General features: G+C 47.2%; 1 protein-coding gene across 7 annotated transcripts; it reads right to left on the minus strand.

Moving 5' to 3' along the window:
* Nucleotides 1-3752: 3752 nt before the first annotated feature.
* On the minus strand, nucleotides 3753-34481 carry LOC144675663 (hepatic and glial cell adhesion molecule-like). Of its 7 annotated transcripts, none has more exons than XM_078536311.1 (6): nucleotides 34344-34481; nucleotides 25621-25917; nucleotides 18064-18333; nucleotides 16874-16951; nucleotides 6954-7012; nucleotides 3753-5739 (listed from the first exon to the last, which is right to left on the minus strand). In XM_078536311.1, exons 1-5 carry the CDS (start codon nucleotides 34471-34473, stop codon nucleotides 6996-6998), a joined length of 792 nt encoding a protein of 263 aa, XP_078392437.1. In that variant the 5' UTR covers nucleotides 34474-34481; the 3' UTR covers nucleotides 3753-5739; nucleotides 6954-6995. The 7 variants fall into 7 exon arrangements, with proteins under 7 accessions (XP_078392437.1, XP_078392442.1, XP_078392441.1 ...); XM_078536316.1 differs by having other exon boundaries at nucleotides 6954-7009; nucleotides 34344-34447; XM_078536310.1 differs by lacking the exon at nucleotides 3753-5739 and adding an exon at nucleotides 6107-6146.
* Between the last annotated feature and the right edge of the window lie 25954 nt (nucleotides 34482-60435).

Raw genomic sequence — 60435 nt, forward strand, 5'->3', positions numbered from 1 at the left:
TCAGTGCCATGCACCGCCATATGAACACACTCGACCTCTCCCTCCAGCAGCACCGCCGCACCCTTTTTCAAAGCTGCGCGTGCCCCCAGTTTCATTTTATTCTTCGCCTCATCCGTCGCCTCAACAAGAAACTTTTTCTCTTTCTCTCAAGTGCTAAGGAACGCAAGCTCCAACAACTCATCGACACCAACACCCATCTGGGACCCTCCACCCCTGCTTGTCCCTCCGTCCCCACCCCATCTTCCAATCCCAGCCCCAGCCGCGTATTCACTATACCCCCTGACCTTCCCCTCTCCGATGCTGAACGTTCAGTGCTCAGCAAAGGACTTAGTTTCATACCCTTACGCCCTCACCTCAATGAATTTCGGGCTCGGCACGATGCTGAACTCTTCTTCTGCCGTCTTCGTCTCCGTGCTCACTTCTTTGGGCAGGAGTCCTCTCCCCGTTCAACGGATCCTTTTACCCACCTCCAATATTCTCCCTCCACCTGGACCCCTCCCTCTGGATTCTTACCTTCTCTTGATCTTTTCATTGAGAACTGTCGGCGTGACATTAGCCGTCTCAATTTCTCTGCTCCTCTCACCCATTCTAATCTGTCTCTCTCTGAACTTACTGCACTCCGTTCTCTCAGGTCCAACCCCAACATTGTCATCAAACCCGCTGAGTCTACTGTTGTCTGGCGCATTGACCTCTACCTCGCGGAGGCTGAGCATCAACTCGCAGACGTTTCCTCCTACCTCTCCCTGGACCATGACCCCACCACAGAACATCAAGCCATTGTTTCCAGGACTGTCACTGACCTCATCTCCTCTGGAGATCTTCCTCCCATAGCTTCCAACCTGATAGTCGCCCAACCTCGGATGGCCCGCTTCTACCTCCTACCCAAAATCCACAAACAGAACTGTCCTGGCACACCGATCGTGTCAGCCTGTTCCTGCCCCACGGAACTCATTTCTCGTTATCTTGACTCCCTTCTCTCTCCCCTTGTCCAGTACCTTCCCACCTACATCCGTGATTCCTCACACCTTACGTCACATCAACAATTTCCAGTTCCCTGGCCCCAACCGCTTCCTCTTCACCATGGATGTCCAATCCCTCTACACCTCCATCCCCCACCAGGATGGTCTGAGGGCCCTTAGATTCTTCCTTGAACAGAGGCCCGAACAATTCCTATCCACCACTACTCTCCTCCGTCTGGCTGAACTTGTTCTCACACTGAAAAATTTCTCCTTTAACTCCTCTCACTTCCTCCAAATAAAAGGTGTGGCTATGGGTACCCGCATGGGCCCCAGCTATGCCTGTCTCTTTATGGGGTATGTGGAACATTCCTTGTTCCAGTCCTACTCTGGCCCCCTCTCACAACTCTTTCTCCGGTACATCGATGATTACTTCGGTGCTGCTTCATGCTCTCGTCGGGACCTGGAAAAATTTATTAATTTTGCTTCCAATCTCCACCCCTCCATCATTTTCACATGGTCCATCTCTGACACTTCTCTTCCCTTCCTTGACCTCTCTGTCTCAATTTCTGATGATAGACTGTCCACCAATATCCATTACAAGCCTACCGACTCCCACAGCTACCTCGGCTACAGCTCATCACACCCCGCTTCCTGTAAGGACTCCATCCCATTCTCTCAGTTCCTTCGCCCCCGTCGCATCTGTTCTGATGACGCTACCTTCAAAAACAGCTCCTCTGACATGTCCTCCTTCTTCCTTAACCGAGGTTTTCCACCCACGGTCGTTGACAGGGCCCTCAACCGTGTCCGGCCCATATCCCGTGCATCCGCCCTCACGCCTTCTCCTCCTGCCCAGAAACATGATAGGGTCCCCCTTGACCTCACTTATCACCCCACCAGCCTCCGCATTCAAAGGATCCTCCTCCGCCATTTCCGCCAATTCCAGAATGATGCCATCACCAAACACATCTTCCCTTCACCCACCCTGGCGGCATTCCGTACGGATCGTTCCCTCCTGGACACCCTGGTCCACTCCTCCATCACCCCCTACTCCTCAACCCCCACCTATGGCACCTCCCCATGCCCACGCAGAAGATGCAACAGCTGCCCCTTCACTTCCTCTCTCCTCACCGTCCAAGGGCCTAAACACTCCTTTCAAGTGAAGCAGCATTTCACTTGCATTTCCCCTAACTTAGTCTACTGCATTCGTTGCTCCCAATGCGGTCTCCTCTACATTGGAGAGACCAAACGCAAACTGGGCGACCGTTTTGCAGAACACCTGCGGTCTGTCCGCAAGAAAGACCCAAACCTCCCTGTCGCTTGCCATTTTAACACTCCACCCTGTTCTCTTGCCCACATGTCTGTCCTTGGCTTGCTGCATTGTTCCAGTGAAGCCCAACGCAAACTGGAGGAACAGCACCTCATCTTCCGACTAGGCACTTTACAGCCTTCCGGGCTGAATATTGAATTCAACAACTTTAGATCTTAAACTCCCCCTGCCCCCCATCCCCACCCCGTTTCTTCCCCCTCCCTTTTTTTTTCAATAATTTATATAGATTCTTCTTTTCCCACCTATTTCCATTATTTTTAAATCTACAACTAATACTTTGTTAGTCTTTCCACCCCACCCCCACTAGAGCTGTACCTTGAGTATCCTGCCATCCATTCTTAATCAGCACTTTTCTTAGATAATATCACCACCTTCAACACCTCTTTGATCCTTTTGTCTGTGACATCTTTTGATTATCTGCTCCTATCACTGCTTGCTTGTCCCCACAACCACCCCACCCTCAACTTCTCTCTCCCCCCGCCCCCCACCTTAGACCAGCTTATATTTCACCTCTCTTCTAACTATACTTCAGTTCTGCCGAAGGGTCATGAGGACTCAAAACGTCAACTCTTTTCTTCTCCACCGATGCTGCTAGACCTGCTGAGTTTTTGCAGGTAATTCTGTTTTTGTTAATGATATTGAAAGCTAGTCTCAGTCATGGAGACCATGAAATGATTGTTGTAAAACTCATCTAATTTACTAATGCAAGGAAATCTGCAATCCTGGCCTTCATGTGATGCCAGACCCATAGCAGGTTGTGTCAGCTGGCAGTAATCTCACATCTAAACCACAAGGTCCCGGGTTCCAGTCCCACTCCAGGGCTCTAATGGGGCACTGAGTGAGCATTGCACTGTCAGAGGTGCAGTGTTTCAGATATGACATTAACCCAAGGCACCATCTGCCTGTTCAGGTGGATGTAAAAGATCCTGTGACACTATTTCGAAGAAGAGCAGAGGAGATATTGTGTCTCCTGGTCAATACCTGTCCTTCAATCAACATGATGCAATGTTTACATTATTTATTGGGTCATTAGTGCATCATTAATCACGTTCATAACAAACCTTTTGGTGAAATACAGATGTTAATATTTGATGCTGACACAACGACAGGGGCCGTGTGGTCAACTCTTAACTGCCCTCTGAAATGGCCAATTAGGGATGAGCAACTATTGCTGGCCTTGCAACACACACATTCCATGAAAGAAGGAAAAAAGGAGCAAGAGAATAAACAGGCAAAGAGATCTAGGCGGAGGGGATTTCAAAGTTTAGGATTTCGGCAGCTGAAGGCACAGCCATTACTTGGGTACATGCAAGAAACCAGATTTGGAGGGGCACAGAGACATCAACGGCAAAGCTGGAGGGGATAGGGAGAGGCAAGATGGAGGGATTTCAAAAGAAGGATGAAAATGTCAAACCTGGTGTCACTAGATGGGGAGCTAAAATAAGGGGTAAAATTAATAACAAACGCAGAATAAGTAGTTTAACTGACAATGCAGCTACAATAAAACAGAATAAATAAATACAAATATAATGCAAATATTAACAGATTATCTTAATCCTGAGCTGTACAAAATTGTTGCAAGGAGCTTTGGAAAACTGCATTCACTGCTAGGAAACACAGATTCACCAGAATGCTACTGGAGTTGAGAAGTGTTAGTGTTGTGTCTTGTCTGAACTCGGGAGTATTTGTCCTTCCTATTTTTGGTTTTTCCTATGTTACGTCGGGTTGTGCAATGCTGGTTGATCACCTTCGTGTCAGCCATCATTTCGGACAGGCTTAACAGCCAGTGGCACTTCCTGTCACTAACCATTCCCATTTAACTGGGGTGGGAACGGGCAGTGATACACACTGGCTTGTGTGCACCAGTGGCTGGATGCTTCTGTGGCCAGCAAGACCTGGAGTGGGGCTTGCAACGGGAAGGCCCCAAGTTCCGAGGCAGAAGAACTACCCACTGAGCCACCCCAGCTTCAATTTGTGAGTGTCAGTGCTGTACATCATCTCAACTGTGGAGTGTTATCCCTGAGTGGTATCTGAATGGAGTGGTACTCCTGAGTCAAATTACACATCTCCCACTGTATGAATGTCGTTGGTTGGAGACCTGACACTGCCAGGCTACAGCAGGAGAAGATCAAGTGACACATTCGGTAACTGATAGTGTCACTGAACTTTTCTCCATTAATTGTTAACGTTGATTGTGTTATGCTGGAGTTAAAAGGATTCCGCAGTATCTGTTAGGCAAATCATGAATGAGGGGATATAGCTTGACCTATGAGAAGGGAAATCAGGATATATATTTACATACAAAGGTTAGTAGAAATCTGGAACACCACCCACCCCCACCCATCCCATCACCCAGCCCCAACAGGGGGAAAGGATGTGGATGGTGGGGAACAATTAGAGTTTTCAACTGAGTTTAGAAGAATGGGAGAATTAAATATACAAGATACTGAAGGAGCTTGATACGGTAGACACTATCGTTTCTGCTGGTTGGGGAATCTAAAATACAGGGCACAGGGTAAAGGGTCAATTATTTAGGACTGAGATAAGGGGAAATTACTTCACTCGAAGGGTTGGAAATCTTTGGAATTCTCTACCTTAGAGGGTTGTGGATGCTTTGTCAGTGAACATATTTAAGGCTGGGATAGACAGGTCTTTGGTCTCTCAGGGAATCAAGGGATATGGGGAGTAGGTGGGAATGTGGATTTGAAGCCCAAGATCAGCAATGGTCGCACTGAATGAAGGATCAGGCTCGATGGAGTGTACAGTCTATTCCTGATTCTGTCCCTTAGGTGCTCTTGTGTTCAGATAAGGAGATTGATAAATTTTTGTTAGCTTACCAAAGGGAAACAGGCTTTAGACTCGATACAGTTAATATGCAAATCTAACTGAATGGAGTGTTTGAACAGCCTTCTCCTCCATGTGAAAGGCAAATACTGTGGATGCTGAAAATCCAGAAGTAAATTAAAAGGCAATGTCAGAAACGCTCAACAGGTCAGGCAGCGTTTACAAACAGAAAACGTGTTCAACCCCCAATAGCTGGCAGGGTTGATCCAATGAATTGCTAATGCAATTTATTTCTTCGCACAGATGCTGTTGGATCTGTTGAGTGCCTCTTTTTCAATTTGTTATAAAGGTATGACTGACTCCGCGGTGCTAATTTGTGAATAAATTGACATAAACTGTGAGCTGTTCTGAGCTATGAAATAGGGTAGCAGGTTTTTGTGGTCAATTCGTTATAAAGGTATGACTCCACGGTGCTGATTTGATAATAAATTTACATATTATTTTGAGCCACTCATTAAGCGTAACAGTTCTAAGCTATGAAATACTTTAACAGGGTTCTGTGGTTTCTGGAAAGCTGCAGATTCTTTCGGTCCCATCATGTTGAAGAGAGTTTAGTGTTCCCAAAACAGCCAAAACATCACAGCCCACTACTCCAGAATCTTTGGCAATCTGTTGGTAAATAAAACAGCATTCTGAGTTACTATTATTGCCCCAGTTTAACCTGCTTTATAAAATCGGGCCTAGTTCCCAAGGCTCTGCCACTAGGAAGTGGGTAGAGCATAACAATTATTTAGAGTTGGAATGAGGGCAAATTTGGTCCCCCGATGACACCTCCCTCTGAGGTAAGGGACTCCTCTTCCTTCTTGAGCCGGCGGCCCGGTATTCAGGGGGACGAGCCAAGCCCAGGTGGACTGTATCAGTGCCACACTGCCTCACAGCACAACTGCTCAATTGCAGCAACATCAAATCAAGATTTATTGAGATTAGCTCATTTTTTCAAACAGTTTATTTTAGTTCTACTTCCGTCAAATGTCAATGAAGTTCCCGCATCTGCTGCTCTCTGTTCTTGACAGTTCCTATAACAAACATGATAATTGCTACTGCAATGTCAAGCAAATGCACTGGCTCAGAAAAGGAATAATTTAAATTGTTCAGCCTCAGTCCTGCATTTAGTCAATTATTCTTAATAATATTCTTAAATTTAAAACTTAAGATTTTTTCTCTCTCTCTCCATTTCTTGATCCATTCTTTTCCTCTCTTCATTTTCTTTTCATTGTCTGGTTTGTGTCTAATTTATCCCCACTTTTCCAATGTTCCTCAATCCTTAAATCTCTTTGCCTGTACATCCCACCGTTCACTAATGCTTATGCTGTTCTTGCTGCACTGCTAACACCTTACACTTCCATCACTCTGCAAATTATCCTCAAGCTGAAAGGTGCAGCGGAAGAAAAATCTAACTAGAGTCTTAAGCTGCAAGATGCAGCCCACCAGCAAGATTCGGGTTGTTATATAATTGACTTGATTTTATTAACCAGATGTTTCATAATCGCCTCGTCCTCAAAATTAAGCGATGTAAAGGGTATACGATAATATCCTAAAATACCTCCACTTAAGGAAAAAAAGGCTTAATTCTACAACAGTACAAATTTAAAGACATCAGATATATAAAAATACCTTTTATAAAGCCTAACTTGTAGGCCTTGGCTCTTACCTTCACTGGGTAGATTCAAGACCGGCTCCCAAAAGGATGAATGGGCATTGTGTTAACTCATTACATCACCCATTTTCCAGGCTATTAGCAACATACTATTTCACCGGTCGAATCATGCTGAATGAGGCTGAGTTTGCTTGAGCCAGCATTGAAAGAGTTAAAAGTTACTTACCATCCTTCATGCGTCTCACTAACTTCACCATCTTTCAAAGCTTCAAGCTGGTCTTCCTGCTGAAATATAAGATTAATTATAGACTTCACCTCTGCTTCTGCTTTTCTTAAATGATCATTTGATAATTTCAATGTGATTTATCCATCGCTCTCCCCCATTTCCCACTGATTTACATCATGTCAAAGAAAGTTAGAAGGACTTGCATTTATATAGCACCTTTCGCCACCTCAAGCCATCCCAAAGCTCTTTACAGACAAAAAGAATCTTTGAAATGCAGTCATGCATTTGAAATGCAGGAGTTGCAGCAGCCAATTAAAATGCAGCAAAGTCCCTCCAATAGCAACAAAGTGATCACCGTTTACCTGGGCCAAGAATCTTTCTCAGCTCTTCTTTGAAATGATGCCACAAAATTTCATATGTTTATTGGCTGGGCAGGTGGAGATTCAGATGAACTTTTACGCAGGGGAGGATGGTCATATTCCTCGCCACTCACCCAACAGTTTAAAATTGGGTCAGCACCACACCAACCTGAAATCCAGCTGCTCTGTGGCGTTAATATGCTAGGGACGGCCTTAATACTTGAGAGGGGGATTTCCGCCCTTTGAGGGACAGTAAGTCACCACCTGAGGTCTGGAGAGCTGCTGGCTGATCTGATTGGCAGTCCCAGTAACGTAAGAACACAATAGTGGCCGCTGCTGGGACTGCCAGGAGTCCCATGTTTCCCAGACTTAAGGTCAGTCCAGGCATTTTGGATATGCAGGGATTGGAGACTCTAGCGAGGGAGAGGCGTTGTGTGAGGGAGAGGGGGGGTTTGCTGTTTAGCAGATAGGGGGTAAACATAAAAAAGGGAGGGAGTGCCCCGATGGGCACAGGGGACCACCCCCTGCCCGCCTTTGACCTGTGAAGCAAGACCTGCCGGGCTGGTCAACTTCATTCCACTTTCGCCAGCTTCATGTATTACACACTCATCGACGTTTACAGTACAGAAGGAGGCCATTCAGCCCATCGTAACCATGCCAGTCAACAAAGATCTGACTACACTAATCCCATTTTCCAGCACTTCACCCATAGCCCTGGAGGCTATGGCAATGCAAGTGAACATCTAAATACTTCTCAAATGTTACGAGAGTTTCTGACTCAACCACCCTTTCAGGCAGTGAGCTCCAGACTCCCAATACCGTCTGGGTGAAAAAGATTCTTCTCAACTCTCCTCTTAGCCTTCAATCTCTTACCTTAAATCTATGGCCCCTGGTTATTGACCCCTCTACTAATGGAAAAAGTGCCTTCCTTTCCACCCTATCTATGCCCCTTATAACCTTATACAGCTCTATGAGTTCCCCTCTCAGCCTTTACTGCTCCAAGGGAAACAACCCCAGCCTATCCAATCTTTCCTCATAGCTCAGAACCTCGAGCCCAGGCATCATCCTGGTGAATCTCCTCTGCACCCTCTCCAGTGCAATCACATCCTTCCTATAATGTGGTGACCAGAACTGCACACAGTATTCCAGTTGTGGCCTAACTAGAGTTTTATACAGCTCCAACATAACCTCCCTGCTCTTGTATTCTACACCTCAGCTAATAAAGGCAAGTATCCCATATGCCTTCTTAACCACCTTATCTACTTGCCCTGCTGCCTTCAGGTATCTGTGGATATGCACACCAAGGTCCCTCTGATCTTCAGTACTTTTCACGGTCCTACCCTTCATGGTGTAATCCCTTGCCTTGTTAGCCCTCCCCAGGTGCATTGCCTCACACTTTTCTGGGTTGAATTCCATTTGCCACTGCTCTGCCCACCTGACCAGTCCATTGATATCCTCCTGCAGTTTATGGCTATTCTCCTCACTATTTACCACCCTACCAGTTTTTGTGTCATCCATGAACTTCTTGATCATACCCCCTACATTTAAGTCTGAATCATTTATGTACACCACAAGCATTAAGGGCCCCAGCACCGAGCCCTGTGGAACCCCACTGGAAACAGACTTCCAGTCACAGAAACATCCCTCTACCATCACCCTCTGCTTCCTGTCTCTCAGCCATTATAGTGGCAGAGGCAGAATGAGGTCCTTAAATGGCCACTAAAGGGCCTCGACCTCCCTAAGGGCAGAAGTGCTGCCTGATGCCTTCCCTGTAATATGGGGAAGGGATTGGTGGGGGTGGGGGTGAGGCTGAGACACTGGGCTGGTCAGCTGCTTTATTTTATCTGCATTCCCCCCCACCCCCAACTCACATCAAATAAACCAGCAGAGGGCTGTAAAATTCACCCCCTCAGTTTATAGTCTCACCTCATAGCCCACAGCTGACAGTGCAGCCATCCTTCAGTACTGAACTGGGAGTGTCAGCCTAGGTTGTGCTCAGGACTTTCTATCTCTGAGGCCCCAGTGTTACCCATTGAGTCACAGCTAAGAGTGAGGTATGTGACTGAGCCACACAGGTCAAGGAAATCTCAGGTGGACTACCTGTTTGTTGAAAACAGCTGCCAACATTTGTGGCTGCAAAAGAATGAATGTGTGTATTTAATCGTTGACTATTCAACCAGGGTACGTGTACACTGATTGCAATCCAGTGACGACTGACAACACGGGGGATGCAGACTCAGGCCGAGGTGCGAGGCTCTCATGGTCAAACGCCATATCTGGACTGACCGCCTAATCTCACGTACGACTTGGACAAACTACTGTGGGCAGCTGCTCTGTATGTGACTGGACCTCAATGAGAATCAGTGATTACTGTAGAACAGGGAGAAAGATGAAGCAAATAATGATCAACTGGGGGATAGGGGGAGATTCTCCCCTAAAATTCTCCCAGTCAGTGGCCACCCACCACTGTCTCCTCCCTGTCGGAGTTCTGAGGAAACATCACAGGCCTGAAACACTAATTCTGTCTCTCTCTCTCTCTTCACAGGTGCTGCTAGAGCTGCTGTTTCCAGCATTTCTGTTTTTGCTCCTATTAAATCCTCCCAGCATTGGTTGAAAACAAGAGTAAAGATTGCTCCATGTTATCCCAAAAACGAGCACAACCTCCAAAGCCAAGGTTGTTGCATGCTTCTGTCGTTTCACAGGTAATCTGCACCAGGCCTGTAACAAATCCCAAGGAGACAACCCAACATCGACAGGCTATCAGATCCCAGAGGACAAAGACAAATGTTTGGAAGTGGAAGTTTTGAACAGCCTGGAAGAGAGAAATCGGAATCAGAGGGTGCGTGTAGGTGTGAGGTTCATATATTTATTCTTACATCACAGAAAGTTACTTCATGCAAGCAACAATAGTTATTTGTATTTATGGGGCATCTTTAACGTGGAAAAATATCCCAAGGCACTTCGCAGGATCATCTGTAAATAGAATTTAACACCAAGACATGAGGAAAGGGCAAACAGTAAAATGATTGTTTTCATTTGGTTCCATCTGTGAGAAATGATGGGAAAGCTGGACTTTGGTGGGGCCAGATGAGATCTTCTGCTGTTCTTCTTTTGATGTCTGAACAAGCCAAGGTAAAGTCTGCCTCAAGGGCCACTCATGAAGCTGCATCTTGTTGATGGTGCGGTGCGGGGTGGAGTCTGCTGTTGCTTTGTTTCAGGGCCGTCAGCTACAGTTTCCCACTTTGTCATTTGCACTGATAGTCAGCTACAGTGTCCCACTTACCATAAATGATGGATGTGGAGGGCTTTCCTGCCTCTTTTGACAGCATCCTTGAATGGGAGTTCTGGACACCTAGCTGGTCTGTTGGAATGGGTTACCGCCCTGTACAACATATCCTTGGTGATGTGGCCATCTTCTATCCTGTGCCCAAGCCAGCAAAGTCTTCTTTGCTTGAATAGCTCTATATATTTGAATGGACTTAGTGACTTTCCCTTTCCGTGTGATGGTGAGATTGCGTCGTAGACACTGGACATGTAAAAAAAAACTTTCATTCACAGGATGTGGGCATCGCTGGCAAAGCCAGCATTTGTTGCCCATCCCTAATTGCCCTTGAACTGAGTAGCTTGCTTGGCCATTTCAAAGGGCAGGTAAAAGTCAACTACATTGCAGTGGGACCACATTCAGGCCATAGTGAGCCAGATTTTAAGGGGTGGTGCTGTGAGAAGAGGAGCATGCTTTCAATGAACCCCATCCAGCAGTAAAAAGACAAATGGAAATCTCATTCTACACCAGCTCCTCAATGGAATCATCAATGCCATATAGTTTCACTGCGTCGGAGGATGACTGCTCAAGGGCGTGCTGACGTCACTACGTATGTGCATGGTGACATCATTGATGCACGCGCGGAAAGGTACTAGCAGGCTGGGTGTGGCAGGGCGACATCATTGGCCTTCTGTGCATGCACAGACCAGTGTGCATGTGGAGGAGGATATTGACAACCATCTTGCGCGGCCATCTTGCTTTGGCAGGAGATACAATGCTCGAACCCTTTGATAAATTAAAGTCTTGCTGTTTCCAGGCACTTCAGAACAAAGGAACATATGATAGAAGGAGGCCTTTCAAACCCACCCATCTTGCTCTGCCACCATTCACGTAGATCATGGCTAATTTGGATTTTAATTCTATTCACCAGACTTGGTTCCAGACACCTTTAATACTGTTGCCTAACAAAAGTCTATCAGTCTCAGTTCAGATCACTGAGATAAAGAGTTCCAGAATTTTACTAAAATTTGCAAGAAGAATTGTTTCCTGACAGTACCTTGGAGCAACCTAGCTCTAAAGTTATGCTCCCCTGCTTTGGACACACCCACATGACAAAATTGTTTCTCCATATCTATTCTGTTAAATCCTTTTAGTCAGCTTGAATACTTAATTTAGATCATCCATTAACATTCTGTACTTAAATGGAATATTAGCCTGGTCTTTATAACCTCCATTAACCTTTTAGCCCTGGTATTATTCTGGTGAATACGTGCCATACCCCTTACCAAGACCAGTGCCTCTTCCCGAGATGTGGTGCCTGGAACTGAATGCAGTTCTCCAGATGGGTTCTAACCAGACCTTCGCACAGCTGTAATGTAAATTCCACCTCTTTGTCCTTCATTTAAAGAGGGCAGGAATACAACGTTTGGGCAATAAATGCTGGTCTAACCAGCAAAGCCCATATACTGCGAATGAATAGATTTTTAAAAAAAATTATATTAGTCATTTAAATTCATTTTTCTGAACTGTCCACTAGCTTTTAGTTTGGCTGTACTTGGACCCCTAAACCTCTCTGCTCATCCACACAAACTAGAATCTTGACATTTAGAAACACATTAATCCATCTTTCTAAAGATCCAATACAGACAATCTCAAGCTCACACACGTTGGACCCCATCTGCCACAGATCTGTCCCCTCATTTAATGCATTAATGTCCCTTTGAAAGCCTTTGCTTGCATTTACGCCATTTCCTGTGCCATTTGACCCACTGCCATCAACAAACTTTAATCTAAAGCTAAAAGCAAAATACCACAACTGCTGGAAAGCAGAAATTAGAACAGAAAATGCTGGAAAAACTCAACATGTCTGGCAATGTCTGCTTAGAGAGAAACAGAGTTAACATTTGAGTCCATATGACTCTTCTTCAGAGCTAAAGAGAAGTAGAAATGTGAGGGAATTTCTACTGTTTAAGATGGGGTGGAGCAAGTGATGTTAGACGGAAGGTCAAGGATAGCTGGGACTAAGGAGAGATTGACAAAGATGTCGTGGACACAAGGCAAAGTTAATGGTAGTGGAAGACTAAAGATGGTGCTAATAGTGGCATAAAGGTATGATAGCAGAAGGTGCTCATAAAACATGAGTCACTCTGTGAAAGAACAACATAGAAACAAGTGACAGATGACCCTGTGGGGGGTCGGGTGGTGTTGAGGAAAAAAGATAAAATGAAATGAATAAAAAAAATTGATGAAAAATAAAAATAAATTTAAAAAAAGGGATTTAAAAGGAGTAAAGATAGAGGAGAAAGTTCATGGTCTGAAGTTGTTGAACTCAACGTTAAATCCAGAAGGCTGTGAAGTGCCTAATCGGAAGATGAGTTGCTGTTCCTCCAGTTTGCGTTGGGCTTCACTGCAACATTGCAGCAGGCCAAGGACGGACATGTGGGCATGAAATCTAAAGCCCCCATTGGACCTAAAGCTCTCAGTAGATGGCCTTACTGAATGAATGAAGGGAAAAGCCGAGGCCACAGTAGAGACCCCTGAATGGGAGGGGCAGGGCATGGCAACCAGTAACTACATCCTGCCAATTTGAGTACATATCCATTATTATTCTCCGTCTCCTAACTAATACCCTACCCAGGTCCGCAAGTAGCCTCTATTCTTGAAAACCATGTTTAATTCAAGTACAGGTAGCCTCCCTGATTTTCAGAAGCGTACTGGACTTAGTGCCTCTCTATAGCTACCAGAGTATTGAGATTGTTGTAATTAGAGGTAGGCTTACTGTCAGCTGCTTAGAGCAGGCAAATTGTGTTAACACCAGGATGCCTGCTACAAGTGCTGAAGATTGTAATATCTTTGCCAAAGCAGCTGTCTCCTTTGGCCAGTGGTAGAGAACACGCCAATACTGTTGAAGGCCCCAATTTACAGCCTGAGGAAATGTGAAAAGTGAAATCAAACCAATGACCCTGTACTGTTAAAACCCTACAATACAATGCCTCATAGTTGGCACTTACCAAAAAAAACAGCGACAGAAATAAAGAACTTACTTTTATACATGTAATTTCACATCCTCAAGCATGGCACAAGCCACTGAAGTACTTCTGAAGTGCAGTCACTGTCAGAGGGAACTGCATAGATCTGCACACAGCAGGATCCCACAAACAGGAAATGAGAAAATTGATGGTTCTCATGGCACTGATTGGCCAGGGTATGAGGAGAACCGCATGAGGAGAGCTTTCAATTTGATTAATCTCCACGGGATCTTTTATATCCACCTAAACAGGTACATGGAGCCTCAGTTTAACATTTTGTTCAAAGAGAAATCTTCTCACAATGCTGCACACTCTCAGTACTGAAATCAAGTTTCATCCTGGAATACATGCTAAAGCGCTGTAGTGGGGCTTGAACTGAGCACTATCTAGAAGGCACATTTTCCTCTTTGGTGTTCACTGCAAGAGCTGGGCTGCTGGGAAATGGGGTGCAGCTTGTGCTCGATTTTGTACCAGGGCCTCCATGTTTTCCAACATTAAGCCAAATCTGGCCCCTGAAGATTTTACATTCCTGTGAAAGTTATTCGAGTTTTGTTATACTGGAGCAGGCCCAATGACCATATGGTTTACTCCTACCCTTATTTCTTGTATTCTTTACATCAGCTGCACAGGCAGCTGTTTACTGTAAATGCATTGCTTTCAAAATATCTGTTTGCATACCAAATACGTATGACATTTGGAATGGGAAAAGTCTAAGGATAGATTTAAAGGGACCACCTAGTTTAGATCATTAGACATAGATGATAGTATTATTGTGATTAAACACACAATCCTCATTACGGTGAGCTCTGTGAAGAGATCTTCCTCTTTCACAAGGGAACCAGGAATGTAATAAATGTGACATAAATTAACGCTGCAACAATATTCAGTTGATTGAAGGCACTAAAAAAATTATATTGAGACAAACATGTTTTCCTTGAATGGAGTGTGATAGTGAAAATCAGACTGATAATAGTTACTCTTATCCAACTACTGGCTGTATGGGGAATTCAACACTGATAAAATTAATCAATGGACAATAAATTTAGATCAGAAGGGAAGCCATCAGAAACCTCCCCATCCGTGGAAAGGCTGCCTCTCTTCAGAATAGAATTATACATTTCATGAAAGTCCCTTTTTTCTGCTTTTTAAACTGGTTGACTAAGTATCTACAGAGTGCGCCAGCTCAACATCATCTGAAGGAGCATTCTAGACTTTTCAATTACTTCAGTTATATTAGTGTGGAATTGTCCTCTTGCCCAAGTTAAAAGGTTGTGGCTTCAATCCCATTCCAGAGATTTGAGCACATAATCCAGGCTGACATTCCCAGTGCAGTTCTGACACTCCCAGGGCAGTTCAGAGGGAGTGCTGCACTTTCAGACCTCACCCTCGAACTCCCAATGTCGCATCTAATGGCCAAAAATCTTTGATTAATCCCCGATAGAAGGAAACCTCTTTTATTATTTTAAATTTAAATGAATATTGCACATTATGTTGATGAACGTAGATGATCCCACACAGCAGTACTTTGAACAAAATTAAGGAAGTGCTCCTGTATCTGACACCAGGCCTCTATCTGCACTTAGGCGTTAGTTTTAGCTCTGCGCACAGCACTGAGGATGTGGGCAGTGAGAACAAGGCCAGCATTTATTACCCATCCAGAGATGCCCTTGACAAGGTGGGTGGCGGGTCTGCTTATTGAACTGCTGCAGTCCATAGGGTGAAGTGCTAGATAGAAGTAACTAATACTGTGCGGTTAGATAGTCAGTTCCAGGTTTTTGACTGCATGATGAAGGAATGGCAATACATTTCCAAGCCAGGACATTGTATGACTTGAAGGGGAATTAGGAGGTTTTGGTTTTCTGATGCACTTGCTGCTCTTGATGTTCCAGGTGGTGACGATCATGGGTTTGTCAAGAAGGCTTGGCAGATTTCAGCAGCGCACCCTGTAAATGTGGAAACACTCCCAGCTGTTAAGACAGGTAAAACATGGAATGAGCAGAGCTGGGGGAGGAGCAGTGCACTATGCACAGGTGCCCTCACACCTGTAGTTTAAACTTATAGATTGAGTCACAATGTGCCCAATACGTGAAGCATGTGGTCTGAAGCAGTGGAGATGAGCACACTGGGGTAGGGAGAAAGACAAAGGGCAAGTCAGATTGCTGATGTTGAATCTCTCTGACCTGCAGAATTTCTCTTACAGAAGAGGTGTTAAACCAAGGCCCTGGCTGTCCTATTAAGTGGATTAAGAGATGCAGCTTAATTTTTTCAAAGAAGAGCAGCGGCGTTCCTCTCTGGTGTCCTGGTCAATATTTATTCCTCAACCAACACACAAACCAGATCAATTCATCATCATCTCACTCAGGTTTGAGGGGTCTTGTGTGCAAATTGACCACTAACTCACCAAATATGATTCAAGAGCTTAACTGAATCGCCAAACATGAGGACAGAGCTTAACTACATAACCAAATACTCAGCACACACAAAGAGAGAGTTTAACCGGATCACCAATACCACACCAGAGGACAGCGTATAACGGGATCACCAAATACGAGAACAAGCTTTAATTACAGACATTGCGCGGAATTTTAGGGCCGTTTTGGTATGGACAGTGCTGTAAAACGCGGTGAGCTATTAAAAGTCCATTGACTTCGGCAGGGCTGTAAAATCCTGCTGGCTAAAATTCTGCCCATAGTAACCCTCACGAATATACATCAAAGGATCCAATTTCTAAATAAAATTAAGCCTCATGCACAGTCTCGCAAGAGGGCTCCAAAATATCGAGACTAATTAAAGCTATTCAGAATCATAGCATTTTGTAGATTGCTGGGCTCTGCTCCTCCCCAGATAGATCATGGTAAACAAAAAAAGGGGGAGCTGATGGTGTAGTGGTATTGTCACTGGCCTAGTAATCCAGAGACCCAGGTTCAAATCCCACCATAGCAGATGGTGGAATTTGAATTCAATGAAAATCTGGAATTATAAGTCTGATGATGACCATGAAACCATTGCTTTGTTGTAAAAGGCCATCTGGTTCACTAACGGAAGGAAATCTGCTGTCCTTACCTGGTCTGGCCTACATGAAACAGGAACAAAGAATCTGACATTTAAAGATGAAGTTGCTTGGATACACCACAAAAGCACTGATACATTGAACAGAAACTGAAACTGGGAGTCATTTATCCGAGATTCATTTAAAGGTTTGCCATTTATTATCTTTGCCGCTTGGTTTGAGATAGTGTAGTTGGCAAGTCGGTATCACGGAATACTCACCATACACGAGAACAAAGAGCATTGGCACATTCAGACCAACAGCCAGAATTAATCCATGTCGCCCTCTGGGTTCATGATCTAAAATAAAAAATGAAATGAATCGTCTTTGACTAACCCTCGTCAGTGACGGTTCAGCACCCAATCCGGAGTCAAACACAAAATCTAGGTCAACACATTAGCAGCTTGAAAATAGCATCTCCAATGATGTAGCCCTCCCTTACACTGCATGAGTGTGTTTAACACGCTGCCTCCACAAAGGCAATTATCTTACAATATCAATTTGATGGAGAGCAGGGGAGTTCTCTTGGTCAATATTTATGTCTCAGCCAACATCAATAAAGATTTTCTGGTCATTGCAGTTTGTGGGACCTTACAATTTGTAAATTTGCTGGGGGTGTTTCCTACATTACAACAGTGAATACACATCGAAGATTAATTTACTGGCTGTAAAGACTTTCGGGGCATCCTGACGTTATGAAAGGCATCACAGTTGTGGAGGTACCTGAGGGTTTGTGTTGTCTATGAAATGCTACAATGGTATCGATCAGTTAGGCAAGGGAGAAAATAGATAATCCCTCAAATCAAATGTCGACGAATGAAACTGTGAGGGAGAAACTGGGTTTCAAAACATATTAAAAAAGAACAGGCCACCAAGACAAGGTTAACATCTTGTTCCTGAATGTAAACCAAGGTACAGAACCTTGATTTGACGAGAGTTAGAAAACATGTTCTTCAGATTATATAAAAGATATTTATAGGGATGGAAGGCCATAATGTATCAGGAAAGATTATATATGTTGGGGCTCTTTTCTCTATAAAAATAGACTGAGAAGTGACCTGGAGGTCTTTTAAGAGTATGAAAAGGTTAAACAGGGTAGATTTGCAAGTGAGATCAGAACTAAAGGCCATAAATATAGTCATAAATTAAGTAGAAAATTCAGGAGAACGGTCTCCACCCAGAGAAAGGTTCGATTGTGAAATGTGCAACCCCTGGAATGGTTGAAGTGAATAGTATATTTATCCTCCCCTTAAATGCATCTAAACGCATGAGGGAGAATGGAATAGAATATACAGTGGTGAGGTTGGTGTGGAGTTAGTGTGGAACACAAATCCCAGCATGGACATACTGAGCCAAATAGCCTGTTTCTATGTAATTCTAGAGTATGAAATTAGATGCTACCCTGACTTACCCTTGATGGACAGCTGATAGCTGTTGCTCCTTTGACTGACTGGGTTTTCGATAGTGCAGTTATAATAGCCAGAGTCTGATTCCTCTACATTCTTAATGGTTAAAGTACTGTGGTCTGTGGACAGGAAATAACGCTCGTCATCTGGGAGTGCGAGCCCTCCTCTGGTCCACCAAATGGAACTGGCTGTCCCACTCTGCACCGTACAGATCAGAATAACCGTGTTCTTCACAAGGCTGTCATTTCTGATGATGTTGGGTGTGGAGAGGGGATCTGGAGAAAGACACAAACAGAGGGTATGTCACTTAATTAACAAATTCATCAATTTGCAGTTATACAGCATCTTTCATAAACTCAGGAAGTGCCAAAGTGTTTTAAACCCAATGAAATACACTCGAGTCGAGGGAACTGTGGCACAGGGATAACATTACTGCAGCAGTAAACCAAAGGCCCCGACTGATGAGCTCAAACCCCACCATGGCAGCACCTGTCTCAACAATGGTGACCATGAAACTAGCAGATTGTCATAAAAACCATTCTGATTCACCAATGTCCTTTGGGGGACTAAATCTGCCCCCTTACTTGCTCTGGCCGACATGTGACTCCAGGCCCACAGCATCACGGCTGACTCTTAAATGCCCCCTGAAATGGGCTAGCAAGCTAATTATACCAGCTGCTACAGAAAAGTCAAACAAGGATAAACCCAAACAGATCGCTTGACATACCTAGGCACCAGAAACAACAATGGCACACCTCACCTCATCAACCCTGCAAAACCCTTCTTACTAACAACTGAGGGCTGGTGTCAAATCGGGAGAGCAGACCACAGACTAAATCAAGCAATGGCCTGACACAGTCATACCATGTCCCAGACTCCTCCATCACTGTCCCTGGGTCTGTTCCATCCCAGCAGAAGAACAGAGAAGAGACGGGGCAAGACAATGGAATATAGTCGGGATAGAGCCCTCAATGTTGACCTGATGTTGTGAGACTCAGCAGAGTTAAATTAAGGGTGAGGATTACCAGCCATCACCCTCCCCTCAGCTAATGAATCAATGCTCTGCCATATTGACCACCACTTGGAAGAAGCATCAGGGGTAGAAAGGGCTCAGATCGTACTCCAGTGGAGAATGTCCACGCCCATAATCAAGAGTGGTTTGGTAGCACCACTACTGTCCAAGTCCTGAAGGGCATTTCTGCCAGACTGGGCCTATAACAGATGATGAGAGAACCAACAAGAGGGAAAAGCCTACTTGACTTGGCTTTCACTAATCTACCTGTCACCGATAGAGCTGTCCATTACAGGATTGGTAGACGTGACCACCACACAGTTCTTCTGGAGAAAAAGTCCCATCTTCACTGAGGACACACTCAATCATGCTGTATGGTCCTACCACCACGCTAAACAAGATCGCAGGACAGTGTGCCAGGGCAGTACCAGGAATACCAAAAAATGAGATGCCAACCTTAAAGTACAAGACAGGGCCTACATGCATGCTGAAAGAAATAGCAACATTTAATAATGATGTTTTTTAGATTTGTATGGAACCCTTATGGAACTAGCTGGCACAGCATTAATACTCTTTCTCCCTTTCTGAAAAAATAAAGGTGAACAATTCTAAGGGAGCCAGAGGCCAAGACAAGGTAAAGGCGTGGATCACAAAATTTACACCTCCCACATTGAGGTCGCTAGACTCTACAGGTATTTGTGAACCAATAGCAGAAATCCTTCTGGCACCCTGCATATCCCCAGCGCCTGCAAGACAGGGTGACAGACAGGAGGGTGGTACCGGTCAGGAGGGTAGTATTCACTCTGACATCTTGAGTACCTGTCCTCCATCCATTAGTCAGATTGACACTGGGTAGGCTATTGGCCCTTAGAAATAAAGGCCCATAACTTAATCTCCAGGGCGTCATACCAAGGGATTTTGGGAGGGGTGGTGTGGTCACAATGGGGAACTACTCTCTACAACCATTCCTCCCGGTTACAGAAAGTCCCTACATAAGGATTGTGGAGCAGTTGCCTAGGAAGTTCAAGCTTCCGTTATGCAATTACCCTGAACTAGGAAGCATCCCCCCCATAGGGTGATCTCATAGAAACCTATAAAATTCTAACAGGACTAGACAGGGTAGATGCAGGAAGGATGTTCCCAATGGTGGGGGAGTCCAGAACCAGAGTCACAGTCTGAGGACACGGGGTAGACCATTTAGAACTGAGATGAGGAGAAATTTCTTCACCCAGAGATTAGTGAGCCTGTGGAATTCACTACCACAGAAAGTAGTTGAGGCCAAAACCTTGTGTGTTTTCAAGAAGAAGTTGGATATAGCTCTTCAGGTGAAAGGAATCAAAGGATATAGGGAGAAAGCGGGAACAGGCTATTGAGTTGGATGATCAGCCATGATCATAATGAATGGAAGAGCAGGCTCTAAGGGCCGAATGGCCTACTCCTGCTCCTATTTTCTATGTATGTTTCTATATATCTGATACTCCGATTTAATCAAATCGGTCTTCGGGTGGTTCCGACTGTCTTATAGGAATAGGTACCCACTCAAGGCTAGAACTAAAACCACTTCTAACCCCGGGGTATCTATAGTATTGAACATCCACAACTACCCTCCTGACCCATCACCACAGGTCACTCCCGCTACTGCGCACTTCCACTCTCACCGATCACCCGGGCTCCATCCAATGAAACCTCATGGGACCCTCCTCCTCCCTCCCTCGCTTCTCCCTCTTCCCCACTCCAACTGATTGCCATTACACCTGGCTATTCAACCTACACCCAAACCCCACCCTCCCCTCCACCGGTCCTCTGACTACTGATCACCCGAGCACCTTGTCCTACTGACCATCCAAACCACCCCAGCCCCCTCACTGATCACCCAAAACCCACCCCCCCACTGGCTACCACCACCCCTTCCACCTGATCTCAGTGTGAAGACCCTCCCAACTGAACAGCCTCCAACCTGCCCACTTACTCAAAGTGTCTGGACCTTTAGCCTTACCTGCTTAGGGCAGCTAGTGCCATTAAAAAAAGAAGAGGCATGCTTTCTTTTCCCTCAGCTCCCCTGCACTCAATGGAAGGCCATAGGAACCTGCTGCACTGCAGCTTTCCCACTCAGCCCATGTCGGAATGGTTGGGTGGGAAAGGTGCGGCTTCACTTCAGTGTATACGGGGGTGGTGCGGCAATCTGACTGGGATTGCCACTCCACGGAATAGAGTCATAGAATTTTACAGCACGGAAAGAGGCCCTTCAGCCCATCGTGCCCGTGCTAGTCATCAAGCCCCTGCCTACTCAAATCACATTTTTCAGGCCCACAGCCTTGCAGGCGATGGAGCTTCAAGTGTTCATATAAATTCTTCTTAAATGGAATCTATGGCCCCCAAAGAATGTTAATGAGTCCTAGTCAGGAGGCCAGTCCCCATCTGGTGGCTGCCTTCTTCAGATGGAAGATGAACTAGGGAAGATGGAGGAAGACTGGGAGAAAGAGTTTCCTAACAGCTTGGCTTCAGAATGTTACTATCACAAGCTACTGAGATCAACACACTTTGTGCCAATCATCTGTTCATCCTCTGGGATCAATGAAACATTCTCCACTGGCAGGGTTTATGTATTTTTCTTGTCTATTAAGATATGATGCATTTACTGAACTGTTACTTCATAAAATACCTTAAAATTACTTACGGGTACTCGACTTATGTATCTGTGACTCCCGAACCAGAAACCTTACAATGTTAAGCAGTGGTAGCAACATGCAATAGGCAGAACTAAACAACGCCAAAACGAGTGAATCAAAACAAAGCCTGCAGTCCTGCCACATCCAGTTGTGAATGGTGAACAATGAAGGAGCTCTACATGCAACAGGACAGCATTCAAGCTTGGGCTGATATGCAGCAAGTAACACTTCCTCCACACAAGTGGCCGGTAATGACCAAGGGAATCAAACCTTCGTCCCTTGGCACTGAGCAGCATTTCCACCAGTGAATCCCCACCTGGGAAACCAACATCCTAGGGGTTACCATTGACCAGAAACTGAACTGGACTAGCCATAAAAATACTGTGGCTACAAAAGCAGGTTAGAGGATGGGAATTCTGTGGCGAGTAACTCACTTCCTGACTCCCCAAAGCCTGTCCACCATCTCCAAGACTCAAGTCAGGATACACACAAATGTACTGCAGCAACTGGCCAAGCCTCCTTCTACAGGGCCTTCTAAACCCAATACCTCTAGTGCCCTGTAGCAAAAGGGTAGCAAACGCATGGGAACACCACATGCAAGCAAACACCATCCTGATCTTAAAGGTTTCAATCAAGTTGCCTCTTGCTCTTCTACATCCCAGTGGATACAAGCTGAACTTGTCCAACCCTTTCCTCACAAGTCAACCTGCCCATTCCTGCTTTTAGTCTAGTGAACCTTCTCTGAACTGCCTCTAATGCATTTACATCCTGCCTTAAATAAGGAGACCAGTACTCGAAACAGTACTCCAGGTGTGTTCTCACCAGTGCCCTGCACAAGTGAAGCATAACCTCTCTACTTTTGTATTCAATTCCCCTGGCAATAAGCAATAACATTCTATTAGTTTTCCTAATTACTTGTTAATAGAATGTTATTGTTTATTGTCGCAACTGCACAAAGCTAACTGTTGTGTGTCACCTTTAAACGAACGTGAACTGGTTGCAATGAGGTTCCTGTGTGCTGCTGACTTCATCTTGAAGGCCGCGCTTAATTTGGTTTTAAGATAATAAGTATTCATGGTATGCAAATGTAGTACAAGTCGGAACCCATGCCAGGGCTGCATGAGGCTTGATCTGCCACTGCCTTGCCGACAACATTTTTTATTCCGAATCTGCTGTTGTGATTGACATTTTGCCCGCTGCCTGATTTACTCAGTGCACCCGCCATATTTCCCCTCCCAGAGTCTTCATTAAATTCTACCCAAAGATTTGCTCTGCTAAAGACCACCTACTCCAGGTATTGGGTGCACAATCTACAAGTTCAAGCTAGCAGCGTAAGGTTATCTGTGCAGAGCGGTTTGCCTCTCTTGAACCCCTGCTTGTTCTGCAATTTGCTTGCTCTGTTAAAAAAAAAAATAGCTGGAACTATTTCCATATTCACAGAATCACACAGTGCAGAAGAGGCCCTTCGGCCCATCGAGTCTGCATCGACACAATCTCATCACTATTTTTTTTTAAACCGCTCTACCACTTTAGAAGGTCATGCCCAGTCTAAATACTCACTAATGGATGTTAAGTTGTGTCACAATAACTCCAACCCCACCATGACATAAATAAAGAGACCAAACTCTTGAAAATCAAGATCTCTCATGCAAAAGGCACAAGTTGCTTTTCCCTCCCCCGTCCCCCACCAAACATAAATCAATACGGATTGACAGATGGTTTAAACATTATTCGTAGCCTATTTAATCTTTAGCAGGGTATGTTCATAGCCTATTTAATCTTTAGCAGGGTATATTCATAGCCTAGTTAATCTTTAGCAGGGTCTATTCATAGCCTAGTTAATCTTTAGCAGGGTATATGAAGCTCAAAACTTAGTCCCATAGTTTTCCCCCAAGAAGATAAAGGCAGAACCAGAGTGTGGTTTGAAACATTAACTGGGTCGCTCTCTCCACAGATGCTGCCAGGCATGCTGAGTATTTCCAGCATTTTGTTTTTAGGTTGACTTTTCAGCACCCGCAGTATTTTGTCTTTGTTTTAGTAGATAAATGGAAGTTCTTTCTTTGCTACTACACCACCCCCTCCACTCTAAAAAACCCCTCATCCCCCCTCACCCCCCACAAACCCCTCATCCCCCTCTCCTCTCCCCCTCAACCCCCCTCCCGCCCACAAACCCCTCATTCCCCCCTCCCCTCTCCCATTCCCCTCTCCCCCTCCCTTCTCCCCCCTCCCCCTCCCTTCTCCCTCCTCCACAGCCCCTCCTCCCTCCTCCCCCCCACCTTCCCCCTCACCACACCCCTCCCCCCACATCTCACCCCTCCCCTCCACACCTCCCCCCTCTCCCCTCTCTCTCCCAATTGATACCATGATAATTGCAGTAACTGATTAATCATTTCATTTTCTGTTTTTGGGATCTTGCTGTGTCTCATTTGGATGACACCTTTCCCTACAATGCAGTAGTGACTGCATTTCAAAAGTGCTTCACTAGTTTGTGGAGCAGTCGGTGATGTCCTGAGGACATCAATGGGGACGTCTTGGAAGGATTAGCAGGCTGATTATCAACCTGTCGAACCACATCATGAATGTTCCATCAAAGGCCAATAGATTCTTGTTATTGTTGAAAAAAAGGAGACACGTCAAAGCTTTTTGTCCTGCACTCACAGACACTTTGGAAGAATACCAATAAAAGGGGAAAACAACAATTTATACTGTACATGAAGAGAGTGCTGATTGGCTGGCAAGTGGACTCTGATTGGTAGAGGAGAATGCACCAATGATGGTGAGTGACAGTTAACTGCCAAGCCTTGTTTGAAATTTAAACCAGGCAGCTTTATTTTTGTTAGGCAAGGGAATCAAAGGTTATCAGGGGGGAGATGGGAACGCGGAATTTGAAACAAACGGATCAGCCATGATTGTATTGAATGGCGGAGCAGGCACGATGGGCCGAATGGCCTACATCCGCTCCTATTCCATATGTTCATATGTCCTGGAGTGGGACTTGAACCTGGAGCTTGTCTGAGCCACAAAACATCCATCCTAAGAAAGCATAATGTCCTGTATAAATGTTAGTGCTTTGTTACGCTCTCTATTGCTGTTTGTACCAATAACTGCAATAAGCTGGCAGTCAATTGAAAACTTCAAAACGGAGAATAATAGATTGATGTTAGGCAGGGGTATCATGTTTTACAGAACCGAGACAGGTAAAGGGAGTTCAAACACAGGCCAACGGCGATGTAATTCAATGGAGGAATGGGCTGGAGGGGCTGAATGACCTTGTGCTCCTATGCTCTTTTCTTCCGGGTTTCAAGTAGTTTCACAAGCAAATGTATGTCATTCAGAACTCTTTATGGGCCAGCTGGTTTGAGACTCATGGTCCATGTGTGTGACCTGATGCACTATGTCAGGATTGTCCAGCCCGTGGGCCAGATGCGACCCGTGAAGCCCCTCTACTGTGGCCTTCCGGAGCCACTGTTCAAAATGATGGTCAAATGGGTGAGTGGAGTGGAAGATTGTGCAAGGAGCTGTTCCTCCAATCACAGGCCGTTCCTCTCCCACAGCAGCAAACGTGGGAGAGAAACAGTGTCTGATTGGAGGAGCATCAAACACCAGCGACAGTGAGTGTGCCGGGAGAAGGGAGGTTTTCAGGGCTCGGGGTGAGACCATGTGACAGAGTGGACAATTTTATTGGGGGATGGGGTGAGGAAATGGTATCCTCATCCATACAATTGAAGGGACAGGAAAGAAGGAATCACTCAATTGCTGTTAAAAATTGGTTTCACCCACAATCACTAGAGTCAGATCACCATGGCAACTAATACGTCTAAACAACATTAAATATACACTTTGTTCAAACAGTGTGCATTGGAACATCTGTAGCTACTTACCATACACTGTAAGATTTAGAATTCTAGTCCTGGACGGGTCCAAGTCCACAGTGATTTTGTATTTGCCAGTATCCGATTTGTGTAAATCTTTTAGCAATAAGGATCCATTTGATTTTCTAAATTCAATTCGATTCTTGTACTGATCATATATTTGTTCATAGTCTACACCACAATCTAAAATGGGAAGAGTCCTGCTCGGATTAGAGAATTCCCAATGGAGATTACGGAATTCTCTATCAGTTCCAGGGAATAGAACAGAGGAACCTGTAGCAGCCACCATCTCTTTCGTCACCTGTGCTAAAATATAAATGAGTAAATCAGAACAGTTTATACAATACTACCAGAGAGATTTAATCATCACACAAACAGGAAGGAGGAGATGTGGTCAATGAACTCAGCTTCTCCCCTTAGCAATAGACACTAACATTCTCCTCCCTTTCCCCATCTCACTGTCACTATTTAAACTGTGCCAGTCTCCTTGGGAGATTTTAGTTATTCTCCAACTGTTGCCCAGTCCATGTAGACCCAATTTAATTAATGTTAAAATGATATACCTTTAGGTAATACCAGTGGACACACAGGGCTTCAGTCTTAGGCAGAGACTTCCAAAAGGGAAGAGCACCATCAGGATCCAGAGTTGTACGACTGAGTATCCAAAATACAAACAGCAAACTAATTTAAAGGATGTAGATCAGCTCATGAAGGAGACGGTTGCACTGTAGAGGCTGGGTGTGGTGATGCAGTGTGAAAGGTCTTCATGGTAAGGAGCCTAGTTTCATTTAATTGTACAATGCAAAAGGAAGCCATTGCGCCTGTGCTTTCTCTTTGAGCCATCCAAAGTAGCCCCATTCAATTCCATGAACTGCCCCACAACCCTATACATTTTTCCTTTCCAAGTATATATGCAATCCCCTTTTGAAAGTTACTACCAATTCTGCTTCCACCACCCTTTGTGTTCCAGATCACAACAACACATTGCCTAATAAAAGATTTTCCTCATCTCTCCCTCTAATTCTTTTGACGATTACCTTAAATGCATTCTCTGGTTAATGTCTTTCCTGCCAGTAGAAATAATTTCTCCTGGTGAACACCTCTTATTAAATCTCTCCTTTACTTTCAGATTAATCCCAATTTCTCCACATAACTGAAGTGTTCAGTCCTGCTAATATTCCAGTAAATCTGATCCTCCACAATCTCGCCAAGGTCGACTGCCAGGAAAGCTTAGAGGAAATGTAGCAGGCTGAGGAAAGACAATAGCAGTAGATCTATATGCTAATTTACTGGCACAAAAATATGAGGATGAGGAACAAGGAACAGGGAGCAAATTAACAGTTAAGAAATGAAAATTAGGATGCAAATTCCACCAAAATTTCCCCTCAGCTTCATAAAAAACATTGGCTCTTAGGAAACCTGTGCTAGATATATTGTAATAATATCTATCTAATAGTATAACGAAAGTAACCGCAGTAGAATTATGAGTTGAACAGATCCGATCTGAAGCCAATATTTGAATAAGTATATTACAAAAATTAGATTGTAAACATCCCCACAAGCAACCATTCATGAAAAGGATTATTCCTTTGTTTAGTTTCATCAGAATGAATTCAAGGGCTGGATTTCACGTTTTTCGGCAAGGCAAGGGAGCAGGGATGCAAAGCAAGTGGTCCGCTCGCTCCCGCCATCTAAGATGATGAAATCAAGCTTCGGGTGGCCAAAGGGGGGGGTGGGGTTCTCTGCATCCAATTGGGAGTCTAGGCTGGGACATCATGTGGCAGAGGTGTTATGCTGCGAACAGAGGGTCCAGTCATGGGCTACAAATTCTAAAGGCCTCCCACTTTCCCAATCAGTCTTTATTTTTTTGAACTGAAGGCTCAACAGAGCGCCCCCCATCCAAATAAAAGGGAACTGAATAATCATACAGACACTGCCACCTTCAGCAGCAGAATCTGTTGTTACACGCAGCCCTGGGGCTGAACAATACGGTGGTGTGCTGAGAGGGCAGGGTTTCTGCACCCAGAAGTCGGTGGAGCTCCGACTTCCAGCCCGCCTATGGAATGTGCCCGATAACATGTAAATTGCCACTCGTTAGTGTCAAGGGTGGGTTAGAAGCCTTCATCCTGCCCAATGAGTGGCATGTCCCGCAACAAGATCATGGCCAGCACTTTAAAGGGCTCCCTGGCACTGGACAGTGTCAGGCGAGCCAGCGGATGAATAATCTTATGGAATCATTTTGGAAATAAAGACCTGCGCAGTTTCCAGTCTCGCAAGATAAGATCATTTAATTTTTCGGTAGCCTCTGCAAACCTGGTCACTCTTCATGGGTGGCAGTCTCAATGAACAGCAGCAAGTCTCCCACCTCTTGACATGGAAGCGTTGTACATTTTACATGCTTCCACACTGAGGAACCCGATTTTGGAAAATTTGAAGGGCATTGAATCTTGGACATTCTTCATCCAGAGTTATTTTATTTATTATTTAACATTTTTTAAAAAAAGTTTTCAATATTAATTGAGGCTGTGAACATGCCATTCTCCGAGAAACACAGGTCAAGGCGGACGTCCGGCAAGGAACACCTGGAGAGGGTAGAGATACTTTGTAGATCTAAGTTGACAAAGAACTGCTGTTGCTGGGCTAAAGGCTCTTGCTGACTGGTTAAAAACACCTGGCCTAAGTGAAGTATTCTTTGAACATCACAAGTCTTCAAAAAAAAAGACTCATAGGCAGAGTCAGTGACTGCATGTGGGGTGTGCCTTAGAAGCAAGCTGCAAGGAAAAAGACTCCTTCTCGCTCTCTGCCCCAACTTCGTGCTGGAATAACAGTATCAAATGGCAACACCAATTGTCCAGTTTTGTGGGTGAATTAAACATCTAAACTATTGCTAAGACCTGTGGAGAAGTGGGCCTAGAACTACTATCATGGTCTGTAACAATACATAGATATCTGCGCCATTGGAACAAGGGGAGGGGTGGAGCAGAACGGCCAAACCAGCCCCTAGGTTCAGGGAGGACTAATTCAGAGCCTTTCTCAGTGCAATATCAGAGCAATGTGAGCAGCTCATGCCAACCGCTGGCAAAAAGAGGAAGCCCAGCCAAACACGTGCTGCCTGGGAGCAGCTGATGGCTGAGGAGGTCAGCTGTGTTGGGATGGTCAGAAGGATATGGTCCCAATACCAGAAAAATCTCAATGGCCTAATGAGGACAATCAAAGTGAGTGAGACCTCAAACAAAACAAAACATCAACTCTGTCTGCCTTTCTCTCCACAGATGCAGTCAGACCTGCTGAGTTTTTCCAGCATTTTTTGTTTGAGTTTCAGATTTCCAGCATCCGCAGTATTTTGCCTTTATCTTAGTAAGGCCTCAGTATGTGCAATCTTGTGCCAGTCTGCTACTGGGCACACTCACGAATGCAGGAGGAAAGTCAGTTTGGCTGGACCTCAAAGGCAGCTTGATTCAACAAGGACACAGCTGTCTTCAGCAATGTCATTGTGCATTTAAAGCTTCGGTCCAGTTATAGGGTGGGTGGTTGGCAGAATGAGCATATGACAAATGAACACAGTATCCAGGCTGGTACGAACTTAGCTAATAATGGGTAGAGGCATACCATAAAATAATCTGAAATTGTTAATAAGTGCAGTCTTTACACCTCTATTCAGGAGAAGCAGGACCTCAATGCCCATCTCCTTCAGATACTTTATAGCCCTGGGAGATGGCCAGGAACAAAATATAGCACTCAGCAGAGCACTCAGCTGAGAAAAGGCCTCTAACTCATGATTTGAAACGGACAGTCTGCTCATTCAAATGAGCACCCCCAGTAGCAACAGATCTACTAACTGCTGTGCTGAGACTCAGGGCTCAGCTGTAGCTTTTAAACCACCCCTAACAATCTGTTTCTTAAACAAAAACAGGAACCACACATGGCGTGAATCTGATGCTAAAGGTGTATCATAGCGTTCACGCTGTGTTATGGCAATTAATTGGGTCACTGATGACTTTAAATATACTGTTAATTGACATTTATATAACACAGGCAGGGTCCCGGCTTTTATGCTCACCCGAAACACAGGAGTAGATGGCATTGGCAGCACCATCCAACATCATCACGCCCAATAATACCTCTCCAGATGAGGGGAACGCTCACGATTTGGGAGTGTTTAATTCTGCCCATGGTCCCAGTGGCAGGCCGTTTCTCCCGCCCTAGTGCTGCCTAGTTATACATCCTGTGAAGTGCTCCCAAACATTTTTCCGTCCGACACCCGAAAAGCAGGGGGCGACAAAAACTTGTTTATAAGTAGCTCTTGTTAATTAGCAGCATCAAAATGGCAGATGGGCTTCCAATTTTGGCACCCACCCTCCTTCCATAATTTCTGAGGCTGGCGTGACAACTGGATCCCGCCGCACTGCATTTCATGTTTGCACAGGGCAGGGTTGATTTGCGGCCTTAAAATCCAGCCCCACAAGTCAGTGCATAGAAGATGCAACATAAAAATCAATACCTACAGCTTTTCTTTACCAAGTTTGATGGAGGATGAAAGGGAACTATATTTCCCTCAAAGCAACGTGTACACACACAATTATCCCTCAAAACACATTTGGGTAGAAGATACTTCAAAAGCCAAGAAGCTAAGATTTGATATTACTTTTGGAAAGGTTAAAAGTGATACGCGCTCTGTTAGCCTGTCTCAGTAAACACCTCATACCCATTATGCTGGGAAGTCTCTGGTCCCAGGCACTCAAACAGGGCTTCCCTTGTGCCTGTGGAACAAGCTTTTGGCTCAGTGCTAACATTCTAGCCCCAGAGTTAGAAGTACAGTCTCTTTATGCCTGTCTCTTTATGGGGTATGTGGAATATTCCTTGTTCCAGTCCTAGTCCGGCCCCCTCCCACAACTCTTTCTCCGGTACATCAATGATTGCTTCGGTGCTGCTTCATGCTCTCGTCTGGACCTGGAAAAATGTATTAATTTTGCTTCCAATTTCCACCCTCCATCATTTTCACATGGTCCATCTCTGACACTTCCCTTCCTTGACCTCTCTGTCTCAATTTCTGGTGATAGACTGTCCACCAATATTCATTACAAGCCTACCGACTCCCACAGCTACCTCGACTACAGCTCCTCACACCCCGCTTCCTGTAAGGACTCCATCCCATTCTCTCAGTTCCTTCGCCTCCGTCGCATCTGTTCTGATGATGCCACTTCAACCGCAGAAGGTGCAACACCTGCCCCTTTACTTCCTGTCCAAAGGCCCAAACACTCCTTTCAAGTGAAGCAGCGTTTCACTTGCACTTCCCTCAATTTAGTCTACTGCATTCGTTGCTCCCAATGCGGTGTCCTCTACATTGGAGAGGCCAAATGCAGACTGGGTGACCGCTTTGCAGGACAGCTTCAGTCCGCAAGCATGACCCAGACCTCCCTGTCGTTTGCCATTTCAACACTCCACCCTGCTCTCATGCCCACATGTCCGTCCTTGGCCTGCTGCATTGTTCCAGTGAAGCTCAACGCAAACTGGAGGAACAGCATCTCATCTTCCGACTAGGAACTTTACAGCCTTCTGGACTGAATATTGAGTTCAACAATTTTAGATCATCAACTCTCTCCTCCATCCCCACCCCCTTTCCGATCCCCCTTTTTTCCCCCAATAATTCATGTAGATTTTTCTTTTCCCACCTACTTCCATTATTTTTAAATGTATTTCCATCCATTGTTTTATCTCTGCCATTTAGCCTATTTTGATCCCTTCCCCCCACCCCACACCCACTAGGGCAATCTGTACCTTTATTATCACATTCCTCAGATAATATCAACACCTTCAACACCTCTCTGTCCTTTTGTCTATGACATCTTTTGGTTATCTCCACCTATCACTGGCCCTCTATCCAGCTCTACCTGTCCCAACCCCCCTTAAACCAGCTTATATTTCACCCCTTTTCTATTTTTACTTAGTTCTGTTGAAGAGTCATACGGACTCGAAACGTTAACTGTGTTCCTCTCCGCAGATGCTGTCAGACCTGCTGAGTTTTTCCAGGTGTTTTTGTTTTTGTGTTAGAAGTACAGTGTTGAGTCCCCAGCTCTAGGTATTTGTTGTAACTGACTCTGAATATTGGGTTGACATCCAGCAGGATATACACTTCTGATAAGTCAGGGTGCTCTATATCCCCCTCCCCTCCTCATCCCCCTCCTCCCCATCCCTCTCCTCCCCTTTGTTTTATGAGGGAGTTTTAGTCGATAAATGCAAGCTCTTTCTTCACTATTAGCCATTTCGTTCTCCTCTCTGAACTAATTTGGGTTTTCTCCGGAGGTAAAGCCACAAAATAAATGAGAGCCATGGCTGTTATGATAAATGAATAAAAGCTTTTTTTATACTGATAGGTTAATTCAGATTTGGAAGGTCAGTCTCCATGTGCCAGTCCTTGATGTGTAGTGGTGTAGAGGTTTAGGGAGGGAATTCAAGAGTTAAGGGTCTAAATACCTGAAAGCACGGTGTGCAACGGCAGGGCAAGTTGGTGGACTCATGGACCAATGATGGGTTGCAGAAATTAATTTAACAGCATAAATACAGGACGCCAGTCTAGATACAGCTGCATAGCAACAAGCACAAGGAAGTTAAAAGGGTTTGAAATAACTGTTTATGGGAGAAAAGGGGGGTGAAGCAGGGGAGCAGAAGGGGAATGAGGATATGGGAGAGGTCACATTGATTGTCAGGAAGTTACACACTGGAGGTTCCGCACTCCTGTCACAGTGAAACACTTAAAAGTAGGAACAAGAGCACGAGTCCAGTTAGCCTATTTTAGCTCATTCATCCAAAAAATAAACTAAAACTTAAGAGGGCAATTTTAATCTAACTCAGTGGCAATTTGAGGGTATTTGGATCAAGGGTCCACAGGTTCCATCCGCAGCTCCCCCCTATTATGACACAGCCGATGGTAAATGCTGAGCTGTTCAAATCCCATAGGGAAACTTGAAACAACTGTCATAACCAATTTTCCAATTTGTATGTTAAGACACAGGCCTTGAATTCAGTAGTAATAAAAATTTTTAAAGCATCAACAACAGAAGATATAACCATTTGACACCTCTTACTATTGTGCAATAAACATTGAACCATTGACAAACGAGATCACAAAGAAAAAGATCTTATTACCACATCATAAAATCTGTTAATCCTCTGCCCAGTTGTATCATTGGGAGAAGTTATTCCTTTTCCGGGAGTCTGGTCTCCCAACCGAGTATGCGTTGAGGCTTTACAGAGACCAAACTCCCATAAAAGATTTAATTTCTTCTTTTGAAACAACTGGAGAGAAGATTGCAGCTTTGAGTTCTCACAATAAGCTTTTTCTCTGTGATGTCTTTTGTCAATGGCTCAATGTTTATTTAGACAAGATAAAGAGGTGTCAAATGTCTATAGCTTCTGTTGTTGATACTTTAAAGGTCAGGATGATTGACACTTTTATAGGGTTGTAGCAACAGCAGTTTTTAATTAAGAAAATGGGTTTTTAAGCAGTTGCACACATGCCACTGTTACTGTAGCATTCATTGGTTCTATACAGAGTTTATAGTGGGTCAATGGACATGAGGTGTCATGCGTTGGCATGGGGGGCCATGAGCTGGCACAAGTTACCATTCAAAATGTTCCCAAATCAAGTCTATGGTAATCAATCCCTTGGAAACCCTCAAACCACGAGCCATGAAGGAGCTGGCCTGATTCCACAAAAATTGTTGGGGGCTAGGAATGCCTACCTTTGCAATGGACCTGGCCAGGTTGGGAGTGCAACATGTGGGTTCGTCACTGGCGTCTTTATCCCATGCCAGGGTCAATGGGGTGGGGGGGGGGGGTACAGGGGAGCAAGAATTGGCGGAATCAGATTCTGCCCACCAGTTTTGACATTTCACAAGAGTTGCATGATTTTCACAGCCTATATATCTCAGTCCTTCGCTGTCAAAGGGTTAAAATCCTACAACTCGCTTCCCAACAGTACTGTGGGTGCACCCGCATCAAATGGCCTGCAGTGGCTTAAGGAAACAGCTCACCCCCACCTTCTCAAGGCAATCGGGGTGGGCTTGCGAAAAGGAAAAATGAGAGTGACGCACTGATCCCCACTTTTTTCCTGTTCCTCCAGACATTTGGCTGCAGGATTTATTTTCTTGGACATCACTGTGACGCAAAGCTCCATATGATTGAGCTGAATCAGATTTTCTATGTTTTGATCATTAACCTCACTCTGTCCAAATGCTCCTTCCTGGGAAACACCTCACGGTCAATCCTGTCACTGGGAAGGTGGGGGGTGGGGCAAAATCCAATTTAGGGCAGAATGTACACAAGACACACGGTACCAAGCGGCTGCTTTGTTCTACACACAGACCAACAGCCTTTCCAGTACAGTCACAGGGAGTAGAGGGTGTCCCGGAGGGTGGGCAGTATAAAATGAGAGTATCATCCAGCCAAGCTAGTGAATCGGAAAATGAAGCCAATTCCATTTTGCTCAAGAAAACTTTCATCTCCCACAGCCCCATCCTCAACACCATGAAGACCCCAGACTCCTTCCTCTGTTACTGAGCGACTCCAATCGATGTTAAAAACAAACACCGCGGAAACGAAACCAATTCGCCCGAATGTCGGATCACCAGCGGTTTATTCCCTTGTAAGATCTTCTGTTTGATGATACAGCGAATTTTTCTTTTCATTCCCCGTCATTGTGGATTTAAAGAGACTTTTAGAGACGGTTTTACCTGAAAACGGGTCGGTGAGAAGCTGCAGAAGATAAAGAACAGGGAGGATAAAGATCGTCATCTGGGCGGAGATCTCGACCCCACAGCCATAAAATAACGGGAAGCTGAGGCTGCAAACCAGGAATAGCATTTCGACCCAGGGAGAGAGAGACAGGAAACCAGGGGTGGAATTAGAGGGTTGGTTGGCTGATAGCTGTTGGGCTGGACGTGACTGTTTAGAAAGGGATGTGGTAATGCAGGAACTTAAAGGGTCGGATGAGAATCTAAATTTGAGGTACTGGGGATCCATGAGCTAATGCCAGGACAGGGGTGATGGGTTCACTGCAATTGTGCGGGATAGGATACAAGCAACAGAGTTTAGGATGAGCTGAAGTCTATGGAGGGTGGAGGCTGTTGTGTTACTCCAGGGCTGTCATTATGTTCCATTATAAGTATAAACAGAAAATGCTGGACAAAACTCAGCAAGTCTGGCAGCATCCGTGGAGAGAGAGAAACAGAGTTAACATTTCAAGTCCGTATAACTTCTTCAGAGCTCTGAGGACGGGAGTCAGTAGATTTTTTGTTTTAGCCAATACAGGAGCATATTCTAGACACGTCTTACTCAGTTAGACTACACCCACAGCTAACTGGTGTTGTAAGTATCCAGCTCATGGTTCCTGTGTTTTAGAATATAACTTTTAGTTTTAGGAATTACATTTTAACTGTAGAAAATGGGATAAATGCAACAAAAGCAGCTTGGAGTCTATTACACCTAAAAGGTTGGGGCCATGTTGATTTAAGGGGTTTACAGCTGGAAATGTAAAATCCTAAAATAGCAGATGGGCTTAGCATGAGACATGATGTCTACACTGTTTGAGAAAAGATGTAGTCGGAAGAGATGTTTTGTTTTGGGAGTTTGCTTTTAAAGTAATTCAGTTCTTTCAGTGAACCCATTTACTTCATGAGATCGCAGAAGGAATTGTAAATAAGGAATAATTAATCCCTAAAGGTCTGGCGGGGAGCGGGGGCTGGATGCATTGTCAACTTACGGAAGCTAGCAATCTGCCGGAGAGTTGGAATTATGCTGGTAATTAGAGGTGGGAGAGCAACTCTTGTGAATCCCATGGAATGCAGTCTCAGGAGAAGAAATTAAACCACCGGGAGGTGAGCAGTCATTCAGGCAGTTCGTGTTGGAGCAGCTCTTGAGAGAATTCAGAGGCTAGCTCTTCTAAAGTGAAGGATTGAAATCCCTCATGAGGGAAACAGAGTGTTAATAAGATTTTGTGACTCACAGTGGTTACTGAGGTCTGGGTGCATTGTGAGAAATCTGTGGGATCTGCCTCAGTTGTATCTGCCATGTAATATGAAGTGTGGTATGTTTGACCACTGTTTGTCTGTTAATTTATATTTATCTTATGTTAATTCTGAATGTTAAGGGTATAAGATAGATATTGTAGATTGTTTTATTTTTCTGACTTCATATTGTAAAGTTTCTTTTGTTTGTTTAAAATTGTGGAATCTTGTAGCTTTATTCTCCTTGTGGGTAACTGGGATTTCAAACCTGGTCTATTTTGAACAAAAAGTTCCTGGTCTTTAACCGGATCGTAACATTGTGAGGTGGTGGCGTAGTGGTATTGTCACTGGACTGGTATTCCAGAGTTCTAGGGTAATTATCTTGGGATCGGGGTTCGAATCCCTCCAGTGCAGATGGTGGGATATGAATTCAATAAAAAAAACCTGAAATTAAAAGCCTAAAGATGACCATAAGCCCATTGTCGATTGTTGTAAAAAACCCATTTGGTTCACTAAAACCCTTTTAGGGAAGAAATCTGCCATCCTTACTTGGTTTGGTCTACTCCAGACCCACAGACATGTGGTTGACTCTTAAATGCCCTTTGAACAAGGGCAATTAGGAATGGGCAAGAACTGCTAGCCTAGCCAGTGACACCCATATCCCATGAATGAATTTTTAAAAAAATGACAACATGACATCTTCCTTCAGGGGCTGATCACTTATGTTATCTTAAAGTGATCCCACACAAAGGCTTATCAGGGAATTATTGGAATAGTCACATCTGGAGGTTGGGGATGGACTCAAGAATGACAAAAGGAGAGAGAATGAAGGGGCGCTCAGTCCCTGATCAGCATCTAAAATGTCCAAACAATTGGACACAGTGGGAATTCAGGTAACATAGAAAAATAGAGCTTAGCTATAAACAGAGGAGAGTGAGAAGACAATATAAGTTTTTAACCACTTATGAAAACAAGCATTTGGATTCATGACCCCGCATCAAAGACAGCTGATCTTTTAATAAGCTCTTTGAGCTGTCAAAACAAACTGGATAATATCAAAACTTGGACTGGACTCTCTGTGAGACAGGCAGTGAAAGCAGGGGAGAACAGAAATCAGTGGAGAGAGATTGTTCATAGTGTGGCCAACCATCAGAACAACGATGGATGAAAGACAAGACAAGGAGATATTCAGCAGATCTGGTAGCATATATGGAGAGGGAAATAGTTAACATTTCGGGTAATGGCTGGTCATTGGATACCCCTATCTTATCATGACTCCTCTAAGGTGGAGCAGCACAACACTCCAAATTTTAGGTGAAATCTTGAGAATTTTTAGCATCAGTGTTGCTAGAGTGTTGGGGAAATTTTGACTAAATGCCCCAGAAAATCTCTCTATGTGTGTTCAGATGTCGCTTCACGGCTCCAACAGCAAGTGGACATGAAATGGTGCGTATCCCTTTAAATATTGTTTGAAATCCATATATACTGCGTCATTCCCAAACGGCTGATTGCTGTTAAGAGAAGGTGAGAGGACAAACTCTTCCCACCTAAGTGCTCAGCAACCTCTTGAACGAGAGCGAACAGATATTTTAAGTGGCAATCAGCTGCTTAATGATCCTCTGGCAGCCGGTCCTAGCACAAATTTCAACTCCTTTCCCAAAATGGATCCGGTGCTAAATATAGACTGAGCCAATGTTCCAGCACAACCCCCTGTCTTTGCCATCTTAGAGGGTTGTTAGCTCCTGAATACACTGGCAAAAATCACCCCTGTAGGCTTTTAAAATGCAGACTTTTCATCAGAAGATTGGGGATTGTAACAGAGTATGTGGAACAGTATGTGGAGAGTATGGGGTATGTGGAACATTCCTTTTTCCAGTCCTACACCGGCCCCCTCCCACAACTCCTTCTCCGGTACATCAATGACTGCTTCAGTTTACTACATACACTCTAGTTTTTTTTATGCTGCAAACTTTTAAACGTTATATCTACAACTTGGCCAAGCCTGGGTGATCCCATGATGCACCATGATACACCACTTTATACAGTAATAAATACCCATAGAATTATGATCCAAACAAATTGTAATAATACACACCAATACTGTAATAATACACTCAAATACAAGTAGTCCATCTTATACCGTAATAACCCATCCCAATACAACAATGATACAGCAACCAAACACAATGAACAAAAAGAAACTAAAACAATGCTTGGGGCAGTCTGGCTTTGAACAAGATGCTACAAGCTGTTGGCTTTGGGGCCAGAAGCTGAAATGCATAATGCAGCCAGTCAATTTCTGCAGTTGTAAGCAGTCTAGAAAGAAAAGTAACATGAAAAGCCAGTAGATCGGACCACCAAAGAAACAAAACAAGTAATTTATTGCTTTCTTCACCCTGTTTAAAAAGGGAATGAGGCAAAGGACGGGAAATTACAGGCCAATTAGCCTGACCTCGGTCGTTGGTAAGATTTTAGAGTCCATTATTAAGGATGAGATTTCAGAATACTTGGAAGTGCATTGTAAAATAGGGCAAAGTCAGCATGGTTTCATCAAGGGGAGGTCATGCCTGACAAATCTGTTAGAATCCTTTGAGGAGGTAATGAGTAGGTTAGACATAGGAGAGCCAATGGATGTTATCTACTTGGACTTCCAGAAGGTCTTTGACAAGGTGCCGCACAGGAGGCTGCTCAGTAAGATAAGAACCCATGGTGTTAGAGGCAAGGTATTAGCATGGATAGAAGATTGGCTGTCTGGCAGGAGGCAGAGAGTGGGGATAAGGGGGTCCTTCTCAGCATGGCGGCCGGTGACTAGTGGAGTTCCGCAGGAGTCAGTGTTGGGACCACAAATTTTCACTTTATACATGAATGATCTAGATGAAGGAAATGAGGGCATCCTGGCTAAGTTTGCAGATGATACAAAGATAGGTGGAGGGACAGGTAGTATTGAGGAGGTGGGGAGGCTGCAGAAGGATTTGGACAGGTTAGGAGAATGGGCAAAGAAGTGGCAGATGGAATACAACGTGGGCAAGTGTGTGGTCATGCACTTTGATAGGAAGAATAGAGGCATGGACTATTTTCTAAATGGGGAGGGAATTCAGAAATCTGGAGTGCAAAGGGACTTGGGAGTCCTAGTCCAGGATTCTCTTAAGGTTAACTTGCAGGTTGAGTCGGTAGTTAGGAAGGCAAATGCAATGTTGGCATTTATTTCGAGAGAACTAGAATATAAAAGCAGGGATGTGCTGCTGAGGCTTTATAAGGCTCTGGTCAGACCACATTTAGAATATTGTGAGCAATTTTGGGCCCCGTATCTCAGGAAGGATGTTCTGGCCCTGGAGATGGTCCAGAGGAGGTTCACGAGAATGATCCCAGGAATGAAAGGCTTAACATATGAGGAACATTTGAGGACTCGGGGTCTATACTCGATGGAGCTTAGAAGGATGAGGGGGGATCTGATTGAAACTTACAGAATACGGAAAGGCCTGGATAGAGTGGACGTGGGGAAGATGTTTCCATTAGTAGGAGAGACTGGGACCCGAGGGCACAGCCTCGGAGTAAAGGGAAGACCTTTTAGAACAGAGATGAGGAGAAACTTCTTTAGCCAGAGAGTGGTGAATCTATGGAATTCATTGCCACAGAAGGCTGTGGAGGCCAGGTCATTGAGTGCATTTAAGACCGAGATAGATAGGTTCTTGATTGGTAAGGGGATCAAAGGCTACGGGGAGAAGACGGGAGAATGGGGTTGAGAAACTTATCAGCCATGATTGAATGGCGGAGCAGATTCGATGGGCCGAATGGCCTAATTTCTGCTCCTATGTCTTATGGTCTTATGTTCTTATGGATATGAAATATATTTATCTTTTTGCATTCAATTCACTTGGTTTTGCTCCTATGCAAGAATAACCCAGTAAGTTGGTCTGGCCCATGGACTGCTCCAAGTTGCAAGGTCCATAATTCATCTTCCTGATGGGACGATGTAGATTTCACAATCTCACTACTTGTGATAGAAATGACCATTTTGCACTTTTTGTCCATGTTGAGGTGGGGGGTGCCATTGCTTGGAAACGAAACGCTTTCCTACTCCCGGCACATAGCAACAATAATAAGCACATCCAGGTCAGAGGCAAAGGAAAAATAAAAAAGAAAAGAAACTGTAAAATTTGTTGCAGACATAGAAGAACACAATAACTAGAAGCAGGAGTAGGCCATTCGGCCCCTCGAGCCTGCTCCGCCATCCAATAAGATCATGACTGATCTGATTGTGGCCTCAACTCCACTTTCCTGTCTGTGCCCCATAACTCTTGATTCCCTTGTCAACCAAAAATCTGTCTAACTCAGCCTTGGATATATTCAATGAACCAGCCTCCACTGCTCTGTGGGGAAGAGAATTCCACAGACTAATGACCCTCTCAGAGAAAGAAATTCTCCTTATCTTAGTCATAAATGGGAGTTCCCTTATGTTTAAACTGTGCCCCTAGTCTCCCCCACAAGGGGAACCATCCTTTCTGCATCCACCCGGTCAAGTCCCCTCAGGATCTTATATGTTTCAATAAGATCACCTATCATTCTTCTAAACTCCAATGGCCATAGGCCTAACCACTCAACTTACCTCATAAGATAACCCCTTTAGCCCAAGAATCAGATGAATGAACCATCTCTGACTGCTTCTAAAGCAATTATATCCTTTTGTAAGTAAGGAGACCAAAACTGCGCACAGTAGTGCAGGTGTCAGCCCACATGTGCTGCCAACTCCTCCCACAAAGCCCAAGAGCCCTCCCCTGGCAATTTTCTTCATCACTTGTTTTTCAACTTGTGTCATTGGATCAGCTTGAAAAATGGTGGTGCTGAGGTATTACTACCAGACCAGCTTCCAGTCCACCCATGACCATCAAAATCCTTCTCTTTGTGCTGGAAGAGCATCATGTTCAGGTCTCCCTCTCTCCAATCTTTCTCCTTCCCCCTCCCACCCAACTCTCATCCTTGATTCCATCATTATCGTTGTTGATATCTCTGTCCTCCTCCCTGAACTACTTGGTGCTGATGTCCCAATGCCCCATGTAGACCTGATCCCTCCCCATCTTGATGCCCATTGTACTGTGACTCACCAACACTACCCCAATGAGACCATCAAGCGCCCCCACCTATATTACCTATTCTGCATTCACAGGCTGCAGATACCTCCCCTGGCCGTGACTGTGCCATCTGCAGCCTGGTATCAAGCCATCACCCCCCGGGACCGACATGTTTGAAGGACTGACCATGCCCTGCGCACCATGCAGAGCATGACTGATGTGGGACTGACAGGCCCTCCCTCTCCCTGGACTGGGACCAGGACAGGCGTGCCAAGCACACTCTCTAAATTGTAGTGCAGATCCACGGGACTGACTATGCTTTCTGGCCTCAGCTACCTGTTGTGCTATTGCCCAGGATTGACTGTGCTTTCTGGCCCCAGTTAATTTCCTCCACCCCGCCCCACCCCTGTCCCCCAAGTCACGTGTCTGTGCTCTCTTCCCCAGTCATTCACCCCTGTCATTTGTCTGTGCTCACTTCCCCAGGCATTCATCCAGTCATATGTCTGTGCTCACTTCCCCAATCATGTGCCTGTGCTCAGTTCCCCAGGCATTCCTACAGTCATGTGTCTCTGTGTACCATTTCCCCTGGGCTCTCCACCCCCATCTACTTCAATCCTTTGCCTTTCAGTCCATCCCTCGCTTCTGTCTTGTCTTACCACCAGCAGCCCCACCAGTCAAGACTTTGCCCTCCAGCACCTCCCTTCCCACCGGGCTTGCCTGAGCAGACTTGGCATGCAATTTTTTTATTCATTGATAAGACGTGGGCATCACTGGCTAGACCAGCATTTATTTTAGACCAGCATCCCTAATTGCCCTTGAAAAGATGGTGGTGAACTGCCTTCTTGAACTCCTGCAGTCCATGTGGTGTAGGTACAGCCACAGTGCTGTTAGGAAGGGTGTTTCAGATTTTGACCCAGCGACAGTGAAGGAACGGCGATATATTTCCAAATCAGGATGGTGAGTGACTTGGAGGGGAACATCCAGGTAGTGGTGTTCCCATCTATCTGCTGCCTTTGTCCTTCTAGATGGTCATGGTCATGGATTTGGAAGGTGCTGTCTAAGGAGGCTTGGGTAATTTCTACAGTGTATCTTGCATCACTAAAGCAGCCACAAGCTCAGCTCAATGAAATGTAACTCTTTCGAGTCAAACAAAATAATCTAAATTAACAAAATCAGGGATAAAGTAAAAAGCAGCCCCTTAAGGGGAAACTGCAAAAACAAAGACAAAATTTAAAGGAAACTTACCAACATTAAATCAAAATGTGATCAAAGGGGTGTATAAAGCACCCCAGTCCCCGCGTTGCCCATAAAGCACAGAAGACCAGTGAACACTGTGTGCTCCCTTTCCAGAGACACCCGGTCATGAACATAGCCGCAGAAAAGGGTCAGACAGTTGGGTCAGACGACCCCCTTGATCACCCACTGCCTGGACCTTTTAATGGCCAACTTGGCCAGGTCCAGGAGCAGGTTCATGAGGAGGTCCTACTCCCTCTCCTCCCCCCTCCGCACTGGGTGTCCATAGATCAGGAGCGTGTGACTGAAGTGCAAACAAAACAACAGTAAAAGGGTTTTCAAATAACTGAAAAGAGAGCCCAGTCTATGACACCCTAGAAATACATGGTCCACGGACACCACAAGGCTGCAAATGACGCTGGTAACTTGGGAGTTCGTGAACTGACACAATCTACGGTTGTATGGGTCAGCTGCGTGCAACACCCTCCACCCCAGGTCCCCGATGGAAAGGGGGAGGATTCTTGTGTAGAGATCCCCCCACTGGGGGCCTCCACCAACAGACAGCAACAAGGCATGCCAGGGCGTGTCTGGGTGGCAGGCGAGGGCAAGGAAGTGAAGGGTGTGCAGCAGCAGCCCACACAGCAAACCCCTCCACTCCATGCTAAAGGGCACGGAGGGAATTTGCACGAGGCGACTCAGGTTGCGAGGCACCGGCTCCCGAGGGAGGGTTCGGGGCTTCGGGCCAATGTGGAATTCCATCCAAACAGGGCTACGTTCGGACAGAAGACCCCCGCGCACCTGCGCCAACTCAAGTCCCGGTATGACGTCGGGGCCGAGCACGACTGTCCTAAGGTCCTGAATGGCATTGGCTGTGAACCGGACATCCACCGACATGCGATGGGCCAACCCCTGTGGAAGCTTCCAGCCCACTCCTCCGCCACCCAGCACGTCCCCGATCCTGGTCACCCCGGCAGCCACAGCCCTCCTCTCCGCCAGCCATTGAAAGTGGCGGAGGTGCAGATTCCTGAGCAGCTGCTCTCTGACGATAGCCATTACTCCTGATGGTGGAGAACTGCGTGTGAGGTGACCACGTTCCAGACTTTCATCAGGTCCTGGTAAAAGACGGGCAATGTCTGCAAGGAGCCACAAAGGCCCCTCCGGTCTACAAACAGGAGCTACATGTCATAAGTCAGGCTGTGTACCTGGCAGAAGAAATACATTGCCAGGGCACATCATCTCAAAGGGGTCTTGGTGTAAAGGTATTGCTGCAGGGCCTGAAGGTGGGAAGTCGCCACCTGGGTGCGTAGGCACACCAGCGCCTGACCACCCTCCCTAAGTGAGAGACTCAGAACCTCAGCAACGACCCAGTGCAGCCTTTTGTCCCAGAAGAATTCGACGAGCATTCTCTGGATTTTTCTGACAAAATCCGGAGGAGGGGTCGAAGTGACCAGCTGGTACCACAACATGGCAGCAATCAGCTGGTTTATGACCAGCACTCGACCCCGGTAAGACAGCACTCGGAGCAGTCCTGTGCAGCACCGCAGGCGAGCGGTGACTTTGGCCTCCAGATCCTGCCAGTTCGCCGGCCAGGATTCCTCAGCAGGGCAGAGGTTGACCCCCAGGTAGAGGAGGCTGGTCCTCCTCCAGGTGAAAGGCCTTGGCTCCTTGGGTACGGGGTCCATCTGCCACTGACGGACCAGGAGTCCAGAACACTTGTCCCAGCTGATCCTGGCAAAGGATGCAGCAGAGTAGACCTCCTGGCACTCATGCATTCTCAGCAGGTCAGTGAACATGTGGAGCACGTCATCAGCATAAGCTGAGAGGACCACCCCGATACCCGGCCATGCAGAACCAATCCTGACAACCTCATCCGCAAGAGGCGCAGGAGAGGCTCCACTCGGATAGAATACAGTTGGTCATGTTTGGGGGCAGCCCTGACGCACTCCTCTCCCAAAGCCAAGGGGCCCATTAACCTTAGCTAGACACTCTGTGGCAGCGTACAGAAGTCATATCCAGGTAACAAAATGCGTCCCGAACACGAATGCTCGCAGAGTCCCGAATAAATATTCGTGATTCACCCTGTCGAACGCCTTCTCCTGGTCAAGGGAAAGGAAGGTGCTCGACAGACCAATCCTCTGGGAAAGGTGGATGATGTCCCAGACCTGAGCACAATGAAATGTAGGTGAACGCCGCGTGGAGAAACTGGAGAAAACTAGATCCCAAGTGAGGTGTTGCTCGCCAGGTGCACATCAGTCATATCCGGTCGTGAAAGTCAGGAGCAGAAAATTTGAAAGTATTTTTACGGCGATGGGAAACTTATTTTTGGGCGCTCTCTAAATTTTCCCGTCCTGCCTGCTGCTGGTGGGACCGGAAAATCCCACTCAAAGGGCAGAATTTTCCACCACTGTTGGCGTCGGGCGTGAGCAGACAAGATGGCGAGATGGCCAAAAATTGGTTTTACGCTGTCGTGAAACCAGTTTGCGATTGTCCGCTCCACCCGCCAATGGAAGACCACCTTTCCTACCGTCCAATGTCAGGAACCTAATTTCAATGCATTTGAATCTCATTGTCTTCCCTGCTGGCCAGAATCATCCCTAGCGTCAAATTTACCACCCACATCAGTGTGCAAACACGCCGGCCCAGAATACGTCTTGACAAGTGCGATGTGTAGAAGCGGGACTTACCTTTAGGGCCTTGATCACATAGCAGACATCCGAGGAGCAGAAGATGCTGGAGCCCTACAGCTACTGGACCCTGGAGGAACACATGCATCGCATGATGGGTGGATTCTCATGGACATGGCTTGGCCGCGAAGCAGCTCACAGAAGGTGGCAGACGAAGGTCTAGGTTTGACCGGGAGAGGAAGGTGTACAAGGGGTGGGTGAGGTTGGCAAGGGAGGAACGCAGTTGTCTGGGGGGTAGCAGGGTGCAATTGGGAAGGGGGGAAACAAAGGTGTCAGGGGCATGAGGGAGAACGGGAGAGGAGGGTGTGGCGGGGCAAATGTAGCAACTAGGGAGGTAGGTGTAAGGGGAGAGTGAGGTTTAAGGTAAGGATTTCGGAGAGGGGAAGGAGATTGGAAGGGGTAAGGAGTTCAGAGGGTAGAAGAAGCTCAGAAGGGAGGAAGGACTTCGGAGGGAGGAAGGACTTTGGAGGGAGGGAGGACTTTGGGGGAAGGAAGGACTTTGTGGGGAGGAAGGACTTTGGGGTGAAGAAGGATTTCAAAAGGGGGAGGAAGGAGTTTGGGTGGAGGAAGGAGTAAGGATGGAGGAGGGAGTAAGGGTGGAGGAGGGAGTAAGGAGGATGTGAAGGTGAGCGTGCAAGGGATGGGTTGTGGAGGCAATGACTGCCTCCTTGGGAGCAAACTGAGGGTGGGTGTGGTGGGAGGGAATGGTGAGTATGAGAGGGGGCAGAGTGAGCCAGAAGGCTGAGGGTGCAAAGGTAGCGGTAGAAAGGATGGAGAGGGTAGTTGGTGGGGCCTCAGAAGCAAACATGGACCCCAGGGATCAGAAGGAGGAGGTCAATGTGGATGGGGGAGGGATGCTCAGGAAGGTCAGGAACGTACACGTTTGGTTGGTAGGTGATGGTGGGAGGTGGAAGGTGATGCCGGGCGGTATGGTGTGGTCAACAGTGATGGGAGAAAGGGCATGGGTGACCGGGGGAGGTGAGAAGAAACTTAATGAGTACCATGGCTATCGGAATCAAAAGTGAGCGGAGCCTCGTGTTGGGTGAGGGGAGACGCAGAGGGAGGACTCAAGAAGCCTGTAAATGAAGCTGAAAGACACGATTACACATGATTCAATGAAAGGGAATATATTTTCAGATTATAAAGTGACATATGTTCACCTGTGCAACCATTGTGATCAGAAATTCTTAACTTTTCTAGGCCTACTGCTTCTTCTAGGTGCTGCCCTGACATCTGCAGCAGGGATGGTACAGCCTGTGCAATGATTGTTGGCCTTGTTGCCTCTGATGACTTTGACAAGCATCCTCTGGACAGCCAAGGTCTTGAGGACCCCGGCTTGCTTTGACTCTTCCTCCTGTGGGCCAGCTGCTCTCTCTGCGGTGATAGAGGGCGAGGTTGAGGGGGTCATGGGCAAAGGGGGCTCAGAGGGAGAGGACAGCTCCTGAGATTCCTGAGTGGATGATCCAGGGGTGTCCAGCTGCTGCTCCTCCTCCCTTCAGGTGCCCGAAGGCCCCGGCCTGACTCCTTGAGGAGAAGGGGCACAGGGAGGGATGTCGAGGTGCCCCGTTTCCCCCTTCCATTGCTGCTGCAGGAACTCACCCATGACTGCTGCGATGGAGTGCAGGTCTGTGCGCATCTCTGTGTTCTGCTGGATCAGGGTCTCCACGGTGTCTACCATCCTTCACATGGAGACCTTCACATGCACCCATGTGGGAATCGCTTCATCAGAGAGCAGGCGGACTCACTCCTCTGAATCGTGTGCCGCTCTGCGTGATGTTCCCCTGCCTTCTGCTGATTCTCCACAATGGGTTGGAAGGCCGAATCTAGAGGCTCATCATCTGACTCGGGCCTCACAGATGCCTCTTTCCTAGCAGTCCTCCAAGTGCCGGGGAGCTCGGCTGAACCTGCCTCCTCCTGCTGCGGACATGTGTCCGTGTGGTGATCAGCAGATTGTGAACGCAAGCCTACTCTAGACCTAGGTCCCACCGAGGTGTGTGTCTCTGAGCTGGTGGACGGTGTGGGTAAGCGCTGTGATGGGTCTTCCAGGCTGCTTATTTCCAACTCTGCAAAGGAAGGGGTGACCTCTTGGCTGGAGATGAGGGCATGAATGGAGCTGAGGGACTGTCTGGCTGAGTGTATCGGTCACTGGGCAGAGCTCCCTGTGAACCAAAGTGGAGATACTGAGTGCATGGCAGCAGAGTCAAAAGCAGAGGAGAGAGCACTCACTGTGTTGAGAGAGGGATGGTGGTGCAGGATCGTCATGTGGGTGTTTGCCGCCAAACTCACTGTCGCCGCAGGCAAGGTCCACATCCTCAATAGTCAGCGCGATGGCACACTCCTCAAAGTGAGGGAAGGGTCTCATGTGGGCTGCTCCATCCCCGGTCTGGGACCTCTCCCTGCTGTTGTGAGCCAGTATTTCCTGCATGAAAATAGATGGAGAGAATGTGAGCAGGATGCACAGCACTACATGGAATGTATGATGAGTTTGTGAATGTGTGAGTTGAGAGTGACGAGGTGGTTGACTTACCCTGGCAGAACAGATGACCGCATTCATCCTCTTCCTGCACTGGATGGCTGACCTCCTTTGTGCTCCAGTGGTGCTGACTGCCGCTGTCACCGCCTCCCCAGCCAGATTGGTGACTCTGGTGGAGCTCCTGCAGCCAGAGTGGGGATAGGAGTCATCACGACAGCCTTACACTATGTCCAGCAAGGAGGCGTCACTAAATTTGGGGACTGAAGTCTTCTTTGCTTCTGGGGCCATCTGATTCCTGGAGCAGTCCTGGTCTGTAGACATGAAGTAGGCTGTGCTCTGGTGTGAGGAAGCGCAAATCCTAACCCGCCTGACAGCGGGCCAGTGTATTAAGCGTGAACGCATACTGAATGTGGTGGGACATGCTGGGAATAGGACGATATGGCGCAAAAAGCCGCCATTGGTGCCAGCGGGTAAAATGTCCTTTTTCCCGCCTGTTACTGCACTTAGTGCAAATCTGGGATGAATCCGCCCAAAGAATCTACAAAGGGATTTAGGTAGGGTAAGTGAGTGGGCAAAATTGGAGTATAATGTGAGAAAATGTGAATTTGTCCACTTTGGTCGAAAGAACAGAAAAGCAGTCGATTATTTTAAAGGAGAGAGACTGCAGAAGTCTGGTCCAGAGGGACCTGGATCACGAAAAGTTAGCATGCAGGTGCAGCAAATAAGTAGGAAGGCAAAAGGAATGTTGTTATCGACTCCCCTTGCAATAAACGGGAATGGGGATGACCCGGTGAGAGAATGGGGATGGGGATGACCCGGTGAGAGAATGGGGATGGGGATGACCCGGTGAGAGAATGGGGATGGGGATGTCCTGGTGAGAGAATGGGGATGGGGATGACCCGGTGAGAGAATGGGGATGGGGATGACCCGGTGAGAGAATGGGGCTGGGGATGACCCGGTGAGAGAATGGGGCTGGGGATGACCCGGTGAGAGAATGGGGATGGATTCTGGAGGCGTTGCAGCAACATAGAAACTTGTAAGGACAACATTTGAGAAGTCAAGTCCTGTTGTGAGATTATTGAATTAGGGTTCTGGAAACAGGAGTGAAGTTGTGGTGGGCGGGGGGAATAATGGTGATGTGCGGGGAAAGGAAGGCAATATTAGTGACCACTGAATACGGAGATGAAAAACTGAGCTCAGGGTCAAGTGATGAGTCAAAACCTGTTATTCCAGAAATGGCCACTGGAGAGGGTAGTGCTAGTTTTGTCAATATTGAACTGGAAGAGACTTCAGCTCAACCAGGCCTTAATCACCAACAGATAATTGGACATGATAACGGCAGCCATGACATCAATAGAGAATGTACTGAGGTAGATCTGGATGTTACCAGCATCTGTATGCAAGCTGACCTTGTGCTTCCTCTTCTTGTTGCAAAGGGGTAGTATACAGTTGAGTATAAAGGAAGACTCGGACCTCAGGACGTCCGAAAGTATTTTATAGCCAATGAGGTACTTTTTGAAGCTTTAAGGTAAGTAATGCAGCAGCTACTAAGCACATGATGTCACCCTACAAACAGCTAATGAGGAGACAATCTGTTTTAGTGATGTTAGTTGGGAGATAAATATTGGTCAGGACAGTGGGGTGAACTTCTCTGCTCTCCTTTGGAATTGTGCCATGGGATCTTTTACATCCACATGAAAGGGCAGATGGGCCCCCCGTTCAAAAGATAACACCTCCAACAGCTCTCCTCAGATCCTCACAGCCGTTGGGGAAGAGATAGTTTGCCCCATCTGCCTAGGCCGAATTCAGATCTTGAAGCCAAACTTTATGCTTCCCAGTTGTCCATGGAGCCAGATACCACGAAGATTGGAAGACTTTCTCCTCACGCTTTCTGGTGGACAAGATTCACCACTGCATTTTAATAGCAGTTACAACAGCACAGTTCCCAGTCACACACATCAAAGGCTGCAGCCATGTTTTGGGTTTTTGTTTACATATTTTGCAGGCTCAGCATTGCCCACCAGCTCCCCCCCCCCCCCCCCCCCACCACACACCCCCCCCCACCCCCATGTGAAGTGTAGCTTTTTCTGCCTGATATCACAGAATATGATAATGTGATCCAGGGACTATTAACAGAGATTAGTTACTCTTCGTGACAAACACAGTGCATATCACAGACCATCAAATGATTCTCCTCTTTTTGAAAAAGACACTGATATACACGCCTATCAAACCAAGACTCGTGCTCGGATTTTATCTCTGACCAACTGGTGAAAATCGGGCATAGGGTGCAGTTAGAATATGAACGGACTTACCCCTTGTGACCCCTTACCTACCACCTCCCTGCCGAGTCCAGACATTAGCCCGCATTGGGAGCTGTGGTCATTTTCCCCCCAGACCAAACCTGCTGGGAGCAGCCTCGTCAGCTAGAGATTTATTTTCGGTTTTATTGATTGCCAGAAGAAGCAGGAGCATTCCTCTGAGTCCCTCCAACAGACCCCTGGTGAAAATTTGTAGCCACCTTAGTTTCTATTCTACCAGCCAGGTACTGGATCTGATCAGGCCGGGCGGCACAGTCATTAAAATCGGCTGGGCCTTAATATTTCAGGTGTTTTGCTGGGCCATTCTCACCCCCCCACTAAAGCTGGGGCATTCACTTCTGAAGGAGTTGTCATAGGTTCTGCCCCAGCTCCGTTTACGTTGTAGGGGCTCTGAATGGAATTGCCCAGTCTAATATACAGAATAGTTTGTGACACTATGGCTGGATTTTGTCACCACAGTGGTGGCCCCAGTGAGGGGGCTAAGATGTCTTAGCCGTTTCAGGGAGCCCTGATCTGATTCCATGAAAATCCAGCAGAAAGTGAGCTGCCATCGGCGCTCCCGTCCCTTTAAGGGATGAGATCCCGCCTCCAAGAGTTGCTGGTCAATCGGAAGCCTGGTAACTTTTCAGTCCCAGCAGATCCACCAGGAGTGGTGACCACTGCTGGGACTGTACCCAAATGCAAGAATTATCAATGGATGCTGGTCTGGCAGCAAGGTAAGTGGGGTTGGGGTCACCAGGATCAGTTAAGCAAGCCCCAGCGAGGGGAGGGCAGAGGGGTGCTTGGTGAGGGCATGGGTTGTGTTGTCATGGGGGTGTCCATTGTTAAACTTCTAACAACCATTTGGTGCAGGAAACCAGATGTCAATCCTTACTCAGTTTAGATTTGTTCACAAGATGAAGTATTACAAGTGTGCAGCTCCTGAATCTAGTCATCACCCCAGTGTCAATCAGTGTCTCTTTATATGTGCTCTAATAATAAATTACCTGCACTGGTTTATCCTTACTTAATTTATACAATTAACAGTCATTGCAATTGGGATGTGGACCACAGATTGCTCCATTAGGAGGTTCCCCTCCTGCTCCCAAGCTCACTGGGAGATCACCAGGCAGCCCCCCCGCCAATTTGTAGAAGGCCCACCTGGGACTGGTAAAATGCCAGCAGCGGCAAGAAGAGGTCCTTAATTTGCCACTTTAGTGGTACAATTGGCCTCTGGGGCAGAGGGCCGTCCTCCACCTTCCCCGCCACTCACATAATGCCATGGCAGTGGGAAGGTAACAGGCACTCCACCTCCCCCGCTTCCCCACCTGACCCCAATTACAACTTTTAGGCTCCCTCCCTCACCTACCAGCCCACTGCTGCAGCTGCCATAAAATTCAACCTTGGAAGTGCACTATGCAGTTTTGCTTTACAGTGTGTGAAAAAAATGTGTATATATTTATATATACATATGGGTACCTGTAATATGTTCCCATCCGTGACACTATCTGTGATCCTGCTTGTAGGAGAGGTTTCCCAAGGTAAACTGTGCAGACAAAAATCACAAGGTAAACTGTGCAGATAAACAACTAAACTTCCCATGCTGAAGGTCAGGTGCGGTTGGCAAGGTTTGTGTTAGCTCAAGTTATGTCAGCTCAGGTCAGAGACTTCCCACACTTCCAAAAAAATGCAGCTTTTGGATGTGTTTGGTTTTTGGACTTACGGATAAAGGATACTTGACTTGTATTAGAAAACAGGAGATAAAAAATGACCACTGGTGAAAACCATAAATCTAAAGCCAGCATAGACGCTGAGTAAAAGTTAAACTCTGTGGTTTTCTGATAAATCTGAGTGAGTTAGTAATTGCCGCCCACTCATCCTTCCAATTTACAAATGATGTGGTTTAATTGTATTTTGGAAATCACTCAATGCCCCTGGTATGCTCCACTGTTCTTCGAGCACCACCATAAGGTGTTACAGAAAATTAGAACATGAGTATCGGGGAGTGCTACGAACCCCCACTAGTTTGGTGAGAAGTCACCGGTCCATTCGGACTACTTAGTTTTGCTGAGAGGGCAAAGGTCAGCGGTTCAAAGATTATTCTAAATTTACTGTCAGTTGGTAGAAATTTCCATTTTTTCAGAAGGCTCACTCCAGAGACTTGCACACGTAAGACATGCTGACTACTTCAGCCCAATACTGAGGCGATGTCGCACTGTCAGAGGTACAGTCTTTCAGATGAGATGTTAAATAGAGGCCATTCTGCTCCTGCTGAATGTAAAAGATTGCCTGATATTATTCAAGGAGGAACTGGGAAGTTCACCCTAAAATCTATAATATTCTTGTCATCATTAAACTGACACAAATACTTAATGAGTCTGCAGAGGTGTATGAACAGGACCATTATGGAACACATCTTAGTACTCTGGCTTACATCTTCCATGAGGCTACAAGGGACCAGATCACATGATGTTGTATCACTACCTGTGATGATGTACACGGTATTACAATTCACCCGTTAACAATACTGTACTACAAAATCCTGGCCAAAGTTTATCCCTCTAGCAACATCATTCAAACAAATTTTTTGATCATTTTGTACACGTTTCCCACATTATCTTATTTAGAACGAGATTTATATGCAATAGTAGACTTGATACTGTCGGTGTCAAATTCGATGGAACAATTAAAAGAAGTCAACTGAATCATAGAACATATGGCCTGAACAACAATTATTTCTGGGATGTTATTTGTGTCTTCTAGAGTGAAGACAGACACAAAATATCTATCCAATTCATCCACCGTTTCCTTATTTCACATTATTGATTCCCCAGACTCAGTCTTTGGAGGGCCCGCACTCCCTTTAGTTACTCTTTTCCTTTTTAAATCCTTGTAGGAACTCTTACTATCTGCTTTTATATTTCTAGCTAGCTTTTTCTCATACTCTAATTTCTTGATCCTTTTAACATGTTTAGTCATTTTTTTGCTGGTTTTTAAAATTCTGTCCAGTTTTCTGACCTACCACTAATCTTCGCAGAATTGTATGCTTTTCTGTTCAATTTAATGCAGTCTCTAACTTTCTTAGCTAGCCACGGATGGTGCATCTTTTCCTAGAGTCTTTCTTTCTCACTGGAATTTATCTTTGCTGAGTGTTATAAAGTATCTCTTTAAATGTCTGCCACTGCATCTCTACTGACTTGTCCCCTAACCAAATTTCCCAGTTCAATTTAGCCAGCTCTGTCTTCATAGCCTTGTAATTGCCTTTATTTAAGTTTAAGGCACTAGTCTAAGATCCACTCTTCTCTCTCGCAAACTGAAAGAGAAATTCAATCATGTTATGATCACTGCTAGCTAAAGGCTCCTTTACTATGAGGTCATTAATTAATCCTGCCTCATTGCACAATATCAGATCTAGAATAGTCTGCTCCGTGGTGGGCTCCAGAACGTACTGCTTGAAGAAATCTTCCTGAGAACAGCCTATGAATTCATCTTCTGGGCTACCTTTGCCGATCTGATTCATCCGAATCTATATGTAGATTAAAATCATCCATGATTATTGCAGTAGCTTTTTTTTATAAGCGGCGAATCGGTCCAGCATATAGAGGAACAATGGTGAAGATGGGGCTGCCTTACTTCCAGAAAAGCCAGAAGTCTCTGAGTCAGATGGAGAAGACACAGAGGATTCTTCTGTGAAAAAAAAATACAAGATTGAAACATTTCGGCAGAATGAGAAAAGTCAAGAACAAGTCAACAGTGAGAAATGTCTTATTGAAGAAGAGAAGCAAATTCTCAGGCAGGAGTTTGGAATGAAAGATTGAAGAAATTGTAAATTGGATAAAACCCTGACCAAGTTTAACCTACTCATCCTGAATGTGAGTTACTTGCTTCCCACAGCTATGGATGCTCAAATCTCATGCTTGGTTACAGCGGCAAGGGTAAGGCTGCCTGTGAATGGCTGTGTGGAACATGCAGTGGGAGGGAAGCTCTTTAGAATTTAGTTGTATATATTCTTACTGGTTTTTTACAAATGTTCACAAGTGAGACTTTCTTTCGCCGTGTTCCAAAATAAACTAGTGAGATTCTATTTAATGTGCTGAGATTTGAGTGTGGGCTGGTTTATTTTTAAAACCGAGAGCCTCAAAGCTTTCACTTTGATGTGGTGCAGCCACTGCCAAATAATTTGAAGTGTTAAATAGAACCTGTGTCAGTGTTCCAGTTTGGCCTGTGTAACAATCAGACTGCTTTTTGCATTTTGCATAGTTGAGAGGTGATCTTATTGAAACACATAAGATCCCGAAGGGACTTGACAGGATGGATGCTTCCCCCTTGTGGGTGAGACTAGAACTAGGCGGACACAGTTTAAAAATGAGACTTTTTTTTCTCAGGGTCATTAGTCTGGGGAATTCGCTTCCCCAGAGAGCAGTGGAGGCAGGATCATTGAATATTTTCAAGGCCGAGTTGGATAGATTCTTGATTGACAAAGGGGTCAAAGGGTATGGGGCGGGCAGGAAAGTAGAGTCGAGGCCACAATCAGATAAACCATGAGCTTATCAAATGGCAGAGGAGACTTGAGGGTCCGAATAGCCTATTCCTGCTTCTAATTTGTATATATGTTTGTATGAACAGCCATGACGACACCCACTGCATATGACACAGTAGGGAAACAGCAGTCATTTTTCAGGCTTTGAACTCTTCTGGTGGCTCCATTGGAGCCGGCACCAGCTGCTGGCTCCCTGTCAAGGTGGCCTTTCAGGGATTGGCCAGGAAGTTGGGAACAGCTTGTCCCGTTTGAATAAAGCAGCCGCTGGCCTGGACCTCTTCCTCGTCCTCCCTCCTCCTCCTCCACTTCTAACATTCCCTTTTCAAGAATAGGAGCACTGGCACTGCCACTGCCATTGTTTCTAAGGCCGAGTCACTGTCCGAGTTAGCAGGAAAATGTAACAGTGGATTGTTCGGCCTCTCTGCCACAGTGGCCGCCCCCGAGTCACAAAGAGTTCAGCCCAACTCCAGCATCAAGCACTTTGCATAACTACGCTGATAGCCCACTGACCTCCAAATCAATGGAGCACCAGGACACACTAGGGGCAGAATTTTGTGACAGCGGGATTTTACATTCCCGCTGAAGCCAATGGGGTTTATAATGACTCATTATGCCGCATTTTACAGCCCCGTCCCCGCCGAAACAGGGCCGTAAAATTCTGCCCTAGGTCACTCACTCACATCCTAGCTTCTCAGGTTCTTGCTAAAACAGTGTCTGTGAGCGGTTACAGCTGGGCATCTTTATGCCACTTCATTTTCTTGATGGTTCGTCTTTTACTCCTGCTGAGGAATTTTTGCTATGCCTTTCATGGTTAAATTAGCTTGAGCCCTTTCCTTACCCTACATTCAGTCTAACTGAAGCTCTGGCACTCACACTTGACTGAAATATGACTTCATTCCCATCCGGTAAAAATCAATGAAAATGATCTTTAATGACACTTGGATAAATGGAGGCTAAAGGATATTGATATATAGTGGAAGGAAAGGTTATGAATATCGGGAGGATTCCAGGCCACCCAGTAACAGGAAGATTTATGGGGGTTTCTCTGATTTGTTTCAAACTTGGTAAGGGAAGGACCGTTGGCTCATATGCAGGCTCCATTAGAAGTGAGTGCTTCTTAAGGTCTGACAGTACAGCACTATTAGTCATTGATAAGATTTCTCTACATGCTACACTATTAGGTAGTTATATGAATATTAATACATATTAAAAATCCTGTTGGTAATTAAAGTATGTGCACAAAGTATGCCATTCGTGGCATCCTGTCACCTGCTGGGAGTGCTGACTGCAAAATTGCATATCCACAGCCCTTGATTTTCTGGTCATTAAAACTATTGGAAGTAAAATCAAGAGTTGGAAGGAGCTAATTTTCTGATACATACTCAAAGCACATGCCAAGAATGTAGAAGCAGAATTTTATCTGGTAAATGGATTTACCACAATGGCCTCCCGATCACAAGTTCAGCTTTGGTAACAGCACTAAACCTACAATTTACCAGCCAGAGTCAGCTTAGACGCTGCTGCTACTGGAGAGGATATGGATCTGAAGCTCAGCTTCTTAATATATATTCTTTCATGGGACGTGAGTGTCACTGGCAAGACCAGCATTTGTTGGCCATTTCTAATTGATCTTGAGAAGATGGCGGTGAATCACCTTAACAGCATCGTGGGTTTACTCATATACTGCAGTCCACGCATAAACCCATGATGCTGTTAGGGAGGAAGTTTCAGAATTTTGGCCCAGCAACAGTGAAGCAATGGCAATGTGGTTCCAAGTCAGGATGGTGTGTGTCTTGGAGGGGAACTTGCAGGTGCTGGTGTTCCCATGCATTAACTGCCATTGGTAGGATTAATTGGATACTGAGATTCTTACAATTTTGTCAATAACTAGAGAGGATGATAGAATTGTTGGCAAAGAAATGGAATAGAAATACGACTTGGGTGGTCACTGAAATCAGGGAATAGCGATTCAGCTATTCGTTCTACACAGCACTTACTATTTAATTCAATTGACTGCAGACACTGCACGTAATGCATTTGCCAATCGAAAGTCACCAGTTTTCGACCACTGCCAAGACAAATTTCTATGCCACAGAGTTTGAGGCAGGGGCTGAAGAGGATGGCTTTGGTCTTTCAAAGGTGAAAATGGGAGGGGGGATGGGAAGGGGAGAGGAAGGGATGGGAAGGGGAGAGGGAGGAATGGGAGGGGGGGAATGGGAGGGGGTGAAGTTGGGAGGGGGAATGGGAGAGGTGAAAGTGAGATGGGAATGGGAGGGGGGATGGGAATGGGAGGGGGGATGGGAGGGGGAGAGGGAGCGATGGGAGGGGGAGAGGGGGAGGGATGGGAGGGGGAGAGGGAGGAATGGGAGGGGGTGAAGTTGGGAGGGGGAATGGGAGGGGGGACAGTGGGGGGAATGGGAGGGGTGAGGGTGGGAGAAGGGGGAATGGGAGGGGGAGAGGATGGGAGAGGGGAGAATGGGAGGGGGTGAAGTTGGGAGAGGGGGGAAGTTGGGTGAGGGGAGAATGGAAGAGGGGTGAAGTTGGGAGAGGGGGGAAATGGGAGGGGGTGAAGTTGGGAGAGGGGGGGATGGGAGGGGGTGAAGTTGGGAGAGGGGGGAATGGGAGGGGGAGGGAGAATGGGAGGGGGAGAGGGTGGGAGAGGGGAGAATGGGAGTGGGTGAAGTTGAGAGAGGGGAGAATGGGAGGGGGTGAAGTTGAGAGAGGGGAGAATGGGAGGAGGTGAGTTGGGAGAGGGGAGAATGGGAGGAGGTGAAGTTGGGAGAGGGGGGAATGGGAGGGGGTGAAGTTGGGAGAGGGGGAATGGGAGGGGGTGAAGTTGGGAGAGGGGGGAATGGGAGGTGGTGAGGGCAGGGGAATGGGAGGGGGTGAGGGTGAGGGGGGGAATGGGAGGGGGTGAGGGTGGGAGGGGGAATGGGAGAGGTGAAAGTGGGAGGGGAATGGGAGGGGGGTGATGGGAGGAGGACAGGGAGGGATGGGAGGGGGAGAGGGAGGTATGGGAGGGGGTGAAGTTGGGAGGGGGAATGGGTGGGGGGAGACTGGGGGGAATGGGAGGGGTGAGGGTGAGAGAAGGGGGAATGGGAGGGGGATAGGGTGGGAGAGGGCAGAATGGAAGGGGGTGAAGTTGGGAGAGGGGGAATGGGAGGGGGTGAAGTTGGGAGAGGGGGGAATGGGAGGGGGTGAAGTTGGGAGAGAGGGGAATGGGAGGGGGTGAAGTTGGGAGAGGGGGGAATGGGCGGGGGTGAAGTTGGGAGAGGGGGGAATGGGAGGGGGAGAGGGGGGAATGGGAGGGGGTGAGGGCGGGGGAATGGGAGGGGGTGACAACAGGAGAGGGCGGAATGGGAGGGGGTGAAGTTGGGAGAGGGGAATGGGAGGGGGTGAAGTTGGGAGAGGGGGGAATGGGAGGGAGGGGGGAATGGGAGGGGGAGCAGGTGGGAGGGGGGAGAATGGAAGTGGGTGAAGTTGGGAGAGGGGAGAATGGGAGGGGATGAAGTTGGGAGAGGGGAGAATGGGAGGGGGTGAAGTTGGGAGAGGGGGGAACGGGAGGGGGTGAAGTTGGCAGAGGGGGAATGGGAGGGGGTGAGGGCGTGGGAATGGGAGGGGGTGAGGGCGTGGGAATGGGAGGGGGTGAGGGCGGGGGAATGGGAGGGTGTGAGGGTGGGGGAATGTGAGGGGGGTGAGGGCAGGGGAATGGGAGGGGGTGACGACATGAGAGGGGGAATGGGAGAAGGTGAGTGGGAATGGGAGGGGTTGAGGATGGGAAGGGGAGGGGGAATGGGAATGGGAGGGGAATGGGAGGGGAGGGGAAGGGGGAGGGGGGAATGGGAGCGGAAATGGGAGGGGGAGGGGGAATAGGAGGGAGCGAGGGTGGGAGCGGGAATATGAGGGTGGGAGGGGGGAATGGGAGAGGGTGGGAGAGGGGAGAATGGGAGGGGGAGCGGGTGGGAGAGGGGAGAATGGGTGTGGGTGAAGTTGGGAGAGGGGAGAATGGGAGGGCGTGAAGTTGGGAGAGGGGGGAATGGGAGGGGCTGAAGTTGGGAGAGGGGAGAATGGGAGGGCGTGAAGTTGGGAGAGGGGGGAATGGGAGGGGCTGAGGGCATGGGAATGCGAGGGGGTGATGCGGGGGAATGGGAGGGGGTGAGGGCGGGGGAGTGGGAAGGGGTGAGGACAGGAGAGGGGGAATGGGAGAAGGTGAGGGGGAATGGGAGGGGGTGAGGATGGGAGGGGGAGGGGGAATGGGAATGGGAAGGAAAATGGGAGGGGGAGGGGGAATGGGAGGGGAGGGGAATGGGGAGGGTGAATGGGAGGGGAGGGGAATGGGAGGGGGAATGGGAGGGGAGGGGAAGGGGGAGGGGGGAATGGGAGAGGAAATGGGAGGGGGAGGGGGAATGGGAGGGGGCGAGGGTGGGAGCGGGAATATGAGGGTGGGAGGGGGAAATGGGAGAGGGTGGGAGAGGGGGAGGGAGAATGGGAGGCGGTCGGGGGAATGGGAGGGGGAAAATGGGAGGGGGAGGGGGGAAATGGGAGGGGGAGGGGGAATGGGAGGGGGAGGGGGTATGGGAAGGGGAATGGGAGGGGGAGGGGGAATGGGAGGGGGTGATGACAGGAGAGGGTGGAATGGGAGGGGGTAAAGTTGGGAGAGTGGGGAATGGGAGGGGGTGAAGTTGGGAGAGGGGGGAATGGGAGGGAGGGGGGAATGGGAGGGGGAGAGGGTGGGAGAGGGGAGAATGGGAGGGGGTGAAGTTGGGAGAGGGGGAATGGGAGGGGTGAAGTTGGGAGAGGGGGGAATGGGAGGGGGTGAAGTTGGGAGAGGGGGGAATGGGAGGGGGTGAAGTTGGGAGAGGAGGGAATGGGAGGGGGTGAGGGCGTGGGAATGGGAGGGGGTGAGGGCGCGGGAATGGGAGGGGGTGAGGGCGTGGGAATGGGAGGGGGGTGAGGGCGGGGGAGTGGGAGGGGGTGAGGACATGAGAGGGTGAATGGGAGAAGGAGAGGGGGAATGGAGGGGGTCAGGATGGGAAGGGGAGGGGGAATGGGAATGGGAGGGAAAATGGGAGGGGGAGGTGGAATGGGATGGGAGGGGAAGGGGGAGGGGGAATGGGAGGGGAGGGGAATGGGAGGGGGAATGGGAGGGGAGGGGAAGGGGGAAGGGGGAATGGGAGAGGAAATGGGAAGGGGAGGGGGAATGGGAGGGGGCGAGGGTGGGAGCGGGAATATATGGGTTGGAGGGGGGAATGGGAGAGGGTGGGAGAGGGGAGAATGGGAGGGGGGGCGGGTGGGAGCGGCAATATGAGGGTGGGAGGGGGGAATGGGAGAGGGTGGGAGAGGGGAGAATGGAAGTGGGTGAAGTTGGGAGAGGGGAGAATGGGAGGGGGTGAAGTTGGGAGAGGGGGGAATTGGAGGGGGTGAAGTTGGGAGAGGGGGGAATGGGAGGAGCTGAGGGCGGGGGAATGGGAGGGGGTGAGGGTGGGGGAATGGGAGGGGGTGAGGGCGGGGGAGTGGGAGGGGGTGAGGATGGGAGAGGGGGAATGGGAGAAGGTGAGGAGGAATGGGAAGGGGTGAGGATGGGAGGGGGAGGGGGTATGGGAATGGGAGGGAAAATGGGAGGGGGAGGGAAATGGGAGGGGAGGGGAAGGGGGAGGAGGAATGGGAGGGGAGGGGAATGGGAGGGGGCGAGGGTGGGTGCAGGAATATGAGGATGGGAGAGGGGAATGGGAGAGGTTGGAAGAGGGGGAGGGAGAATGGGAGGCGGTCGGGGGAATGGGAGGGGGGGAAATGGGAGGGGGAGGGGGAGGGGGGGAAATGGGAGGGGGAGGGGGAGGGGGGGAAATGGGAGGGTGAGGGGGAATGGGAGGGGGAATGGGAGGGGGTATGGGAGGGGGAGGGCGAATGGGAGGGGGAGGGCGAATGGGAGGGGGAGGGGGAATGGGAGGGGGAGGGGGAATGGGAGGGGGAATGGGAGGGGGTATGGGAGGGGGAGGGCGAATGGGAGGGGGAGGGCGAATGGGAGGGGGAGGGGGAATGGGAGGGGGAGGGGGAGGGGTAGGGGGAATGGGAAGGGGAGGGAGGGGTGAGGTTGGGGGAGGGGAATTGGGCTCTCCTGCTGCACCCTCTGCCGCTCCTCGTGCGGCTTCCCCTCCCCTCCCAGCCCCTTCCCCCTCCCCTTCCGGCCCCTCCCCTCCCCTTCCGGCCCCTCCCCTCCCCTTCCGGCCCCTCTCCCCCACTCCCCTCCCCTTCCGGCCCCTCTCCCCACTTCCCTTTCCGGCCCCTTCCCTCCCCTCCCCTTCCGGCCCATCTCCCCCTACCTCCCCTCCGCTTTCGGCCCCTCTCCCCCCCTCCCCTCCACTTCCGGCCCCTCCCCTCCCCTCCCGGCCCCTCCCCTCCCCATAAGTGCAAATTACTGTATGAGTGTTGAACTGCATATGCTATGGTCATGTAGCACCAGTGGGTCACACAAATAGTTCATTGGAAAACCACTGGTGCATTGCACAGAATTCTTCGTTGCT

Source organism: Cetorhinus maximus, unplaced genomic scaffold (assembly GCF_964194155.1).
Source record: "Cetorhinus maximus unplaced genomic scaffold, sCetMax3.hap1.1 HAP1_SCAFFOLD_1086, whole genome shotgun sequence".
Lineage (NCBI taxonomy): Eukaryota > Metazoa > Chordata > Chondrichthyes > Lamniformes > Cetorhinidae > Cetorhinus > Cetorhinus maximus.

Coding starts and splice junctions, on each gene's coding strand:
- LOC144675663 (XM_078536309.1), bottom strand. CDS start 34,404: ATGACGATCTTTATCCTCCCTGTTCTTTATCTTCTGCAGCTTCTCACC. Junction 18,334..25,620: donor TCTAAATCTTACAGTGTATG/GTAAGTAGCTAC, acceptor GTCTTTCTCCAG/ATCCCCTCTCCACACCCAAC. Junction 16,952..18,063: donor CTATCAGCTGTCCATCAAGG/GTAAGTCAGGGT, acceptor TTTTTATTTTAG/ATCATGAACCCAGAGGGCGA.